We start from the raw sequence: 69,928 nt of genomic DNA, 5'->3' as shown, positions 1-69,928 counted from the left end.
TTCAACCAGGAGGGCCTGAGCGCCATCCAGCCGCCCTGCGTGGTCCAGAATTTCATCAACCACAACGCTGTCCTGTACAAGGTGTTTGTGGTTGGCGAGTCCTACACTGTGGTCCAGAGGCCCTCGCTGAAGAACTTCTCCGCGGGCACGTCAGGTAAGTGGGCCTCACACTGTCACGGATGCCCACGCTCAGGGGCGTGGCTAGGACACGGCACCGGCCGCCTGTCCTTCGGCACTGACCCTGGTCACCCCAGGTTGTTTCTGGAGGGAGGAGAGGTGATCTGAAGGTTGGCAGAGTTGTGTCCAGTAGGTGAAGAGGTCTTGGAGCTTGAGTGGGAAACCCCTGTCCCAACCAGGTCCGCCGCAAGGGCTCCGTGCATCTCAGCTACCATAAACTCCGGGAAGAACTTGAAAGCTTTCTGCACCCAGGCTGCTTCCCGGGGCCCGTTGTGATAAGGAGGCTTACCAAGAACATGCTGGACTGGGTGATGGGCTTTTCACGGAAGCCAGGAAGGGAGGGGCCCCTGGTATTTTGAGGGCCAGAGCGCTGGCTGCTTTATCGTGGCTCCTTTTTCCAACTGGGAAACACTGAGTCAGCTGCTTCCTCTGCAGCCCCTGAGGTGGACGCGAGCTCTGTTAGGAGTTACGCTCAGGGCACAGGACTTGCCAGCTGTGGGGCCCCAGGTGGGTCAGGAGTGGACTCAGGGGTGAGGACCATGTCGGTGAGCATGTTCTGGACCAGTGAATGATGGCCCTAAGGGTCCCTCAGCTGTCGCACGGTGGTGGCATTTGCGGGGAGCTGCCCCATCTGAGGGTGTCCTCCCGGGAGGCTGAGGGGCTCCAGGCCCTCAGCTTTTCTTCAGCTGCTCTCCAGCTCCCGGTGACCCTTGGCTATCGCAAAAACTGACACTTAAGACAAGGGTTTGGTGTTATCGGGGCTGCTCAAAAGATTGCTTTAGTGGTTCTGGAGGCTTCTTCAAGGTCAGTTCCAGGAGTCTTTGGGACAGGGGCAGTGTCTCTGGAATACGCATGGTGTCCCCTCAGCTGGAGGACGTGGGTCGCCCCGGACTGGCTTGGTCTCACTCGCAGTGCGTTTCTCTCTGCACGGGAAACCCGCCGTCAGCAGACGCAGTGCCGGGCCGCTGAGCAGACAGACGTGTCCACCTAAAATCCCGGGACTGCCTGTCACCGTCCGCTCCTCGTGGCTGCAAGTCACTCCTCTTGGACCAAGTCCAGCTGTTCCCGTCCTCTCTCAGCCATTCTTCCCGTTAACACAGCCCAGAGAGCAGACACTTTGGAAACGTGTGTCTCTCTCCCCTGACCTTCTGAGTGCCGGGCGGCCCACCCTCCTGGGCGGGACTGGTCCACACACCACTCCCTGCCGCCACCCACTGGGGTGATGGAGTGACTGGCGGTGGGGGACCAATGTCGGGAAGGGTCTTTTTGTATGTGACTGTATGTTAGCAAGAAACATTCTTAGCAGTTGTGGGCAGGGTAAGGCCAGTATTTTTTAATCCTCTCTATATTGTTTCCTGGTATTTAAGAATATGTTTAAATCTACAGCAAATGTATTAAGGGAAGAAAAAGTATACCTTATATAGTCATTTTCCTTTTTTCTTGTTTTACCCTAAATCACTCCATCTCTTAAAGAAACATACCACCTGGTTCCCTTCCTTTCCACACAACAATTGTCCCACCCTTTCCCCTGGTTGCAAAGGGCTGGCTAGTTTCCATCTGGGAACCACCAGTGGCAGGGCGTGGGCTCCATGTCCCGTCTCAGGACAAGGGCTCCACATCTGTGTCTTCTTGTGGCCATTCTGGTTGCGAGTTTACTGTAATATGCAGGCTGCTTGCTCAGTCGTGTCCGACTCTTTGTGACCCTATGGGTTGTAGCCAGGCTCCTCTGTCCAAGGGATTTCCCAGGCAAGAATATTGGAGTGGGTTGCCATTTCCCTGTCCAGGGATCTTCCTGACCCAGGGATCAAACCTGCATCTCCTGTGACTTCTGCATTGCAGGTTGGTTCTTTACCACTGAGCCCCCGGGAAAGCCCAAATGTGTTGACCGGGACGGAGCAGATCAGTGGACAAACGCAGGGCTGACGGAGGAGTGTTTATTATGCTCAGGGAAGCTGAGTGACTTTCCATGTGTCCATCCCTCCTTCCCCAAAGCTGTTTCCGTGGCCACTGTCTTCAGGGCATCAGGCCGTCGGCTGGCCTGGGTTTTGTCCTTTTCACACGTGTGTTCTCTTAACAGATGAAAAGCACAGCGTGACAGTGGCCCTTTAAACTGGACCAGTTGAGCAGGGGGCTTTGGGCCTCTGGCTGTTTCAGCCTCCTCCCATCTCTCTGGTCCCTGCAGTCCTGCATGGCAAGCCCTCCAGGCTCCCCTGTCCACGCAGGGAGGTGGGGGGTCCTTGAGTGGGATTCTTTGGACCTGTGGTGATTATGAGGACCCACCTCCCCCTCCACAGCTGCTGTGTTCTTTTGGTTTTCCGGTGTCCTTTTGGTTTGCACCAGTTAGCACCTCTGAAGTCAGGGGTGTCTTAATAGCCAACGTCTCGCGGTTGCCTTGGCTGGAACCGAAGTTACGTTTTTATGGAGAGGGTTGAGGCTGGCCTGTGCCAACCCCTGGCCCCGCCCCCCTCCCCCTCCCCCTCCCCTCAATACAGTGGGAGAAATATTTCCATTTCTTTTCCCCTGCAGACACAGCGCCTTTGTTGTCTCTGCATCCTGGGCCTTTTTTCCCTTAGGGGTATGTACATAAAGAAATGATACCAATGACGACATAGGGCAGGGGTCAACAGGCTTTTTTGCTGGAAAAGTCCAGAATAAGTATTTCTAGCTCCGTCATAATTAACGTTGCCTAAGAGCCCCTGCAGACAACATGTAAGTGAATGGGCGGGGCCGCGTTCCAATAAACCTCTATTTACAGTCGCAGATGGCGGGGCCAGATCTGGTGATCTTGCATCACTGAGAGCCCTGTGGGTGTAACAGAGGCCTTATTTCCCTTGAACTTGCCACGTGCCCAGCCCTGTGCCAGGGCTAGGATCCAGAGGGCACTGGATAGTCAGCCAGGTGTCCTGCCCTCGTATGCTCAGATTCTAGTGGGAGAAACTGCACAGGGAAGTCATGAAAGGATGAACTGTGCACAGATGAGGGGCCCCAGAGGAAGCGGGGGGTCCTGGGACACCGCTGGGTGAGGGGACCACTCGAACAGGGCAGCTGGGGCCAGAGGTCTGGGAGGAGACACGGACCACTGTCTGTAGCGCCGTGACATGCTGCCCACCCCCTCCCCCAAGAAGACATGTGAAGATGAAGCAAATGAAGCTAAGAAGGTGTGGCCGCAGTTCACAGCTGCACTACAGAGTCACGGGGATATTTGGGGGCTAAACGTGTGCCCTGCTCTTCCTCTTTTGAACCTGTTTTCCTCATCTGTAAATTGGGCACAAACACACCCATATTCCTCTTTTTTATTGTCTCCCGTCTCCTGTGGGCATTCATGGTGGTTCTTCACTGGGCTCCATGTGTCTTGTGGGACTAGCCCGGGAATAGAGAAGGGACGAGCTCCCCCCGTCTAGGGTGCTCCTGTGATCAAGGTACAAGGGCCCTGCCAGGTTTATCAGCAGGGGATCTTGAAGCTGCCCAAGAAGCTGGTGCCAGGGGATGCTCCAATCCTGCCTGACCTGTCTTGGCTTCCACAACCTTCCTGGATCACCAATTGGCTGAAAGCTGCTCCCTCTCCATCTGGGCCTGCTCAAGCTGCACGTGGGGAGGGTTCTGAGCGAAGGGCAGCTCCCATCGCCCTGCTGAACAGTCCTCTGGCTAGAGCCCCCAGGTCAGAGTTAGCCAGGAGGAGAAACAAGTCGCCTTTGAAATGGGCCACACTTTGGATCTTGCCCCAAGAAGCTGCCGGGTGACATGGTCTGTCCAGTTCAGTGGGCGCTGGGTACACCCCTCTGAGCACCCAGTTCTTTCCCTTCCTTGCATAGCTAAGCATCCACATTGTTCTCTGTGGCTTCTCAGCCTCCCTGAACTTGGCTGTGTCCACTTGCCCTGGGTGGCCTTTCTCTCCCCAGGCCTACTCTGCCACATGGGCCATTGCCCTTGGGTCCCACTGGTTGGGTGGGAGGTGCCCTGAGCTCAGCGGGGCCAGGCTGGGCTACAGGATGAGAACGTGGGCAGTGCCTGCAGAGTCTGGAAGGCCCACCCCAGCTGCTCAAGCCCTGCTCTGACCTCTGGCCCACGGGGCTTGCTACCCCCGAAGGCTCAGTCTTCTTGCTTGTCGGCGCGCAAGAGTAGAGGTCAGTGGGGCTGCTTGGCACAAGTCCCGCAGGGTGTTTATTTTCCCCAGGCTCCTCCCCAGGACCGTCTCTCGTGCCCCCCGTCTGGACTGGCTCTGGTCGGAGCGGTAGGAGGACTGTCGGGCACACCGGGGCGGCAAGGGGCCTGCGTGCCCCGCTAGCGGGAAAGACGCCAGGTACATCTCAGCGCCTGCCTGCTTGGCCTCCGCCCGAATCACTTCCTCATGCATGATTGTTGCGGCGCTGTAACCCTGGAGCTGCCGGGGGGGGTGGGGAACATTGGCAATCAGAGCAGGTGCCCCCGTGGTTCAGCCCCCGGCACACAGCGGTGCCCGGCGGGGCCCTTCCTGTCCTGAGTTTCAGGGCTGAGCAATGTGTCCTGGGGGACGGGAGCCACAACACCTCACCCAGAAGGACTAAAGCAGAGGCTGCCGGGCCACGTGGGGGCTCGTGACCTGTGTCCTTCTCGGGGTGAGGGGGGGTGGGGTCCTAGTGTGATGAGGGTCTTTACCAGATCTCTCAATCCTGAGGCTCCTGGTTTTGTGATCCATGCATTTGCATACTTCCAAGTACTGGAGAGCATGTTTCTGACCAACGGACGTGCCTTTCCTCTGCAGGGCATGAATGAACAAACCGACTGCTCATCACTCTAATAATCTTGGGATTGAGATTATTAATCTGCCTCTCCATGGGACTGAGGGGGCCTGGGGGCAGTGGGAGCTGGGAGAGATGGTGTGGGAAGATGTGGAGGGTACTTCAGGCGGCTGTGCCCATTTCCAAAGCCAGACAGAAATTATTCTCTATGCTTTCTTGGATGGATCCTACAAAAGCCCATGTTCTGATTTCCTATTTTTTTTCCCCTAAATAACTGGGAAACAGCAGAACCCTTTGTGTTTTAAACATTCACGTGCCCCGTGGCAGCCTAAATGTGCCTGAAAAGGCATTCCATGGGCAGAACCAGGAGGGGTTGGGGATGCGGGATGAAGTGGCATCAGTTGACCTCTTTCCTCTGGGCCTTTGATGTTCCCATATGCAGCATTTCCCCTTTCTCACTCAGCCCCGCTTTCTGGTGCCACGTTCATTAGACACGCTGGACACACTTTGGGGAAGGGGCCTAGGTATCGGGTAAACCAGGTATGAGATGAGAGTGGAGGGGAGGTAGGCTCGTCAAGCCATTCATGTTTATATGGGAAGAAAAATTGAAACAGGAGCCCCGACTCAGCGTGTGTCCCTCCATGGTGTCGTGTCTCTCTGGGGTGGGAGGGAGCCCAGGTGGCTGCTGCCGGACCCTGAGCCCTGTGGCCGGGTGGTGCTGCCCCCTGGTGTCTGGTGGTGGAATCGCCGTCTCTGCCTGGAGCTTCTAACTCTGGCTCCTTCCCGTCTTTGCTTTTCAGACCGCGAGTCCATCTTCTTCAACAGCCACAACGTGTCGAAGCCAGAGTCCTCGTCGGTCCTGACCGCGGTATGTCCCTCCCGCCGAGCCTGGGGGTGGGGTGACGTTGGCTCCCCAGCAGGGCAGGGTGGCAGGACCTTCCCCGCCAGGCCGGGGACCCCAGGGAGGGGTTCCAGAGACCGCCTCTTCCTTGCTCGCTTTGCGCCTCCATGGCAACGGCCATCACAGCCAGGCCCGTTCACCATTTGGTTACTCAGGTGGATGGTTGTCTAACTTCTCCCACGTGAGGAAATCCCCCAGTTGTGAGGAATTTGAAGACCTGCTTTCTAAGCTGCCTTTTCCTGGTTTACTAAAAAAAGGAGGCAAGAAACAGCACCACCTCAGTTTTCCTTTTTTCTTTCCTTGTCCATGGGAGTCCAGTAAGCGTTTGTGGAGCTCCTGCTGTGTACTTCTGCGGCTGCTGGGGTGGCTCACGGTGGGGAGTGGGCTCGGGGCTGCTGTTCAGTCAGTGGGCATCAGGCTCCATCCTTCGGCCCGAAACAGCCTTGCAGGGGTGGACAGACGTCCCTGCTTTCCCGAGGGGAGAGCTGTGCTCAACCAGGTTAAATAACTTGTCTAAACCCACAGGGCTCTCACGCAGGGACAGAGATGAGAGCTGACCCCAGATTAGTCTGATTCCAAAGCTGGGTCTTGCAGGAATTTAGGGTTTCTTACCTCCCTGGCACTCGCCGAGCAGTTAGAAATCAGTGCTGTGGCACGCCCTGCTGTTCCGCCGTGTCTCCAGAGCCCGTGGCCTCTGTTGCCCCTGCCTCTGAACCGAGCCTTCTGCCAGGTCTCCAGCTCCCGTATGCCAGAGCCCTCCTGGCCGTTCTGGGAGGGTTCAGCCATGTCCCCTCTGCAGCGGACCCCCACCTCCGGGCTTCATTCCCCTCCGTTCCAGGCTAGGGCCTGTGCTTGCCCACGACCCGCTGTCTCCCGACCCAGGCCGCCGGTCCCATTTCTCGTTTGTTCCTGGTTCCTTTGAGGAGCCGGCCATTTGCCGAGGGTTCAACGGAGCCCAGGCACGGCAGGGACCTGGAGTGAGCACCAGCCTCCCTCGGGATGTTGACAGACATAACCCGGGAACAAGTTCTGTGGTCAGGGACGCTTGGAGAACAACCAGATTCTAAAGAGAACTCCTCGGCACCTGGCCATGCACATTGTAAGACTGAGATAGGTGTTCTGTGCTAGGGAATGTTCTGGTCTCATGAAGGCTCAGAAATCTCAGAGCGTCCCTGCGAGGCTCCCAGACCTTATTTGGCGAGTGACTCTCGGAGGGGGTCCGCATTCCATGACCTTAAGGAGAAGGTGTCCCTGCCGCCCCCCCCCGGCACAGTGTGGCTCTTGTCACCACTGGGCTGTTAACAGAGGCCAGAGGGTCACCGTGAGGGCTGGAAGCAAAGTCACCTTCCCGGTTTATCACCTGCCTGTGACTCAGCCCATGTCTCCATCTGCTACATGGGAAAGGTCAGCCTGCAGACATCGCAAGACTGTCTCTCCACCGCCCAGCCCTGCCCTTCCCCTCAGCTCATGACTGCTGTGCGGGGGTCCTCCAGGGCTGGTAACACATAAACAAGGAACGGGAAAGGCAGTCGGCCGTCCCCTTTCCATTCGGGATGTCAGGCCCTCCTGCACAGCCACGTCCGTTCCCAGGTGCAGGTGTCCAGACGAGCCTTTAGCATCCTCCCACCCATGGGGTCCCTCCAGTCCCCATCGTGGCCTCGTGCAGGTGCAGGGAGCCCTGCCTCCCTCCCTGGTCGGATGCCCCCGAGAGTGGACGCCGCTCCCAGCTGACTGGCAGGCCCCCACACCAGGACCGGGTATTAGTTGAGTGCGACACTGAACGAGACGGCCCGGAATCAGAAGCTCCACAGCCTTCCAGCTGTGTGGCGAGTCGAGTCGTCCCTCTGAGCCTCAGTGTCCCCACCCTGCCCCTCGAATGGTCCTGGGACTCCGGGGGTCCCTAGATGAAGCGCCCACAACCGTGTCAGGCGCTCAGTAGGTGCTCGGTCTGTCAGTGACGGAGGGGCCCGGGGGTTCACCTCAGCACCTCCATCGCCACCTCTTTGCAGACAGGCAGAGGGCTGCAGAAGGATGTCTGAGGTCCCTTCGCTGAGCTGAGAAAGCGCTTTTATAAACAGCGGGTCACGAGGCTTTGTGACAGAGCAGCAGCCATGGGTCCCCTTGCCGCCGGGCCGGCGCCGCGGGCCTGACTCAGGAGCTTTGTGGATCCTCGCCACAGTCCCTTGGTGGCAGTGTTTTTAGTATTCCGTTTCCCGACGCGAGAAAGCAGGGCCCGGCGGGGCCCATTACAGCTCATGGCACACGGCGGAGACTGGGCAGTGCCGGGCGTCCCCCGGGGCTGCGGGACCAGTGGCCGAGCTGCTGAGGCCGCACCGCTGGGTGTGAGTGGGAGGCGGGCACGGGGTGGGCTCAGCAGGTGCCAAGTGGACAAGTACCCATCCCAGCCAGGCTGACGCTGCCCCCCAGACAGTGGCTCCCCAGGGTGGGACGCCGAGGCAGCGGGGCCATGGGCAGGGGGGCCCTGCCTGCAGAGCATCACGGTGCCCAGGGGTGGGCTCCCTGCTCTGTGCGTGTCTGGAAGCTCCCCATCGGCCACTCGGCTTCCTGTGCCGGGGGTGAGAGCCACGTGTCCTGCGGGTGCTGCCCGGGCTCTGTCCCAGCCCGGCTGACCCAGCCTCACTTCTTTTTTCTAAATCCAGGTGAAAGTCACATAACATACAATTGTTTGTGGGTTTTTTTAAAATATTTACTTGGCTGCATCAGATCTTCATTGCAGGATGTGGAATCTAGTTCCCTGACAAGGGATCACCCCTGGGCCCCCTGAAATTGGGAGCATGGAGTCTTAACCACTGGACCGCCAGGAAAGTTTTCTCTGATTAGTTATTTTAGCATGAACAATTCAGTGGTATTAAGTACATTCACAGTGTTGTACAACCACCACCTCTGTCTTGTTCCAGAGAACATTTTCATTTTGGGCATTTTCATCACCCGAAAGAGAATCCTGTACCCACTAAGCAGTCCTCCTCACTGCCCACTCCTGGCCCCTGACAACTACTAATCTGCTTTTCATCTCTATGGATTTACCTCTTCTGGACTTTTCATTTTAAGGGAATCATGCAGTAGGTGACCTACTGCGTCCAGCTTTTTTCACCTGGCCTAATATTTTCAAGGTTCATCCACACTGTAGCAAAGGGTGGCAGAACAGTATTCCATTGTCTGGGTAACCCATTCCGTTTATCCAGTCATCTGTTGATAGTCATTGGGGTTGTTGCTGCCTTTTGCCTGTTGTGAATAATGCAGCTCTGAACATTGGCATACAAGTTACACATCTGGGGTAGAACTGCTGGGCCACGTGATAATTCTCCATTTAACTTTTTGACCCAACTTCTTTTTTTTATTTCTGCTGGATCAGCCCCTGTGCTTCCCCTTTGACCCCATCCCAGCAACCTTAGGAGTCTGGTATCTACTGAGCACCACGCGTGAGCCCTATTCTGGCTGACTTAGGGGTGACACGCTGCCATCTGTGCCCTAAAATGCAGGTGGGGCAGCTCCTGCAGCCAGACCTGTGCTGTCCCCACTGCTTAAATGACCTTGTGACTCCTCCCAGCTGTCTGGGGTAGAGGCCTCGATGGCCCAGATTGGCAGATGAGCAGACCGAGGTGCAGAGAAGCCAAGTACTTCTCTCTAAGACTGCAGAACTAGGAAGTCATGGTCCGGATTCAAATCCAGAGCCGTCTGCTCCAGTCCTTCCCAGGGTGATGTGCTGCTTCCTTCCAGGGGCCAAGCTTGAGCCTATGAAGACTTGCCTGTCCCAGGCCAGCTGTGATTAGAGCAGAACATGAGTGGCGTCACGGTGGTGTCCCGGGGCCAGCTCCCCGGCCCTGTGGAAGCATCGCCAAAAGCTGAGCTCAGACCCAGCAGCTGGGCAGGAGTGGCCGAGTAGACTCTGGGGAAGCTTACTGAGCATGGGGAGTTAGGGTGGAAACACCAAGGTTAGCAACTTGTCTGGAAGGGGAGAATGACAAGGAGCCCTGTGTCCAAACCTCCCCCCACCCAGTACGAGCCAGTAAATGAAGGCTGGTCCACAGAACCTACCGCCTCACAGCCTTGAGGCTCTGACAATGATGGGCCAGTGCGGTGATGCTGACAAAAACTCCCCCTGCTGCCCACATCCTCCCCGACTTTTCCAGCCGCTCCCAACTCTGTTCTGTGGGTGGTTGCCTTGCACTTTTGCTTCCACCGTGCTCTCACCTGGGTCCCTTGGCCCAGCCACTCCAGTCTTCCCCTCTTCAGGGTGCAGCTCTTAGGTGCCCTGATCCCCATGGGGTCACAGCAGATTCTCCTCCTTCCTTCCTGCTAAGAACCTTGTCTTTTACAGGCTCAGTGTGTGTGCGCTAAGTCACTTCAGTCGTGTCTGACTCTTTGTGACCCCATGGACCGTAGCCCACCAGGCTCCTCTGTCCATGGGGATTCTCCAGGCAAGCATACTGGAGTGGGTTGCCATGCCCTCCTCCAGGGGATCTTCCCAACCCTGGGATCAAACACATGTCTCTCATGTCTCCTGCATTGGCAGGTGGGTTCTTTACCACTAGTGCCACCTGGGAAGCCCATGGCTTTTGCAGGCTAAATAAGTGAAGTCGCTCAGTCATGTCCAACTCTTTGCGACCCCATGGACTGTAGCCCACCAGGCTCCTCAGTCCATGGGATTTTCCATGGGCTAAATACCTGGGTCCAAATGCAACCCTAAGCTGTGTGGCTATGAATCAGCCCTGACCTTGAGCGTCAGCGCCTCTTCTGTGTAAAATGCTGGTAATGACGCTCACCTCCCCGCTGGGCATGAGGACTAGAGGTCACAGATGCCATGCCTGCCCAGCCCGTGGCAGGACTTGGAAATGGCCATCCTCGGGCTGATCCTAGAGGGTCTGTCCTGCCTATTGCCTGGAGGTAAGAGCCGGCCTCGTGGCGCCGCAGTGGGGGTCTCTATGGTTTAGTATCGCGTCTCCCTGCCCGAGGTCTGACTCCCGTGTGTCTGTGTGTCGGCAGCTGGACAAGATTGAGGGCGTGTTCGAGCGGCCGAGTGACGAGGTCATCCGGGAGCTGTCCCGGGCCCTGCGGCAGGCACTGGGCGTGTCTCTCTTCGGGATCGACATCATCATCAACAACCAGACGGGGCAGCATGCTGTCATCGACATCAACGCCTTCCCCGGTGAGCCGCAGGGCCGGGGGCTGCCTTCACCTGCCTGGAGGCTGGTGGCCGTGGGTGGGTGACGGGGCAGGAGAGCCGGCCTGACCACTCCATCCCTCACTGTCTGGGGCCTGGGGTCAGAGCAGCGCCCGCTAAGCCTTTGCCCACCTGCCAGCAGATATTCAGGGCTCACAGTGGGCCCGCTCCTGAATGTGTGTCCTTTACCCCGCTTCTCCTGACCCAAAGAGTCGGATACGACTGAGCGACTGAACTCTCCTGACCCTGTGCCATCAGCAGTAGCCTTTCTTGGCCAAATCTCAGCTGACCTCTCAGGCCCTTGTAGATTTACTTAAAGAGCTGAGAGGATTCTGGAGGGAATACAAAGCCCAGTTTCCACGAAAGGAGGGAGGGAGAAACTGTCCCAGGTCACACTGCAGGGTGGTGGCAAGGCCTTGCTCCTTCTCCGCCCTGAGCCACTGTGTGGGGGACACACTCAGATCTGGCCGGCTGGGGGGCCTGCTCCATGCTGTCTGCTGCAGCCCTAAGGCGGGAAGCACGTGCCAGGCCCTCTGGGCCTGCTGGCATGACCAGGCTCTGCCCAGCACCCCTCAGATCCCCACTCAGCGATGGCTCCGTAGGAGACATCACAGAGACCCCTCAGCGGGACTGTTAGCCACAGTGATGACTGTGGGGTGGGGGGCAGTCCTGGGCTGGGCTCCTTCACTGAGACGTGTGCTGAGGCTGGGTGGCTCCCTGTCCTTACAGCAGGTCAGGGACAGAGTGACACTTGGCACCCCCTCAGCCTGGAGCAGCTTGGGCAGGTACTTCTCAGCGGTCGTCCCTGTCTCGAGACCTCGGCTCTCACCTGTGTCAAGCACCCGCCCTGGAGGTAGAGCAGCAGCCCTGCTCAGTGGCCAAGAAGACAGGAAGCCATTCCTGCGCGTGAGAGCCTGGCTTGCCGGAGGAGAATGCTCCCCTGGGTTTGCAGGGGCCAAGAGCCCCTGTGCGTGGGGAGTGCTCACGGGCCACTAGGTTGGGTGCTTGATGTGTGTCCCCTGCATGGAGGGCACGCGGGTCGGGCCCAGCCAGCCCCGCTGTTCACAGCCAGGGAAGCCCAGGCTTGGAGGAGGCCCCTGGCTCCCTCAGCCACGCGGTTTATCCAGGGCCCGCTGCGTGTCCCAGCTGCTGCAGACACTGGGGTGGCGTGCGCACAGCGGCTGGGGTCCTGCCCTCGGAGGACAGGGGCTCCTCTGGGAAGCAGGCATGGGGGCAGGGCCTGGCAGGGAGGGAGGGAGCCACGCAAGGGCCTGCAGAGGGGCCCTGTGGCCCGAGGCTTCCTGTGCAGTGGGGAGGCCAGAGGCCAGAGGGGAGCCCAGCACATGGCCATTCTCTCTGAGCAAGATGGGGCGGCCATCTGAGGGCTGTGCTTGTGATCAGAAGTTGAGACCCTGTGGGACAGTGGCCTGTTTCTCGGTAGTCACCCTCGGCGCAGCCTGGAGGGAGAGGTAGGTTTCTGATGGATGCGGGTGAGGGAATGAGAGAGCATGAGGGAATTGGGGCTGCGTCAGGGCAACAGTTACAACAAATCGGAGGATCTAAACCAGGGAGGAGAGGGAGGGGATGAAGGCAAGAAGGTCGCCGGGTTAACAGACTTGGGGGCAGGGCAAGGCAGCACCGGGCTGTTGGGGTGGAGGTTCTAGAAGGAGGGAGAGAGAAGAACTCACAAACCACTGAGCTGTGGGTCGTGCCGCGTCCTGAGTCTGTCCACCCCGCCGGGACCTGTGCGACTCGGGCCGGGCGTCCCGGGTGTTCAGAGGAGGGACAGTGACAGTGAACTAGCATGGACAGAGGAAGCCATGAGCCCGCCCCCCCCCCCGCCCCCCAACGGGCCAGGCCTGAGTGACAAGGCTGAGCCCCCCAGAGACTGTGTAAGGGCGCCTGGCCCACACGGAGGAAGGCTCCGGGGAGGGCGTGCAGCCCAGGGCCCCAGGGAGGCAGTGTCCAGGAGACGGCCGCCTGGGGCCCGGCTCTCTACCGGCTTGATTTATGAGCCTGGATCTAGGGTGCCCGTTGGTCTGGAGCCCTTCACCCTGTGCCTCGGATCGTGGGTGTCCGGCAGCGCCCCCGCCAGCCAGCCCGCATGCTGGGCAGTCGTGCCCAGCCAGCCCGCATGCTGGGCAGTCGTGCCCAGCCTGCCTGGGGACCTTTGTCCCCAGCACCTCATCTCATCCTCACAGCCACACAACGTGCAAAGGACTGTTGGGATCTCCATTTACTGACATGCATGGAGCCAGGGGGCTGGGCGCCACATCCAAGGTCACGTCCCCGTAGCAGGGCTGGGTCTGGGGGCCTGACCTGAGGCTTCGTGCTTTCTCCGCTTGAGTCGTGGGTGCAAATCCCGACTCTGTCCCCTGACAAGACGAACCTCCTGCCCAGGCAACCTCAGTGTTCGCTTGTGTGCAGTGGGAAGAACACTCCCCTCCTCGCAGGGGAGATGATGTGTGCACAGCACTCTTCATGCCTCAGCCCACCCTCCCCAGGCTGCATGGGGCTGTGCGCCAGGCCTCGTCTGGGGACGGCAGAGCCATTGCTGAGGGATCAGCTGATATTCCCTGGCGACCTGTCAGCGGGTCTCAGCTCTCCTCCCTGCTTGCATCCCGACCCTGGAAACGCAGCAGCATACCTGCTGATGGCCCCCGCGGGGCTACGGGCTACCCTGCCGATCACCCCAGCCCCAGGGCCGAGGAAGCCGCCAGGGCTAGGGTGGAGCGCCCAGCACCACGTGTGTTCACGGCACAAACGGCACCAAAGGGCCTGTCAGATCCCAGCGCTGCGTGTTGTCCTCACCTATTGTTGTTCAGTCAGTCGCTCAGTCGTGTCCGACTCTTTGTGACCCCATGGACTGCAGCATGCCAGTCTTCCCTGTCCATCACCAACTCCCGGAGCTTGCTCAAACTCACATCCATCAAGTCGGTGATGTCATCCAACCATCTCATCCTCTGTCACCCCCTTCTCCTCCCACCTTCAGTCTTTCCTAGCATCAGGGTCTTTTCCAATGAGTTGGCTCTTCCCATCAGGTGGCAAAGTACTGGAGCTTCAGCTTCAGCATCAGTCCCTCCGTTGAATATCCCCGTCTGTAGAATGGGGCCAACCCTCAGGCCCCGCTCCCCAGGACATACCCTTCCCAGGATGCCACGAGGGAGGATTGTGAAGCACGTAGCCAGGGGCAGCACTCAGCCTGGATGGACCCCAGCCGTGGACACTGTCATCCCACTCACCCTCCAGTGGGCACGTATCCACCTGCTGATGGCTCTTGGGTGTTTGGGGCTGGTTACTTAACTCTGTGCCTCCATTTCCTCATCTGTAAAATGGGGACAGAGGGTTGTGATGATTAAGTGAGACCATGTCGAGCAGAGCAAGTATGGTGCATGCCAGCTATCTTGCCCACTCTTGTTTTTACTCTGGGCACCTCTGCTTGTCCCTCTCAGCCTTGGGCTCCCTCAAAACCACAAAAACAGCAAACCGTTGTTTGCTGAACACAAAGAACGTGGACAGGGAGGCATTCCCATCCGACCGGCCCCTGGGCAGCCTTTTCTGTATGCGATAGTGCACCTGCCCGTGTCTGAACCTTCATTCCCCCCGCTGCTTGTTCGGATGGCTGTGAAGACCATCCCAGAGGCCGTGCGAGGGAGGGGTCAGTCCTTCTCAGCACCAGGCCTGGTGTCAGCGATGGGGTCACATCCAGGGGGTGGTCCCTGCAGCCCCTCCCGATGCAGGCACACCGTCCCTTTTGGGGACATGCTTCCTGTCGTGATCATTGTTCTTGCAGCTGTGTGCCCAGTTCGCATCCCTGCGAATTGATTCAGGCAGGCAGGGGGTGGGGCACCCACCCCTTGTTGAATTTCTTTTGAAGCCGTTTTCAAAAGTCAGCAAAATCCTCGCCCTAGATCTGAAACTTGCTCTGTGGGAGGCTCTGAGGACTGTTTGCTGACAATCACAATCGAGTCTGTGATGGGAAACGCAGGCCCCTGGCGGTTTCTGTTCAGGAGACCCAGGCCCGCGTGTGAGGGAGGCGGTGTCCGTGCGATGGCCTTGTCCGGGCTGCCCAATCTCTGTCCCTCGGCTTTGCAGGTCAGGATGCAGCCCTGGGGACCTCCTTGCAGGTGCTTGGGGGAGGGGAAGTGGAACAGACTCAGTTCCAGGAGCAGATGCTGTTGATCAGGCCTCACTCATGTTCCAGCCCCTCCTGGCCCTGCCCGCAGGAGCCCCCAAACCCGAATCTTCCACTTACACACGAGGAAGCTGGGGCCAGGCCACGTGGAGATGAGAGGTGTTTGATTCAGACCTGGAGGAGTGGGCCTTCGGTCCCGCCCCCTGAGCCACATCCCCACATAAGGGCATCAAACCACAGTGCTCCGCCACGCAGTCGTGTCTGACTCTTTTGCAACCCCCTGGACTGTAGCCCACCAGGGTCCTCTGTCCACGGGATTTCCCAGGCAACAATACCGGAACGGGTTGCCATTTCCTTCTCCAGGGGATCTTCCCAACCCAGGGATCGAACTCACGTGTCTTGTGTCTCCTGCATTGGCACTTGGATTCTTGACCGCATGTGCCATCTGGGAAGCCCACCAAACCACGTGGAGGGTCATCAAATGAGCTGAAGCTTTGCCCGAGAGGGACAGGGTGCAGGGCCCTTTCTCATCATCCTCCTGTCTCTAGATGCTCATACCCCAGGGGTGCAGCCAGAATTCAAGGACTGGCCCTTGGGGCCACACACACTTGGTGTCTGGGCTGTGTGTGCTCCACCAGCTGCCCCTGAGCGCCCCACTCACCCACCCACCCGGCTAAGCCTGCCGTCTGTCTCTCCCATCTGCAGGCTACGAGGGTGTGAGTGAGTTCTTCACCGACCTCCTGAACCACATCGCCAGTGTGCTGCAGGGCCAGAGCGCGGGCGCGGCGGGCACGGGGGACGTGGCCCCACTGAGGCACAGCAGGCTCCTGGCGGAGCAGGCGGGCGGCCTGGCGGCCGAGCGGACGTGCAGCTCCAGCCCCGGCTGCTGCAGCAGCATGATGGGCCAGGAGCCGCCCTGGACGCCCGAGGCTGACGTGGGCGCCGGCAGCACCGCCAAGCTGCCGCACCAGAGACTCGGCTGTACCGCCGCCGTGTCGCCCAGCTTCCAGCAGCACTGCGTGGCCTCGCTGGCCACTAAGGCCTCCTCCCAGTAGCCTCGGAGCCCGGGACCCAGAGAGACGGCGTGGGCCGCAGAGCGCGGCCGCTGGGCGAGCAGCTCCCAACGACGGTGACGCTACTACTAAGGATTCCCAACGATCTGATTCTTCTTCTACTTCTTTTTTTTCCTTAATTTTTAACCTGATTTTCTGATGTCATGATCTAAATGAGGGGTGGGGGTGGGGATGGAAAGGAACCCCAAGTAGTCCAGCCTCGCGGCAAAGGGATGATCCCGCCTGGTTCCTGCTGTGCAGATGTCTTCACCGAGTTTACACACGCTTGTGTTTTCAACACTAGGTCTGAATGTGAGGTGGGGCTTGCGTGCGTGCGTGTGTGTGTGTGTGTGTGTGTGTGTGTGTGTGTGTGTGTGTGTGTGTGTGTGTGTGAGTGCCTGGGTACGCCCACATCTGTCCTTCTCAATGGCTGCTGTGGGCTGGTCCTTGGGGACCCTGGAGCAGGCTGTCCCGGGTCAGGCCGTCGGTGGCTGAGCAGAGCGAGTAAACGTTTCGCCGTCTCTTCCCGCCCGGCCCCTACACCCCGGCCCGGCCCATTTCTCTTACCGATGGCCTCAAGCCCCACCAGGTGTGCAGCTGCCCCTCCCAAAAGCGTGACCCCAAGGAAACCAGAGGCCTCAGCTTCCCTTTCCTTGGGGAAGTCCATGCAGCAGGTCTGAGCTGTGATCCACCTGCTGCCACTCGTGAAAGCCAAGGAGGAGGACGCTTCTCCGGGAAGGCCACAGCCCCAGGCTGGCTGCCTCTCTCCATGTCCCACTCCCCGGAGTCCACTGGGCCCGTCAACACATGTCCTGTGCGGCCGTGCGAAGGGTCCGCCCTTCCCTAACCAGGGGCCGCTGCTCCCCGGACCTGGGAGGAGGCTGCCCGGCCGAGAGCCTCTGGGCTGATCCTGCCTGTGCCAAGGATTTGTGCTGTGACTTTGGGCAAATCATTCCAAGAGTTGCTGGGCACTCACGACCAGAGAACTCAAGGGCAGGCTCAACGCCCTACCCCTGCGACGCAGCCTGTCCTTCTGTGAAGTCCACCCAGATGAGCCTCCCCTTGGCACCCAGGCGATCGGCGGGGGTCCTCTTCCCAGGCCGGACGAGGCTGCCAGTTGTTCCACGCCTGCCCGGAAGGCCTGATCCATACCCCTCCCGTGTTCACTGCCCACCCCCAGCACTGAGCCAGCCAGGGGCGAGCAGGCTGCAGCCCCAGAGGTGAGAAAACGTTCCCTGCTTCTCCCGTCCGAGCCCCCAGCCCCTGATGGCAGCAGACCAGCCGACCACCGGCTAATCAGTCCAGTTCCACAGTCCAGGTGGGCAGGCAGCCCCCTTGGCAGAGAAGGGGACCAGTGAGGGGCTTGATCAGTCCTCTGTCAGTATGCCCACCCGGTGGGAAACAGCAGACCCCCTGAAGCATGAGCGTGTGTCTTCAGATATCAGGCAGTCAGAGGGAGGGGAACAGGCCTCTGGGCCGTCGTGCGAGGTCCAGGGAGGGTGCCACGAAAGAAGCTGCTGAGCCGGGCGTTTGGAGGCACCTTCAGGCCTGGTCAGCAGGGACACAGGGGTCGCCTGCCTCTAGGAGAGGAAGGGCTGGGGTGAGGGGTGCTGCCCTCCGAACTGGCCGGCTTGTCCTAGAAACCAAGGGCCCGCCGACAACCGTGTTTACACGACTTGAGTGTTGAACCCCGATTATAATGTCTGTACGTCACCTTTCCTCGTCTGACCCCCGAGCTCCAGGGGAAGCAGGAAAGCGTGGCCGGCCTCTTGCACTGCTTTGTCTCCAAAATAAACTACTGAAATCAAACTGCATTTCACACGTGTTTACAAAACGTTGCTGAACGTTTCTGTCCTCCTGCCGTCTTTTAATAAAACAGCTTTACCTTCTGGAATAAAATTCCAGTCCTGATCGCCTTAGGACAGATCAGGAGTGCAGGGTGACTCCCGCGCCTGGTGGGGCCCCTGGTCATGTCATGTCCAGATTAATTGCTGCCTCCCCCACGGAGTCTCACATGTTAGCATCCAGGGCCCAGATATTGAGGAACTTTCCCAGTGACGTGGCGCTTTCCACCAGCCTCGATGCGGGTGGCCAGCAGGGTGACTGCCTCTCCCAGGAGTGGAAACCAAGGATGAGGGTCGGCTTCATAACAGCCCAGGAACTACAGAGCAGTGGGGAAGGGACCGGTCCACTCGAGAGCGTGTGTGGGCCTCTCCCCAGCTGGTGAACCCCATCTAACAAAGAGTAGCTGACGCTGCAGGGGTGAAGGAAGCTGTGTCAGGTAGACAAGGCTGTGGGCAGCATGAGGCATCACCAAGCGACTCCCCCTTCAGTGTTACTGGGCGCACTGACCGGGTCCCAGGACACAAGCCAGGAAGTTGGTCTCCCCCTAGGCCTCAGTGTCCCTGGCCTTGGGGCCTCCTGCCAGGGGAAGACAGACCTGCCTGGAATGCTCTCTGCCTTTGCAGCCTTTTCTTCACTAGGGCTTGGTGCTGCCACCTCTGATCAGTCTCAGAACCTTCGAGGGCCCATAGGGAGGGACTGCTCTGGTGAGCTGCTGGTAAACTGGGGGTCGGGGGCAGGGGTGTTGGGACTCCTTCCCCAGCTTCTGTTTGCTAGTTGGTGGGCTTGTTGGGGCCTTGGCCCTGTGGCATCTCTGGCTGTGGTCTGTGGCCGGGGCTGCTGAAGGCCCTCTTGACTCAAAGGGCCCCAGGAGCAAGTGCAGGACCACGTTTTGCCTGAGGCCTCGGGTCGGTTCAAAGGGTCCCTTGCAAGGTCTCTGCCCTGCGCAGCCTGGAGCAGTGGCCACAGGCCGAGTTCTACTTGCAGGTTACAGTGTAATGTGGTTTCACACGCACTCAAGCCCCGACTGAGTGTGGGTGCTGGATGTCTGTCTTCCCCAAGAGAGCCTGGTGGCAGGAGTTGCCATTGGCATGAAGGTGTCTGAGTTTGTGGGGGGTGGGGGGTGAGTAGGGTTGGGCGAGAGGTTCCTCAGTATCACCTGCAGGAGGCAGACACAGACGGAGGTCCCAAGAAGTGTGTTGTTCAGTCACTCGGTCGTGTCCAACTCTCCGCGATCCCATGGACTGTAGCACGCCAGGCTCCCCTGTCCTTCACCATCTCCCGGAGCTTGCTCAAACTCTCATGTCCATCGAATTGGTGATGCCATCCAACCATCTCATCCTCTGTTGTCCCTTCTCCTCCTGCTTTCAATCTTTCCCAGCATCAGGGTCTTTTGCAAGGAGTTCGTTCTTCGCATCAGATGGCCAAAGTATTTGGAGCTTTCTTTAGCTTCAGCATCAGTCCTTCCAATGAATATTCAGGACTGATTTCCTTTAGGATGGACTGGTTTGATCTTGCAGTCCAAGGGACTCTCAAGAGTCTTCTCCAACACCACAGTTCAAAAGCATCAGTTCTGCGCTCAGCCTTCTTTATGGTCCAACTCTCACATCCATACATAACTACCGGAAAAACCACAGCTTTGACTATACAGACCTCTGTTGGCAAAGTAATGCCTCTGCTTTTTAATATGCTGTCTAGGTTTGTCTCCTGAGGAGTTATGTGGGGGTATTGTTTAAGTTAATCCCATCAGTGAGGGAGAAAACAACCTTGAAGAGAGGATTCTTCTCTATCCAGAGGACTGCCAAATATGGTTTATGGCAGATTGAAGGATCCTGGCAGGAAGCTGTAGTTTTCAAGCCAGCTGGGAAGAGCAGCTGTTGTCTGCCAGGCGGCCCCTCTGAGACCAAGGGAGACTGTATGCATTGTCCTTGCGAGGGGGACTGGGCCTTGGCTCAGGGAATCATTGTCCACAGAGAACCCACTGAATGGCTCCTCTGATATCCTCGGGGTTTGCATCTGCCCTGTCCTCTCGCCCTAGAGACTGACCCTTCACCCAGTGGGACCCCCGATAGCTCCTCTCCCTTCCTGGGCCACGGCTCAAGGGCCCCCGTGCTCCAGAGATCCTGAGCAGAGTGTCCTGAAGGAACACACCCCCTGAACGTGGCTTACCACGAGACAGAGGAGTGCATCCAGCCTTGAAGGAGCCTGGCCACGCCCTCAGGAAGCCTGGTCACACCCGCGGGGAGCCTGGCCACGCCCCCTGGGGCCTGGCCACGCCCTGTGCTGTAGGCATAGTCCTACCGTTGCCAGAGCCTGAGTCTGAGATGCTGCTGCAGAGGCTTCCAGACAGGTGGTTCTCCCGTTGGTCGTTGATCGTACCTTCTGCGACACAGGCTCGGTGCCCCTGCCTCGGAATGGCCCTCCCCCGACACGCTGTTCACTGGAGAGCTGCCTGTTGGTGTGGAAGCACCAGGCCCTCTTCCTTCTGGTTCTCACCACCAGGTCCCATCCAAGGCCCCCTGGGGCCTTTTCCGAAAATGGTTGCATTTTTGCTCTACATCCAGTTATCCACAATCTGGTGACTTGGAAGGGACTGTCTCCTTCCCACAGCCGAACCCACCTCAGCGTCCGGTGTGGATGCCAGTCCTCTGCAGCAGGCTTTCTCTTTGGGAAAGCTGCTCCCAAGATGCTGGCAGCTCCAGTTTCAGTCCTGACACCTGTGCTTTTGACAAATGCTACGTGTTTTGATCCCGTTCACGAGCCATGCTTGTCAGAACCCCAAGCTGACTTGTACTTCATTTGTGTACACATGTATGTATATAATGTTTATATGAATCTATACATACTGTCTATAAAATCATCACTTCTGTAAAAACCAAGAACCACTGGCTGTTTTGATTCTGTTGCATATTTGCTCCATGTGATGATAGCAACAGGTGGCCCATCTCCTGGAAGGGGTATTTCAGGGACGAGGTGTCCCATGTTCTCTTTATTTGTTAATTGTTCCTGGAGGTGGATGTGCTGACAGTTGACTAGAGGAATACAGTTAGTGTCATGTTTGTTATTTCGATAACTGTCAGGGTTGTGGGGGGGGGGGGGTTATAAACTTGTCTCATTGAAATGTGAATAAACACCTCATGGCACCAGCTCGTTGAGAGTCCCTCTGTGCTTCACGGACAGGCGTCAACAGCAGTGGGCCCGCTCTCCAGGTTAGGAGAGGCCCAGACTTGCCAAGACCCCTCAAACGACTTGTGTCATCACTGCAATGGTTTTCTAGTCCAGGCTGTTTAGACCCCTCGAATCCTTGCCATGATCTGGTGAGACGCTAAAAAGTATCCCCATTTTATAGATGAGGAAACTGAGGCTGCAGGCACACAAGAAATGCTCACCCAAACTCTCTAGCTGGGCTGGGGATTCCAACTGCAGTCTGATGTCAAAACCCACGTTCTGCAGGCGGTGGATTTCTTGAAGTCAGGGCTTGTCCAGGCCATTTCTGTGTGCCCAGGCCTGCCAGGCTCAAGGCAGCGGCTCACAAGCGTTTGATGAATGACTGAATGATTGGCCCTGATAATCAGCTGGTCCACTCCAGTCCAGCAGATCAGCCTGTCTGTTCTGATTCATAATCCTGCAGCCCCTGTGGTTACATGTATGGGGCATCACTCTTGCCTGAGAGTTTGATGAGTCATCTCATCCTCTGAGCCTCAGTTTCATCATTCTCAAAGTTGAGACTAAGACTACCGCGCTATAGTGAACCATTGAACTTCAAATGCCCCAGAGCCCTATGCATGTATCAGGTCAGAGGAGATGACAGATTTGTGCCGAGGGAGGGGTCTGCAGCTCAGAGGCCTTAGTCAGGAAGTCCAGAGCTGGCTGGGCCTGTGGCCTTGGTGGCAGGTACTATCCTGGGGCTGTCAGGGCCTCTACCCTGCACAGAGCAGAGGCTGTTTCTCAAACCAGCCCCGTCCCTGCCTGACCCAGCTCACGTATGGCTGGCAGATGGGGGAAGTGTTATTTAATCCCACACGCACTTTGGGGCAGGTGTCAGCACCCCCACTTCACAGATGAGGAAACAGATGTTTTGAGCAGCAGTATCACTTGCCCTCCAATCCCAGGACTGAAAAGCGTCCGAGTCGCCCCATGGCCGAGTCACCCCAGGGGGACTGAACCTCCCCTTGTCCTTCTGCCTGAATCCATCCATCCCACCCCACTTGGAGTCAAGATGGGGGAAGTTCAGAGAAACAGGAAAGAGCCCAGAGCAGATTTATTTTCCTTAGATAAATTTCATACACAATATAGTCAGGAGTCCTCAGCTTTCGCCTAAAGATCAGTACTTATTGCAGTTAGGCCCAGTGGCTCTAATGGTGGAAGGGAAACTTTGAGAAGCCTGTCTGTGTTCAGAGACAGGACAATCATTGAAAGGCAGGGGGTCTGCCTTGCAGAGGGGCGCACTGGGGCAGGGGTCAGGAGCAGGAGGAAAAGAGCGTGGGGGCAACAGGGTGGGCTGGGCAGGCTGGGGGCGGCCTCCCTCCCAGAAGCAGCACCCGGGGCCACCTGCAGGAGGGACAACAGAGCCGGGCCCACGGGGTGTCTCGGGGCCCTGGCTGGTGGGGCCAGTCGGCGCCTCAGCCCCGCCGCAGCTCCTGCAGCTGGTGGGCCACCTTCTCCAGCTCCGCCTCGATGGCCGACAAGCTCTCCAGCTCCTGGTCCTAGGAGAGAACACCCAGAGTCACCCGGGCGCTGGAGCGTGGAGCGCACAGTCAGCCTGTTGGCTCCCGGCTTAGCTGTGTGACCTCGGACGGGTGGCTTTGCCTCTCTGAGCCTCATCTATTTCATGGGGACAGTGAAGCTGCCCTGCTGCGCTGCTCTGAGAAGCCAGCGTGCGAGAGTGTGTGCCCCGACCTCATACTTTCCCCGGTGGACTCTTATTCAGGCCCACCTCCTCCTCAGTGGCTCTGGGCAGGCATGTGGGAAACCAAGCCTCTGGTGCCTTTCAGAGCTGCTTCGAGCCCCCCAGCCCGAGGCTAAGGCTGTGATAGTGGCTTCCAAGGGGAGGCCGTGCCTGGGTGTCCTGTCTGCTGCAGGCCTCCCTACCCAAGGAGCAGGGGGCTAGCACACAGGCTTGAGGACATGAGCACTGCCTGGACGGGACCTCCAGCCTCCGTCCCTGTCACTGGGTCCCCAAGCTCTGGCTGCCAGGCCGGTCCAGGGCAGGCGAGGACCCTCTGGGACTGACACCCACAAGAGCATGCCCTCAGATTCACAGCAGGAGTCAGCCATACCCCAGCTTTGACCGAGAGGGCTGGTTTTCCAGGAGTCCCTACCTGGGCCCCAGTGAGAAGAGACAGACAATGGTTGCCAATGAAATGGGGACCCTAGTGGCCCCCATCTTGGAGTAACCCCCCAGGCAGGAGTTCTGTGATTCTGGGGTCATTTTTTCTAAGATCTTTGGGCTGAGTCGGGGGGCCCTGTCCTGTCCAATCCTTAGGACTCGGGTCCCCATTTCTCCTGCCTGTAGTCCAAGGGCCCCTCTGCCCGTGGAGAAGGGAAGCCAGCCAGTCCCTCAGAGCCCCTGGCTCTCCCCAGCTTCTGAGGGTGGGGAAGGCAGTGATGAAAGGTGCCCAGCCTTGGGGAGGGGTGGGGGGCAAGTGGCTGCTTCCTGAAGCCCTGTCCCCTCAGTCCCTGGGGACACAGGCAGATGACCACTCGGCAGCAGCTGCCAAGGAGGAGTCTTCTCCCTCTCAGACTGCTGGGACCCAGGCCCAGGCCCCTTGGTTTGGGGACCCGAGGAAAGGGCCGTATTGTCTTCCGGGTGGGCAGAGAAGAACACTGGGGCCACGGCCTCGGACACACCCCAGCCCCCAAAAGGCCCTGATGCCCCCCTGAGAACTAAAGCCTGAACCATGGACTGCCCCCCCACCCCGAAGGCCTCCCCCAGCTCCAAGGTGGTGTTGCCAGCCTGCCCCAAAGTCCCAACCCATCCCCTCCCATGGTATCATGTCTCCACACCCCTCTGAGCTTCCCAAGTAGCCCTGGGCATGCCCAGGGTTTCAAAGCTTGTGTGCATTCTGATCATGATAATGAGGTGGGCAGAAAGGACTTCTTACCCCCATTTCACAAATGAGGGAACCGATGAGGCTCAGAGAAGGGGAGTGACCTGCCCAAGGTCACCCAGCCTAGGAGGAGGTAGACCCCCGGTCTTCGGGCACATGCCCATGCCTCTCCCACCCGTCACCACCAGATCCTCCCCACTCTGCCATCAGGACGGGAGGCAGGGTCTGAACCTGGGAGGAGGGTGCGGTTGAACTGCCTGGAAGTCAGGAGAGGGTACAGCTGGGCCAATGGAAGGGCCTCCCCAGACACCACCTGTCCCTAAGTGTCCCCTCCTGTCCTGCCCTCCCAGCTCTCAAGGCCAGTGATGCCCCGAGCCTGGATTCCCCCAGGCAGCAAGTGGCCCTCCCAGGCTAGCCCCTGCCAGGTCCTTTAGTTTCCCAAGCTCTCTCCATTCAAAGCTCCAAACGCCATCCATCCTTGTCCTGCTTCCAAACCTGCAGAGGCTCCCTACTGCCTTTAGGACAAAGGCCCCTCCCAGCGACTCTAGGATCCGCTTCACTCACCAGCTCTTCAGCTTCTGTGTGCTGATCTGAATGTTTTTGTCTGCCTGTCCGCCAGCTTTGCTGGGTGCCCCCCACCACCACACGCCCTTTCTCCCGTGCCTTCCCAGTCTCCTGAGCGCCCCCTATCCAGGCGCCTCTCTAGTCCTGACTCCAAGGGGACAGTGTCCCCTCGGGGATGCGGGGCAGCACGTCTGGATGCAGCTGCCCCACAGCGGGGCCCGGGGTCGGCTCCCACCCCGTACCAACCTCTGGTCTGCGGTTGGCGCTGCCCTCCTCCTCCTTCTTCTCCTCCGGGTAGCCGCGCACCTGGAGGGGCAGGCCGGCCTCCACGCTGTCCTCCCGGAAGCTCGGCCTCCAGCCTCGCCGCAGTTGCAGCCCAGGACCCCTGAAGCCATAGCCTTGGGCCCGGAAGGAGAGCCTCATGGAGCGGTCGGGGTCCTCCTCCTCCTCCTCCCCCTCCAGCCGCTTCTCGGCCGTCAGCTCCTTGGCTAGCTGGTCCATCTTGCTCCATCGCTTGGCGTCCTCCCACTCCTTGGAGAGCTGCTCCTCCTGCTCGGGCTCCCTGCTCTTTCCACCACGGAAGAGGCCTTGAGGGGCCCCTGCCATCTCCTCTTCCTCCTGCCGGGAGTGTGCCCGCTCCCCCTTCCCCTCAGGGGGCTTGGCCTCCTCAGCCCCCGTCTTCCCGGCTCCATCCACGGCCAGAGCCTCGGGCCAACCTGGAGCAGCTGGTAGACAAGAGTGGGAGAATAAGGGAGTGGCTGCCACCTCTCCGGGCCCCTGCCGCTCCCTGAGGTCTCTCTGTAGCCGCTGTTGTGACCACAGACCCTGTCCACCAGGTCCAGCTCAGCCTCTCACAACAGACTCCCCTTGGACGGAAAGGCCACCTTGACACCACACTTTACAAGACCCCCTAAAGTGCCAAGTCACCTCTTCCTTTAGCCCTGTCATCCCAGAAGACCCGACCCAGGGATCGCCCGGCTGGGGAGGAAGGAAAGACCCTGACCAGGCCCTCAAGGGGAGCCAGGACCTTTTCCTAATCCCTGGTTGAGGCTAACGGTGTCCCCAGACCAGCCTTTTCCCTCCCATCATGCTGCCCCTCGGTTCCCAAATCCCACCCAGTCACCCTGCAAAGCCCCTCTCCCCTCCTGGGGGTGAGAGGGCCTATGTGGACTATTGAGAGATGCAGGGTTTTGGAACCAGATAAACCTGGGATGGAATCTCTGTGTTTACTACATATCAGCTGTGTGACCACAGGCAAATTACTTAACCTCTCTGAGCCTTGGTTTCCCATCTGGCAAATGGGAATAATACCTACCTTTCAGGGTTGTTGAGAAGGTGGAATGAGATTATGGATCAGGGCACCGCCCTCCCACTCATCCCCCTCTCCCCAACATATCTGCTGACGTCTCAGACATCAAACACAGTCTCACCCCTCTGCATCTCCTTGCCGCCGAGGTTGGGGTGGGGTTTAAATGCTGCGGTGGGGGGGCTTTCTTCCTCTGGGACGGCCTCTCCAGCCTCGGCCTCCTCCCCCTTCTCCTCCTGCTCCTCTTCTCTCTCTGCCTGCCTCCCTTGCTCTGCACTCAGGCCCTTCTCCCTGCTGGCTGGACCCTGGGAGGGGCCCTCACTGTCCTCCTCGGCCTGTGGGCCTGCGTGTTTTGGGTTGGGGAGGCTGGCTTGGGGGTGGGTGTTGGAGGGGGCCTCCTCCTCCTCCCCAGGGGCCTGGTTGTCCTCCTCAACCTTGGACCCTGGTCCAAGCTCTGGGGAGGCCTGAGGCCTGTCTCCGTCCGAGTCTTCATCACTTTTCTCCACCTCTTTAGAATCGTCTCTTTTTTCTGCAGCATCCTTGGAGGACACCTCTTCTGTCCCCTCTACAGAAACAACAGAGCAAAGTCAGGCCCTGAGGACCAGGCTGCACATAGAATCTCCCCCGGGCCCAATTTCAGATCTTAGTCACTGTATCTCTAGGCTTCCAGCAAGCCCAACCCAACACACACATGAGAGAATTAGGGTTGCCCTCTCCACGTCTGGGTTTGACCTCAGCACAACGGGACTGTGTTTCTTTCTTTGTAACTCTACCTCTCGAAGAAGGATGTGATGACCCCTTGAAAATGACCCCAGAAGCTAGAGCCCTGAATTTAAAATTAAGACAGCAGATGAACTGCTGTGTGATTTTGGGCAAGTTCCTTAACCTCTCTGTGTAATGGGCACCATTACTGTGACGTCCTTCTCCCTTCTGCAAGCATTCTATCTTGAGCGTCCTGAGAAAGTATTCAATTCCTCAGTATTTGTCAACTTTCATTAAAAGGTATTTACCTGTACCTGCTTTGAAGACAGCTTTTCATCTAGTAAAAATCCCTCCCATTGCTAGAAATGATTACTGTCAAACAAGTCACTACCAAGTCCATTCCACCATTTGACTCCAGGACTCCAGGTGGAAGTGGTCCCATGCCCACTTTACAGAAACTCAAACCAACCCTTAGAAAGGTAAGGTGACATGTCTGTGCTCAGATGGCAGAGCTGAGCCTTGAACCCAAACCTCTGAATGCCAAGTACAGGGTGCCCTTTGCACTGACATATGGCTGTCTCCCCAATGAATGCTACCCTGTTCCTCCTCCTACAGCCCATGGCAGAGAACCAGGGTCAGCCAGACACTCGTTTCCATGGAACCAGAACATGTGAGCCCCTGCCGTGCCTCAAGCAGCCACTAGGGTGAGAGCCCTGGCCCATGTGAGGGCACGCCGGCAGGTTTCCCCTCTAAGCCCTGACGGATGACCGCTGAGGTCCCTGCTTCTAGGAACTGGCCCCGTTCACTCACCTTCCACGTGCAAAGAGCAGGGCTGTGAGGACAAGCGTGTGACTGTTTCTAGCCAGAAAAGTGAGTTTAATAGAGCATCCCTCTGACCTAAGCCATGATCTCTGTGACCCCTAAAAGCTCTCTGTTTTCAAGAAGGATGATCCAGGACTTTCCTGGTGGTCCAGTGGTTAAGCAACCTCCTGCCAGTGCAGGGGATATGGGTTCAATCCCTGGTCTGAGAAGATCCCACATTCTGTGAGGCAACTAAGTCCGTGTGCTAAAACTACTGCACACCGCAACTCGAGAGTAGCCCCCATTCACCCTAACTAGAGAAAGCCCACATGCTGCAACCAAAATCCAAAGCAGTCCAAAAAAAAAATTAAAAAAAAAAAAAAGATGATCCAGATTCATTTAGTATTTCACACCTGCTCCTCTGGGATCTTGCTGCCCCTAGACTATGCCAGGGCACCGCTAAATTCCCGGGAGGACAGGCACTGCCTCGGCCACTCGGAAGAGTCGAAGCCGCCCACCTGCCAGGCCTCCTGCCTGACCGAGTGCCAGCGCCTGGGGTGGGCAGATACGACCCATCAAGGGCTGCGGAGTGAGACGTTCCATCTCCAGTTATGCCTTGGAAAGGTGCTTCAACCTCCCTGGGACTCAAGTTTCCCCATTTGGAAAGAGAAGGAAATAAGAGCTTCCTTCCAGGACCCAAAGGAGGGGCTTCTGACTCCTTGGGACCCTCGGTCTATTGCAACCACTGTTCTCTTCATTCTCCTTCCCCTGGTCTCTGGCCAGACGGGTCGGCACTGACCTTTTGGCTCGGCCTGGTCGTTCGGCTTCTCAAGCACCTCTGAGAGTTCAGCCTCGTAACTGCTGTGCTGCTTCTGCTGATGTGTCCGCTCCTTGGCTCCTGGATAAGAAAACGAGAAAAGTGTCCCGTTTGGTCTAAGCCCCGCATGTGTGGCTGCGAGAATGGAGGCCTCTCTTTCCTCATCTGTAAAACTGGGCCTGTTCTGGGCCTAGCCAGTGAGAGATTGAGGGGGCAGGAGCTGGCGGGGGGGGGGGGCGGGAGGGGAGGGCTGGCCGCCCCCTCCCAGCTAGGGCCCATCACACGACCCCATCACCTCTCCAGACTCCACTTCTCACCTACGAAGTAAGAATGCTCCCTGCCTGCTGCCTCACGGAGTAGTGAAGACTCAGAGTGGAGGGCTCCAGGAGCAGGAGCAGGGAGTGGGGGGCCCTCAAGACCTGGCTGGTAGCTAGGTCAGTGGTCTCCAACCTTTTCGGCACCAAGGATTGATTTCGTGGAAGACAATGTTTCCATAGATCGGGTCGACGGGAGAAGGGTTTGGGGATGATTCAAGCTCAGTAGGGTTCGCGCTCTGAAGAGAATCTAATGCCGCCGCTGATCTGACAGGAGGCGGAGCTCGGACAGTAATGTGAGCTATAGGGAGCGGCTGTAAACACAGATGATGCTTCACTCGCTTGCCTGCTCTCACTTCCAGCTGTGCAGCCCAGAGATGGGGGACCCCTGGGCTAGGGGACCCTGCATCAGGAGGCAACAGTGACTGCTTGTCCCCTCATGGGGGCTCCTGATTCAGGCAACACCTGTCCCCATGGGCCCCCATAAGCCCAGGCCGAACACCTGTCTGCATCCAAGCCCAAGGTCAGCATAAGACCCTTCTTCCTGCATCAGCCCAGGCTGCGGTGCCTCCTCTGACCGTCTCCACCCTCCCCTGCTTCTTGACGGTGGCCCTGGCCAGGCCAACTCTGCAGCCAATGCTGGTTTTCCTATGATGGGAATTTCTGGGGTGGCCAGAGGTGCCTGACATGGTGGCTGTGAACCAGGGATTATGCCCAGATCTGGACCCTGGCCAACCAAGGTTCATACCTCCCGGTTAATTCTTTGCTCTATGACCTTGGGTGACCTGGGCAATCCAAGACTTGGGTGCTCATCTATGAAACAGGGTGGCTGCATCGTAAATGCTAGGATAGAGATGTGCAGAAGACATTATGAGAATACAGAAGAGGGAGTCGGTGGATAGCTAGATGGATGGATGGATGGACGGATGGACAGACATGTAGATTTATCTCATCCTCTTTTAATATAAAACAACAATGTACCTGTATATTGGACACTGTTTATATTGAACACACACACATGTGTATATGTGTGTAAACAGATATTTCAGAACACATCTTCCTATCATAGTCTTCATTGACATTACATTTAATTATTTAAATATAACGCCAATCATTCAGTAATTAATTTAAAAATTACCATATTGTATCCTAGCAACCACGTGCAGTGGATGTCTGTCTTCCAGGACAAGTCTGCGAGAGGAAAAACCGTGTGCTAACTTGGGGAGGGCCTCAGGGAACCTTCCAGCTGTGGTTATTTTCACTCACCTCTTCCCCCAAATTGCTCTCCATTCGTACCTGTGGCCCAGTCTGCCCCAGAGGCCTCAGAGTAGGGGTCTTCCCTGAGCCCAGGCAGCCTTTGCGCCCTCCACCCCAGCCCACCCCACCCAAGCCAAGCCCTGAAGATGAGCCTTTACTTTCTTTGCAGGGAGATATGAGACTCCTGCTCGAGGGCCCATTCTCAGAGAGAGGCAGGAGAATGCCCATGTTCCCACCCCCAAGTAAATAGCCCCTTCCCACAGGGAGGTGGAGGGCCAGAACCCAGGACCCATTTCTTTCCAGGGAGGCCTTCTGTTCCTCACAGGAACCCAGGAAGGAGCCTGGGGCTGAGCAGAGTAGCTAACTCCGTGGGATGACATCAGCCTAACTCTCCATTCCCAGTATCCTACCTGGGCTTTGCTTGAATATCCTCAGTGACAAGGAGCTCACTACCTCACAAAACCACTCCATCCCCAACAGCATCAGTAGATTTTTGTTAACCTCCTGGAGAAAGACACACCTCACTCTGAAAGCACAATGGATGTCTGGGCTGTGTTTCGGGGCAAGCAAGATCCTGCTTCTCCCATCTCCGCTTTGAGCAGAAGCTCACAAGGGCAAAGGGACCCCTGCTCTCTCCTGGAGACCAATTTCTTTCCCATTAAACAGAGAAAAGAAGTCCTCTCTGTAACCGAGTCTTGAAAGTGCCCCCTCTAACATGGCTGAACTCCAGAGACCACAGGGTTTTAGAAGAGCTGCATCTGGTCTTGGGATGTCCTTAACTTATTGTGTGACCTTGGACAGGCTACTCAACCTCTCTGGGCCTTGATCTCTTTAAGTGTATGAATGATAGACTGGGCCAAGTGGCACAGAGGACCCCACCTTGCCACTCTATAACAAAAAGGTGGTAAGTGAGGATCAGAAAGAAGACCTTGCTCAACCTTCCACCATGATTTTTCTGACTCTTAGGTACTGGAATTCACCCAGAATCATGTGCAGTGGTTGGAAAATACCTTGGAGAGCAAGGTCTTGGAGCTCTTTCAGCAAATTCTGATGTCGCAGGATTGAGAGGATCCGTTCATCTGCAATGAAGGGGAGTCGTTACGGGTGGTTTCCAGAAGACAGCCGAGAAAGAGATTGCCATCAATATTTTCAGCTGAGCACAAGGAATTTATTCTGGAAACTCAAAACCCTGGTAGTAGCAGCAAGATTGGGTCTGGAGATAACACTTCTGAAATGACTTCCTTTCCAAGTTTGCTATCATATCAGGAAGGTCAGCCACTGTCCCTGCACCCAGACTTCTGCCAAGAGATGGCATCTCCTGCAGTGATACAGGAATGTCTCCAAACACAACCTGTTTTTGCATCTCCATGCCTTTGCTAGTGCTGTCTACTTCACCTGGAGTACCCTCTTTTTCATTTTGCTAACTACTGATTTCCCACTTTTCTCTTAAATCCCAATCCTAATGCTAATGTTGGATCCAGCCAACACTGACTGCCTCCTTGCAAAAGCTTTGCCATTATCATGCTCACCCACCCTTGGTGTTCCTTTATTCATCACACATCTACAGGGTATCCAGGTGCCAGTGGTTGTCCTCAACCCTGGGGATTTAGCACACAAAATCTTCCTCCACAGGGAGCTCACATTCTGCGGGCTTGCTGTTCCCAGCCCTGGTTTCATTCTGCCCAGAATTCTAGTTAACTGTGTTCATATCACTCCCCTCTGCTAGACTGTAAGCTCCAGGCACACAGGGGCTGTTAGCTCTTCATCTCTCTGTACCACTCAGACCTCAGCCCAGACCTGGCTAAGGTAGGCACATGGTCAGTGACTACTTAATTAAATTGTTGATTTCCATCAAAAACCACACACTCATGTCCTTGCCTCCCAGCCCTGCAGGCAGCAGCCCCTCACCCCGAGCCTGGCCCGTACCTCCTCGAAGTGTTTCAAAACACTCCTTGCTGACCGGCATGGGACTGGGCTTGGACAGCGTGTCTGAAATGACCTCGACGATGCACTTCATCACCTGGGAACAGAATGGGGCCAGTTGGGGCTGGTCTGGGCATGGAGCTCAGCCCCTGGAAGTTCCAAGGCAAATTTCTAAGGAGGACATAATGATGCTCACTTTTGTCTTCAGGAGTCCATGGATACCTAGCTCAGGGGCACAGCTGTCCTTTCTAAGCCAGACAATAATAGCACTAATACTAAAAATCCACATACAGTGCTTACCAAGTGCCAGGCACTCCAACTACCTGGCCAGCAGGAGCCCCTCTAAAGTGGGGGTGGGTACCCTGCACCCTCTCATCCCAAGTGTTTCTCTACAGATGGGGAAGCTGCTCCTGGACATTAGAGGTGTAGCCCTGCAAAAGTACTTTAGTCTTGCAGATGCCCCAAAGGTCAGCTATCTCCAGGAAGCCTTTGTGGACCACCCAGAGGAGAACAAAGACCTTTCTTGGCTCTTTCCTGCCTGGAAACAAGACTTGGAAAATTGTCTCTAAATATCTATGGGGTTGTCACATGCAGGGAGTGGTAGCCTCACAGCCTGGCTCCATATTCACCCACTGGGTGAATTCCCTGGCTGGATGTGGGCATACATCTACTATATATGGGTGCCCATCCCAGGCCAACAGCAGCCATTTCTCTGAAAGTCTTGTCCAGTGGCCAGCAGGTGCTATGGATAATCAGACAGCTGATAAATGGATGATATTTGAAGATGGTGCCAACTGTAGTGTGGCATCCTAGCTGTGTGATCTTGGGCAAGTGACTTGACCTCTCTGAGCCTCAATTTCCACCTCTGTAAAATGTGAGTGAGAAGACCTTCTGACTCCCCTCCCAGGGTGATGGGGCACAGATGGGGAAATACTCTGTAACGCATGGAGTGCCAGACACAGTCAGGGAGGGATTCGCAATTTCCAGCCTGCTTCAGCTGCCTAGAGCTGGGCAGAGGAGCAGGAAGTGTCAGACAAGCATCAGGCAACACAGTGAGGAGTGAGGGGGTGGAAGGCTGTGTCTATGGGATGCCAAGGCAACCCGTTCAAGGATCCAGGATAGCAAACTGGCAGACAGGCTCTATAGTAGTCATGGCATCCTAGATAGAACATGCAGGTCTTCACCAGCTGCTCTGGTGTCTCTGACCCAGGCCGCTGAAAATATGATGGCCAAAGTGTCTCCCATAAGGAATCTGGCAAGGAAAGGCTTATAGCTTGCACCCTTCCTGCAACCACAAACCTTGCACTCGGAATATCAGATAATCAGATAATATCACCAGTCCATGAGGACAGATTCTGGGAGAGACAAATTGGGTATAGGTCCCAAGAATGATGGGGAGGTCAGGAAAGGAAGCTCTCGGCTATGAATAAAAATGCCTATTTACTGAGGACCAACTATATGTCAGCAATTCGCAGGAGTCCTATTCCTTACTTACCAGGGCTTCCCTGGTGGCTCAGCTGGTAAAGAATCTGCCTGCAATGCGGGAGACCTGGGTTCGATCCCTGGGTTGGGAAGATCCCCTGGAGAAGGGAAAGGCTACCCACTCCAGTATTCTGGCCTGGAGAATTCTATGGACTGTATAGTCCACGGGGTCACAAAGAGTCAGACATGACTGAGCTACTTTTCTTTCTTTTTTTTTTTTCATTCCTTACAACTTCCCTCAAAGGAAATATCACTATAGTGAGAAAAGGGAAAGCTCAGAGAATTCAAGGGATTTTTCCTAAGAGGACACAGGTACAATGAGTGGCAGCGGTTTTTTCAATTTAGGCCTGTCTGTAACTAGTGAATAGGAAATTTTAAATGAGCACATTGAGGTTGAAATCTCTTTGATGCTTTGGGTTTCAACTATAGCCTCTCTAAAGAAAATAGTTCCTGAAAAGGCAGGGAGTAGAATTTCTCTAATTCACAAGTGGAGATATCTGTGAACATCAGAAGCTGGAAAAACAGTCCCAACTCAGACGTGAATCAATTTTGGGAATATGCCCAACACACAGTGTCTCTTGCTGGCCACAGAAGCCCCCATCAATGTCTTCCAAGTCCTTTCCTTGGTGACCTCCACCAGAAGCCCCAACTGGCCTGGGTGCAGGAGCCATGATCAAGAATGTTTTTGTTGTGGTCCTTTGAGAGAGCCAGGGCTTTTTAGCAACTGTGGGATGGGGTGGGTGTATTGCTGGCAGAGCCTTGGGGAAGAGCAAACGGGGAGGCTGGAGCCAGGCAGATGAAGACTGTTCTCGCAGGACAGTAGACAACCAAAACCTCAGAGAAGTCACCCCCACCAGCCCATGGCGGGCCTACAAGATTTGGAGTGTTCAAGACAGTGGGCCTGGCCCCTGGGCCCAGTGGGTAAGACACAGCTCCCGCTGGGTTGCACACCCAGCTCAGAGGAAGCCGGGGAAGGCCCCACAGCAGGCAAGCAGGGAAATCTAGCAGACTTTGACATCTTCTTTTGCAAGCTGTCCCCAGGCTCAGCAGCCGCAGTGCTGGCCCCTGGCTTGATGCCAGACTCCTGCAGCTGCCCAAGATCTGGCTTTGAGGGGTCCACTGGGGTCTTCTGCCCCCCCATCCCAGTGCAAACCCACGCCCCTTCTTACCTCAGTGTCCCCTTTATTCATGGGGCTGTTCACAGGCAGGGCAATGACTAGGAAGAAAAAGAGAGCGGGGGTCACTCCTCTGCTCTGAGGGGAGAACCCAGTCCTTCCAGACCGAGTTCATCAGGGGCCCGTTCACCCCAACGCTCCTCCCTAACACCACCCCCACTCAAATGAGATGTGGAGCTGATTTTATTTCCCTTCCCAACTGCTACCCTCATGGGGGTGGCTCCCACAGGCTGCACTGAGAGCCTTAATCCTTCCCTTTGAGAAAGCTATGCTCTGGAGGGAGTGTGGGAGCAGAAGCCAAGAGCTATGAAAACAGGCCAGTGGCTGGGTGGGACTGAGGTAGGGGAGGATGAGGGAGAGGCAGAGAGCCCCCAGAGGTGATGGAAAAGAGGGTGAGGTGAGCGGCAGAGATGAAGGAGGAGGATTGGGAGAGGTAGAAGTCAAGGGCAGACAGACGGTGGGGAGCAGGAGGAAGAAGGGAGAACAGGGGAGCCAACAGCGGTCCTCCCATCTCCCCAAATGACCTTGGCCAGCCACGGCTCAGAGCCGGCGCTGGCCCCGAAGCAGCCCAGACGTGGGGTGGGGGCGACAGGGAGCCCTGTCCCGCGGGGTCGGGAGTCGGAGTCAAAGAGTCAGGTCTGCGGGTTCTGCGCCGAGGCCACTCTGCGGGGTCAGGTGGGAGGCGGGGCGCTGTCCGTGGCGCTGAAAACTCGCCGCGCCGGAGGGAAGGCATGGAGGGGCACGCGGCGCTGCGCGGTGCCTGGACCTCAGGGCAGTCAGGGGCGTCCAGGAACCTCTCCCCCAAGGGCCCGCACTCGCTCACCTTGCCCCGCGCAGAGCAGAAGCGCCAGGACCGCGGCGGAGCGCATGGCGAAGCCGGGGCGCCGAGCAGCTGGCGGTCTGAAGCCGGCCACGGAGCGCGCTCGGGCGAAGGACGGCTGGACTGCTCGCTCCGGGCCGGCTGCGGCGACGCTGGAGCGGGATGGGGGGTGGATGGTGGCGCAAGGTCTCCGTGTGCGTCTGCCTGTCGAACAGCCCTCCGCACTGGGCTCGGGCACTGCAGCAGTGGGGCATGCTCGCGCCCCGCTAATATACCCCGGACCCCGGAAATGACGTCATCGGATCCGCCCCTACCCCTTTCCCCATCCCTCCAGGGGTCTAGCAGCAGCTCGCCCCGCCCCCCCCCAGCTTCACCCCCTACCCCGTCCCTGTTGCGGGTGGCCCCCACAGCACACAGTTCTTGGGTGAGGCAGCCAGGCGGACATATGACTTCAGGAGGTGGCACAGGGGACTCAGCTGATCGTCCAACTCTCGACGGCTCCACCGACCTGCTGTGTGTCTGTGGGCAAGTCACTTCCAGTCTCTGGACCTCCTGTTCCTCCAAAGTGCGCTGAGGTCCCCGCCAATTCTAACATGTCACTCCTTATTTCTGAGGGCCTTTGGAAGGGGGCTCCCTTCCTCCATCTCACTGGCTGGAGGCGTGCTCACCATTCTGGTCTCCCTCAAAAATCTAGGAGGTCCCCTAGAGGTCCCTGACCCCTTGTCTGAATTAGATCTCTCTGTGGCAACCCAGTTTTGTGCTTTCACAGTTTCTAGTTGTATATGTATTTATTTATTAGAATCATGTTTAGTCTTCATTGCTTTCAAAGTCCCGAGCAGGACCCTTGACACAGAGTAAATCCACTTAATTGATAACTGTTGAATGCACTGATTAAAAGTTCAACCCACGAACAAGTGAAGCCTGGACTCTGGCCGATGTTGGACAGCACTCATGGAGGGTGGCAAGGGAGGAGAAGGGAACAGTTCTTGACCCCAAACCAAAATAAGAGCCCTTGTAACTTCTACTCAGGAGACCTAGTGCAACCTCTTAGGCTCACCTTCTTGTGGCTGGTTACCCATGTGTGTGTTTGAGAACAGCTCTTACCTTCTCTTGTAGGTATGTATGTGTCCATGCTCAGTCGTGCCCAACTCTTTGCAACCCCATGGACTACAGCCCACCAGGTTCCTCTGTCCATGGGATTCTTCAGGCAAGAATACTGGAGTGGGTTGCCGTTTCCTCCTCCAGGGGATCTTCCCGACCCAGGGATTGAACCTGAGTCTCCTGTGTCTCCTTGCATTGCAGGCAGATGCTTTACCACTGGGCCACCGGGGAAGCCTCTCCCTTCTCTTGAGTGTTCTCAAAACCTGGGTGCTTTGTGTGTAAGGCTGGTTTCCTGGTTTATTTCTCTTTGCCCTGGGCCCTTATGTTCTGGTCACAAGTATTGCTCTCAACCTGGGGGCCACATTGAGAGCCCTTTGCCACGTGGCCCCCCAACATAGAGAAGCTGGTATCTGGCCTTTGGTGTGGCATCATTTAGAGCCCCACCTTCTTCCTGTAACCCTCCCCTCCCATCTGCTGCTGCTACTTCCCACCACCTGCCCCACGCCTGTGCCCACTCCCACCCCAATGGAGAACCTGGCAGAAGCCAGAAGAAACTGAAATGGTCCTGTTCATGCATTTAGTCATCCATTTAACTACTACTTGTTAGTCACCTACTACATACTTAGAGCCTGGTGAGCTACAGTCCGTGGGGTTGCAAAGACTGAGCACACATACACAGAGAATAGCACACATGTGCTTAGAACACCTTAGAGCAGCGCTCAGCTGTTGTAGGTATGCGAAGTATGTCAGGTGGGAACAAATGCTGTGGACAAAAATGAAGCAGGGAAGGGGGGACTGTGAGCTGGGGGAGGAGTTGGCTTATATTTTAAATCAGGTGGATCTAAGGAGGCCTCACCAAAGAAGTGACATTTCAGCAAAGCCCTGAAGTTGGTGGGGGAGGTGTTGTGTGTTCCAGGGGCAGAGGGCTCCAGGTAGAAGGACCACAAGTCCAAATGCCCAGAGGGAGGAATCGGAGGGAGACAGAGGGAAAATGGTCTGAAAACTAGCGCTGAGCAGTAACATGGAGTCTGTCTCAAAAACTTGGAAATGCACAGAAATACAGAACATCACCCGTGCTCCCACGACCCAGACAGTATTGATCATTTTAAAGTATATGTTCTCTACACTAAATAAGTAAGTGTTAGTCACTCAATTGTGTCCACCTCTTTGCGATCCCATTGACTGTAGCCTACCAGGCTCCTCTGTCTATGGAATTCTCCAGGCAAGAATACTGGAGTGGGTTGCCATTGCCTTCTCCAGGGTTCTATACACTACTGTGTATAAAATATATAGCTAATAAGAACCTACTGTATATCACAGGGACTTCTGCTCAGTGCTCTGTGGTCACCTAAATGGGAGGGAAAACTAAAAAAAGAGGCAATATGTGCATATGTATGACTGATTCACTTTGGTGTGCAGCAGAAACTAATGCAACATTGTAAAGCAACTATACTCCAATAAAAATCAATTTTAACAAACTTTTGATCTATGACTGCTGGTGGGAATGTAAATTGGTGCAGCCACTATGGAGAGTTCTTCAAAAAACTAAAACATAGCGTTACCATATGATCCAGCAACCCAACTCCTAGGCATATACCCAGGCAAAATTATGTAATTTGAAAAGATACATATATCCCTGTGTTCATAGCAGCACTATTTAAAATAGCCGAGACATGGAAATAAACGGTCCACTGACAGACGAATGGATAAAGAAGATGTGGTATGTTTACATAATAGAATGTTATTCAGTCATTAAAAATAATCAAATAATGCCAAAAATAGACAAAGTGTATGTTCTATAGTCTGTATTTAGGCTGCTCCATTGGTGAAGGACGGTTCCCAGTGGAAAACTTCAGCTGAACACACTGAAAGCCTAAGGACCTCAGGCCCTTCGGATGTAGGTCATCCTGAACGTGGTGCAGAGGTTTGCAGCATGCAACCTTGTGCACGAACCTCTGCAGCATTTGCAATTCTTTTGTATCATTTCATGTAACAGAGGGTGAACTTCTTGGTCAAAGAAAATGGACATTTTAGGACACTTGATGTGCATTGCCCAAAAGCCATGAAGAAAGTTGAACCACTTTCCAAGCTAAGTGGGTTTTTCTCCTGGGAAGTTTCAGAGCCCCTGCCACCTTCCTTGGAGCACTAGTTCTTCTCCCAGAGCCTATTTGCCTCCCTGAAGCTGAGTGTAACCAACATGCAAAAATGTCCCAAACTAAGCTTCACAAGTGACGATGCCAGCGATTAGCATTTGCACATTCTTTATAAGCTCTTCTAAACGTTCCATCATTGAGCTCTTACAGTAACCCTAAGCCTAAATTAGAGCAGGACTTTTTTATTCTACTTTGCAGATATGGAAACTGACCCAGGATACTAGCATGAGCCTGCAGGGCGCTATAAGGCCAGTGAGTGGTAAAGTCGGACCTAGAGCTCGTTTTGCTCAGATGTCCATGTTTCCCCGCATCACCCCCATCTCTCATGATTTCTCACGTGCTGTTACCACTCCCTGGAATGCCTCCCATCACCATCCCACTCCCTCCCCTATAGCCTGGCAAATGCTTCCATCCTTTTTAGGACCTGAGCTAATTGCTCCCTCCTCTCTGCCTCCACAACACTTGTGTGAGCATTTATCACAGAAGGCTGGCGTTTTTTGCCTCTCGATCCTTCTATCTCATTACACATTGAGTTCCTTGGGGTTTGGTCTGCGTCCTGCTCATCTTTTGATTTTAGTTTCTGGCACAGTGCTGGGCACGTGGTCAACACAATGGATAAGTGAAAGAAGACAAAAACTCACATCCGTTGACCCCATATTTGTCTTTGGGCTGGACTGGTTAAGTGAGGAGAAGTGACTGGAAGGAAAAACTCTAAAATTCTATGAAATAAGATGGGGTCTTATTTATCCCTCCCACAACAGCCCCAAAGTGAACAAGTAGGATTTGCGGGGTGGCTCTGTTATCCTCAACATATATTTTGATATCAAGCCAGCTGTTCCAGTTGCCGTTATTTCTCAACCGTCTCAAAGTGGGCAAAGGGTAGATGGAGGCCAAGCAGCTTCTTTGTAAGGTTCTGATGCAGACCTTGCCTCTATCACTTCTCACAACCCATTGGCTAGGACTTGGGCACATGGACACACCTAGTTTTTGGGGAGACTGAGCAGCCACAGGTTCTGATTACTAAAGGAAGCTGGGATACTGGAGGACAGTGTGTATTCCCTCCAACTAACCCTTGGGGGTGATGCCAACAGCTAACCGTTGCTGAAAACTTAGAACCAGGCACTGTTCTAAGTGTTTTACGCAGCAGCCCTATGGAGTAGGTGCCATTATCATACTTGCTTACAGATGGAGTTTGAACAAGAAAATGGAGCCCAAACACCCTAAGGCATTCCTCATGAATGAGTGTCTCTTGCATGCATCTAGCATGATATAAATTATGCACTTCTGTTGGGAGGATTGAGAAAATAACCACTCAAATAATTTCTGGGCTGTGGTTCTTAGGAGGAACCCTGTGTGGTGCTGGTTGGGTCCCTTTTAAGGAGCCAGGCACTGGGTTTGACGCTCGTCTTTGTTTGGATTTCCCCAAAAGCAGACCCTAAGACCACAATCTGAGAATGCATCATTTGGAAGTGATTTTAGCAATAAGGGAGAAGGAAAGTGAGACAAGGAAAAGAAAAAGAAAAAAAAAAAAAACCAAAGACAATGAAATGAGTATTGATAAGCAAGTTACTACTGAGTGTACTGGAGACTCAGTCCAGCTGGGACTTCTTGAGAAACTGTCTAGGGCATACCGAGGATTTTTCCGCTGGGGCGAGGACGCTGGGATATTACCTGTTGAATCCCTTTCCTCACTGAGGGCCTCTCCTGGAGATGCTGACTTCCTGTCTGCTCTAAGAAAGGGCCAAGCAAACTGTCACTGCCAGAAAATACCTTCAGGCAGAGAAACATTGGAAGCTGTTGGCACGTATGGGAACTGTCTACTGGTAACCTCCAAAGTTGCTCAGAGGTGGGACACTGACATCTGCTATAGGTTTATGCATGTCATTTTATTTCATCTTTACAATAAACCCGTGGCTAAGATATCAACATCTCTGCTTTTCATATGCAGAAGCTGAAGCTCAGAGAGATAGAGGAACTCTTCCAAGGTCACACAGCTAGGAAATGGTGGCGTGTGGGGACCAGCCATCTGTCTTGTGCCACCCCACCCTCCTTCTGCCATGCCTTATGCCCTCTAGCAGCCTTATATTTAACTGGTCTTTACCAACAACTCCCATCCCAAACTACTGCCTTCAGGCTTTCTAAGGTTTCTCACATTAGAGAGAGACGATTGATGTTTTTTCAGCTTTAGGTAAAGGACGAAGCGTGGAGGAAGGCTCTTTTTATTGCTCCAAGTCTATACATGCGATCTCCATAAAAAGCAGGTCATGGCTTTATATATAAATCTTCGAACAAGTTCTCTAGCCAGCAATCTGATTTCTAATCAGATCGCTGCTCCTGAGTGCTTCTTATCTTGATATTCTGGAGCTGCTTCTGGTTAAAGCGAATACCTCTCATCTGATGCCCATGGTCAAGTTTTCGTCTTTTCCCCCAGACAAATCTTCTCTCTGTGAATCACTCCTGCTGAAATGCAAAGACCTGGGACAGAAAGCCAAGATGTGGTAACTCTCCATCAAATATGCAGTAAGAGGGAATCAGAGAGGAGGAGGATCTGCTCTGAAGGTGGGCTTAGCAGCCCATCTTAGGCCCATGTTGGAGCACCAGGGAACCAGTATTTCTCAATCTACCCACTGCTTGTGGCTCCCCATGACAGTTTCCCAGATTTGCTGCCAAATTTTGATCCACGCACAGAATGTGTTATGATTATAGCTAAGTATATATACTGCCTTGGTTTTGTATGTTAGATGAAGCAGTGAGCTGAGTGGGTGGCGGGAGCTGTAGTATAGCTCACTGATAGCAAGAGGCAGGGGGCAAAGCAAAGTCAGGAACTCTTTACCTTGTGAGCATATGGAGAGCACTGTGGATTAGATTGTTCAACTTCCATTCCAACCCTCTCAGCTAGGGGTTGGGGGGCAGAGGTAGGAAAACTAAAAACTACATTTCCCAGGTCCCCTTGCAGCTAAGGACCTGGATGTGACTTGTTCATTCGTTAAGTCGTGTCTGACTGGTTGCAACCCCATGGAGCACGCCAGGCTCCTCTGTCCTCCACTATCTTCTGGAATTTGCTCAAACTCATGTCCATTGAGTCGGTGATGCTATCTAACCATCTCATCCTCTGCCATTCCCTTCTTTCGCCTTCAGTCTTTCCCAGCATCAGGGTCTTCTCCAATGAGTCAGTTCTTCACATCAGGTGGCCAAAGTACTTGAGCTTCAGCTTCAACATCGGTCCTTCCAATGAATATTCAGGGTTGATTTTCTTTAGGATTGCCTAGTTTGATCTCTTTGCTGGCCAAGAGACTCTCAAAAGTTGTCTCCAGCACACAATTTGAAAGCATCAGTTCTTTGGCTTTCAGCCTTCTTTATGGGCTGACTCTCACATTCATATGTGACTCCTGGAATAAACCATAGCTTTGACTATGTGGACTTTTATTGGCAAAGTGATGTCTCTGCTTTTAATACACTGTCTAGATTTGTCATAGCTTTTCTTCCAAGGATCAAGCGTCTTTTAATTTCATGACTGTGGTCACTGTCTGCAGTGATTTTGGAGTCCAAGAAAATAAAATCTGTCACTACTTACATTTTTCCCCCATTTGCAGTGAAGTGATGGGATTGGATGTCATGATCTTAGTTTCTTGAGTGTTGAGTTTTAAGCCAACTTTTTCACTCTCTTCCTTCACCCTCATCAAGAGGCTCTTTAGTTCCTCTTTGCTTTCTGCCGTTAGAATGGTATCATCTGCCTATCTGAGGCTGTTGATATTTCTCCCGGCAATCTTGATTCTGGCTTGGGATTCATCTAGTCCAGAATTTTGCATGATGTACTCTGCATATAAGTTATAATTTATAAGCAGGGTGACAATATACAGCCTTGTTGTACTCCTTTTCCAATTTGGAACCAATCAGTTCTTCCATGTCTGGTTCTAACTGTTGCTTCTTGACCCACATACAGATTTCTCAGGAGATAGGTAAAGTGGTCTAGTACGCCCATCTCTTTAAGAATTTTCCACAGTTTGTTGTGATCCACACAGTGAAAGGTTATAGTGTAGTCAATGAATCAGAAACAGATGCTTTTCTGGAACTCTCTTGCTTTCTCCATGATCCATGAATGATGGCAGTTTGATTTCTGGTTCCTGTGCCTTTTATAAACCCAGCTTGTACATCTGGAAATTCTCGGTTCAATTGCTGCTGAAGCCTAGTTTGAAGGATTTGGACATTACCTTGCTAGCATGTGAAATGAACACGATAGTTGTACGGTAGTTTGGACATTCTTTGGCATTGCCCTTCTTTGGGATTGGAATGAAAACTGACCTTTTCCAGTCCTGTGGCCACTGCTGAGTTTTCTAAATTTGCTGGCATATTGAGTGCAGCACTTTCACAGTGTCATCTCTTAGGATTTTAAATAGCTCAGCTGGAACTCTATCACCTCCACTAGCTTTATTTGTAGTAATGCTTCCTAAAGCCCACTTGGCTTCACACTCCAGGATGTTTGGCTCTAGGTAAGTGACCACCGTGGTTACCTGGGTCATTTTCTGTATAGTTCTTCTGTGTATTCTTGCCACCTCTTCCTAATCTCTTCTGCTTCTATTAGGTCCTTACTGTTTCTGTCCTTTACTGTGCCCATCCTTGCATGAAATGTTCCCTTGATATCTCTAATTTTCTTGAAGAGATCTCTAGTGTTTCCCATTCTATATAAAATAAATTAACAGCAAGGAACCACTGTATAGCACTAGGAGTTATATTCAATGTCTTATAGTAGCCTATAATGGAAAATAATCTAAAAATAAACAGATATAGATTGATGAATAATTGAATCATTTTTCTATACACCTGAACTAACACAGCATTGTAAATCAACTATACTTCAATTTTAACAAATGGTTAAAAAACAATAAAACATAATAAGCACTTTATACAGTAGGTTAGAAAGTAGTGATGCTGGGGGAAATGAAGAAGCAGGAGAGTAAGGGGCTTGGGAAAAGCAGGGTGGGAGGGTGTGGCCTCATCAAATGGGTGGTCAGGGTAGGCCCCATTGAGATGGTAACTTGGGTGAGGACTTCAGTGTAATTTGAGTGAGGACTTCAAGGGAGAGAGCCTTGTGGATATCTGGGAGAACATTCTGGGCAGAATGAATAGCCAGTGCCCTGGGGCAGGATTACACCTGGGAGGTTTGAGGCAGATCAAAGAGGCCAAGGCAGCTGGAAGAGAGTGAGTGAGGCAGAGAGTAGTCAAGGATGAGACAAGAGTGTTGAGTCAGATCATGTAGGGCCGAGGGGGCCTTGGTGAAGATTTTGATTTTTACTTGGGAGAAAGTGGGAGTCCCTGGGAGAAGATGCACAGCAGAAGGTGGGGTCACCCAGAGGCTACAAGGCGTTCTGCAGATGTGCCTACCAAGCCTCGTAGGCTCCTGGCAGCCCTAACCCCCCACTTCGTTCCAAGGTGCCTACAGAGATGCTTCTGAACCAGGCGTCAGGGAGAGAAGAGAAAGCTGTTGCCACTAGGTGCCCCAGGTGCTCCGAAATGTCCCCTTTGTTACACACCAGATCCCAGGGAGTGACCGACTGCTCCTCTGGCTGGGGCTCAGGACGTGTGCACCTGGGCGTCCCTGCCAGGGGGTCCTTAGGAGCAGCTTCCTGCCTGCACCCCAGGGAAAGTGGCAGCTGCTCATCTGATGGGGGGTGCGGGGCCTCGGGCAGAGTCAACATGCCCTGGGCCCTGCTTACAAAATCATATTTTCCAAACACGCAGCTTCTCCAAGCCCCTTATCAGGCCTCCAGGTAGCGAAGCTCCGTTGCTGGGCAGTGGTGTTTTATCTGTGAGGTCTGCACAGAGGCCGGTACAAGGTGATTTCATTAGATCCTCTCCCATCTGTCTCTGCAAACATCCCCAGCAGCCTCTAATTAAGGTTTTGCTTTTCTTCTGTGGCAGATGTTTGTTTTGATCTAATAAAGTGGTTTACAGGCCTCATGGGTGAACGAGGGGTTTGGTGGGCTCCAGCCCAAGAGGGTGGTGGGCAAGGCAGAGGGGGGGCGCCATGGGGGCCAAGCCCTGGGGGCTCGAGGCACAAAGAGGAAGTTGAAAAGAAGGACCTGGCCTGGGCCAGACTGACACCCTAGAGGGCTTGCCCATAACCTGCCTCCTTTCTGCAGCCATGCTGCCTCAGGGAGCCACTGCGGCACCTGACTCCAAGCAGGATGCTTTTTTAGGGTGATGCCTCGAGATCAGAGTTGCCCAACTTCTCAATTCTATAGGCCCCCCCCCCCAAAAAAGGTTGACCTCTAGGGCTTCTCAGGAAAGAGTCTTCAGGGGATTTGGGGATGATCCTTGTCCCCAGAGCTCCTGATCAACTTCTAGAAGCTGCTTAGGATGGTGGAAAGGACTGTACTTCAGAGTCCTGCCTGGGTTTGAATCCTGGCTCGCATGGTTCTCCTGTGTCACCTTACAAAAGTCACTTAACCTTGCTGGGCTCTTGTTCCTATTCTACAAAATGGCCAAAATAATTTTTGGCATGATTCCTCTGAAACGAACGGGGAGAATTCAGCCACCAACATCTCTCAGTGCTAATTGGATCTGGGGTGTCTTGGGGTGCTGATAACAGGAGAGAAAGCCCCAGCACAGTTCCTGGGGGCCCCAGGTGGCTGTCATAGCTCTCGGCCTGAGGCTCTGTCCTCTGGGGGAGCACTTGGCTCGTGTGGTTCCATTTTGTATTTGACTAACTGAACGAGCCACGTCCTTCAAGCTTCGGCATCAGCAGGGCTGGGCAACTCAATGTCTGGAGTGCCTCCGTCTTCTTATCTGTAAAATGGGCGCATTGATGACTGTTTCTACCTCCTGGGGCTCTTGAGAGGCTCACAGAGTGGCTATGTCCTGGGTGTTTTGACACAGGGTCTGCCCGCAATGAGTGCCAAGTCACTCAGACTGTCGTTGTTGTAACTTTGGGAAGTCTCTCGTCAGGTGACCAAGTTTCTCAACCTCCCCACAGCTGCATCTAGGGCTCTACAAAGTGGGGGCCCAGAAAAGGAGTGTTGGAAGTGGGGGCACTGGAGCCCTGAGTGGTACTGATTCTGCCCTCCAGAGACAAGCAGGTGGTGAGTGGACGCCCCAGCAATCAGGCCCTGCTCCTCCCCAGGCAGCCCAGCTGGGGATCGGGGGCTCCGGCAGAGGGGCTCCTGGGAGCACCGGCCTGGACGGATGCACAGGGGGCACCTAGCTGGCTGGGGCCTGCAGGCCACTCGAGCCACTTCTCTGCTGCCCAAAGCTTTTTCAGATCCAATTAGCAGAAGCTGTTCAGTCCTCCAGCCCCCCAGGCTCAGAGACCCCGAGCCGTCAGGGCTACCCTTCTCCTCCTGCATCCCCACCCTGGAGGAGACAGTAGGGAATTCTGGACCAGGTGGGGTTTAATCACGGACCTTCCCTCCAACCAAGACCGAAGTCCAGGTGTCACCCTGGCGTCCTCAACTTTGTCTGCCTGCCTCAGAACACTTCTCCAGTCCTTCTCCACCTGGATTTCACCTCTGTGCTTTTTCCCCTGCACTCAAAGCTCTGCTCCCTGACCTTCACTCCCCAAGAGGAGGTGCCAAAAACTAGGCTCCAGCAGCTGAGCATACTCTACAGTATGGGGGATGCATGGAAGTGGGGTGATGGGACACCCCCAGGGCAGTGAGGATGTATCACTCAAGGAAGAGAGGAACTAAGAATATGAGGGTGTGCTGAAGTTCATCTTCTAGAAAAGGAAGGAATTTGCACCCTCAGAAAGGTCCCCTCATATTTCTTTGGCTTCTCTTTTATTATTCTGCTCCCACCCCTGTCGGCCACACTGCCCTAATACTGTCCTGACGCCTCTCCACCTCCCCTGTGTCACATGTATTGTCAGACTCTCCTGCCTCCAGACCTTTATCACGTGCTCCTGCCAAGAATGCCTTCTGCTCTTGCTTGTTTTTCCCAGACTTTCAGGCTCAGATCACCTCCTCTCAACACCTTCCACTCCAGGAAGATCTTTTAGCCCTTACTGTAGGCACCACTATTTGACCATTATCAGCTACCACATTAGCCAGAGAATTAACTTCATAGGCAAATATTCTCTCTGCTCAACTGGATCTCAAGCCTTTGGAGGAGAAAGACATTGCTTCAAATCACCCTCAACCTTACAGTCATAGGAACATGATTTCTGTGTGTGTGTGTGTTTATGGAGATGAAAAATAGCTTAACTCAAATACCAGGATGATGGTGGAATTCCTCATAAGGTGGGATATTGGTTGGGGAGATGTCTAGGTGATCTGGGAGCTTTAGGAACCCCGTAGGTGTTATGCCACCCTGGGAATATGCTTGTCCCGATTCTTCATGTAGAGGCAGTTGAGTTCAAATGATGCTCCACAAGCTCTCTGATTTGTGCTGCTGCTGTGAATGAAGGAGGTGTTCTCTTAGAGGAACGCATGTTAACGAGAGCAGCTTCCTGGCCGCTGTCTATGGTACTGAACAATGACCGCCTTCCAGGGAACCCAGGACACTGCTTGAAGATTTTTGTTTGACAGGCCTCAGGGGGTCATAGTTTTTAAACTTAACACCCCCCCCCCCCACCAATCTTGTTCAAACTTTTGAAATTTTTAGATAACCATGGAATAACTAGAATTTCTGTTTTCTTTCTTAATTGATGTAGTTGGTTTATCTCATGGAGTCTTATTTCTGAATAGTCAGACCTTTTCCAGCTCTGAGAACTTGGATGGTAGGGGAGTCATGTGCATACTCCATCAAGTCCCTGGCAATGATATTTTTGTGGTTAAGGGCCCTCCTTACTTCAAGGGACTAGACTCCTACATCTTGCCTCATTTTAAGAGACATTGTCCAAGCTCTTCCTCATAATGACTGGATGAGGAAGGTCCATCCACCTGTCTGGGCCTCCATTTTTCCTCTATAAATGGTTGAAATGATGATGTCTGGGCTTGATTTTCTAAGCAATCTCAAGCCCAAATGTTTGGGCTTGATTTTCTAAGCAATCTCTTTCTTTGCTGAAATGGTGGCTCCTGAGTCACTGGTTATGTCTCCCATGTCTCCATGAATCCTTCCTCCCAAGCTCTTTAAAATAACCAAGAAAATCTAGGACATTTCCCACATGAAACTCAAGACAGTTTCTTTGTAGGTGGCCTCACTTCCGATTGCTAAGAATAATGGGAGGGTTCAGTCTATGATACCCACTGTATCATATTTTTTACATTTATTTATTTTAATTGGAGGATAATTGCTTTACAATATTGTGTTGGTTTCTGCCATACATCAACACAAATCAGTCATAGATATACATATGTCCCCTCCTCCCTGAAGCTCCCTCCCACCTCCCACCCCATCCCACCCCTCTAGGTTGTCACAGAGCCCCGGTTTGAGTCCCCTGAGTCATATAGCAAATTCCCCCCAGCTATCTAATTTGACGTAGGGTGATGTATATGTTTCCATGCTACTCTCTCAATTCATCCCACCCTTTCCTTCCCCCTCTGTGTCCACAAGTCTGTTCTCTATGTCCCACTGCATCTTAGGAGGACATCTGAAACCTCCCATTCTTCGACTCTTATTTCCAGGTGACTTTAACAACATCTCAGCTGTCTTTCAAGTGGAATGCTCTTGGTGAGAAGCATTTGGGCCGAAATGTAAACAATGAATTTTGTTCCACGCATGCCAACTCTTCTGGAGAAGATCTGTACCTGGACACGTTTCAGGGGCAAAAGCCTACTGACTTGGCCTCAAACCAGGGAGCCTCCCCGCTTGGAGAACGTCAGAGGCCTTCAGCTGCTGTCATACCCATGACGAGGGTGCTCTGAAGAAGCCACAAGCCCACCCCAAACCCAGACCTCTTGGCTCCAGGCCAGGTGGTTCAAGCTACTCCACCACCTCAACCTGGAATCCCAGCAAGAGATCTTATTCCTGAGGCATTGAATGCCAATTAATAATAAATGCCCAACTGGACACAGGGCAATGATACTGAGAGGCCAGAGAATTTTTATCAAAGATGAGAGTTTGATCTCAAATGCATTTTTCCAGGATCCCAAGGTACTTGGGAGGTCACCTAACATCCCCCACAGCCTCTCCACTAGCAGAAGGGAAAAACGAAAGATGCAGAGAACTCCCAGGGTCTCCATGCCATGCCTCACCTCCTAACTAAGAAAGAGAACTTGGCCTTGGGCAGGGGGCCTGGGAACCCGGGTGTTTCTCTGGGAGCAGCACTGCAATAAGATACCACCACACGCCTCCTGGATTAAATTAAAATTAAAAAGACTGATTGCGCCAAGTGTTTGTGAAGATGTCGAAGAACTTGAACCCATACACTGCTGTTGGGAATGTAAAATGGTACGACGGCTTTGGAAAACAATTTGTCATTTCTTGAAAAATTAAACAAACACCTACCATATGACTAGCCATTCCACTTCTAGGTATTTACCCAAGAGGAACGAAAGCATCCAACGCTCTTACATGAATATTCATAGCAGCTCTATTTGTAATCGCCCCAAACTGGAAACAACTCAAGTATCTATCAACAGATAAATGAACAAAAGCGTCGTAGCAGATCCATTAATGGGGTATGACTTAGCAATAAAAAGAAATGAACTGTTGAAATACACAATATGGATGAATCTCAAAATAGAAGTCAGACCAGAAAAAGTACATAGTGTATAATTCCGTTTCTATAAAATTCTAGGACATGCAAATGAATCTCTAGTGATAAGAGGCAGATGAGTGGTGGGTTGCCGGGGATGTGGAGGTGGGGATGGGGGGAAGGAGGGGTCACAAAAGGGCCGAGAGGAGATGCGGGGAGGGAATGGATGTGTTCATTATCTTGCTACAGTGATGGCTTCCCGGGGGTACACACATGTCAAAACTTACCAAATTGTACAGTTTAAATATGCACATCAATAAAGCTGTTTTAAAGAAAGAAGCTGCCACAAGAATCCGGAACACACCGAGAATACATGGAATACATGATGTCTTCCAGTTCCAGATGGCTCGATTATTATGCAGGAAAGAGCTATTGTCCCCATCCGACCCATGAAAAACCTAGAACCCAGAGAGGTTAAGTGCTGTGCTTGAAGTCACATAGCAAACCCTAGGGCAGAACCCACGGCACGATCCACACTTCCTCCTCTGGATCCAGCCCTTCTTCGGCAGGGCTCTGGCCATGCTCCCAGGAGTCACCCAGGGCCTGTCAGCACGTCCTGAGCCGAGGGACAGGGTGTCCCTGCCACCTGAAGATGTCATCTCCCCTCCCCGACAGTGGTCCCTCGGCTTGTACTTGCAGCCTGGAGACTGGCTTAATTGGCAGAGAGGCCATGGTTACAGCACCTCCCTGGGGAAGTAATAAAGGGTGAGACGGAGATAAGGGCCAAATGCAATTATCTAATGTCGCTGTTATCTGTGGCTGAGAAGACACAGGCCAAGCTGGTGATTCCTGCCCCCTGTCCCAGTGTCCTGGAGAGGCTGACAGGAACACCAGCCCAGGAGAGCACCCCAGGGCAAGAGGTCATTGTCGGGGGGTGGAAGGAACCGGGGATGAGTCAGGGTGAGGGTGGGGATGGGGGTACCAGCCTGGGCTGAGCACCCACTTGGTTTCTGTCTGTGTGTTCTCCTCCAGGCCCAGGGGGACCCACACTGCATTTGGAGGCAGAACCAAAGAGGGATCCTGGTTGAACTGAACGAGCACCGGCTTTGAGCACAAACAGGCCTGGATGTGAAGCCCGGTGCCAACAGGGCCTCCGTGACCCCCACTGTGAAATGGGTGTCATGATGGCTGCTGCCTCCCGCGATAACGACCTCCCCGGTAAGGGGGTCACCCTGCTCCCCCTTCCCTTGCTGTCCTTCTGGTGTGTTCTCTCTGCACACTCTGCAAATCAAGACGGGACCGGCTGAGGCAGGAGGACTCACTGCCCCCTGAGACCAGGTGGGAGTGGGAGAGGTTGTGGACAACTGGGCAGGGGGGAGCCACATTTGCTGGGTGCTGCTGAGCCCCAGGGCCGGGTGGACTGGGCGCTTCACAGGCTTGTCCCAACCCCAACCCCACCCAGTGCTCGCTGTCACACCACCTCACCAACCAGGGAAGGGCCCTGGGGCCTTGCGAGGTGAAGTCACTGCCAGGATCTCAGATGGTAGAGAGAGGCAGAGGCAGGCCTTGAACCCAGGCTGTCCGACTCCTGAGTTCATGGCCTTGCGGATGAAACTCCCGCTGGGGTTCTGGGTCTTTCCTTTGCTGAATCCTGTCGCTGTTGCTGGGAAACTTGCTTCAGCCTTGGGTTCTCTCTGCTACTCCAGCCATCCTTACAGTCCTCAGGTGTGCACTGCACTCCGCAAAGAATTCTGCCATCACACACACCACAAGTGGTTCCAAATCCCTTGAGAAAGCAGATTTGCTTTCTCCTTCACGGAATCCTTAATCAAGGGTCATCACCCCCACCCCTGGCAGAGATGGTCATAGGGGTATGAGAACACCAGGTCTGCTTTGCCAAAAACCAACTTGCTAAGAATCATTTTGCCGAATAGCCTATTGGGCAAATTGGCCAATTCACTCAAAGCTTGCTTCTTTTAACCACTTATACTACTGACATAATTTATATTGAATAAAATAATTTAAAGGGGAGGAAAAAAAGATACGATTCCCTTCCCAAAGGGACCAATGGCTTTGCACAGTATCCTTGAGAAGCAAGTATCTTCAAGCCTAGTTTATAGATAGTGAAACTGAGTCCCAGAGAAATTAAATAACTTGCTTAAGTTTTACAAAACTGGGGCATGGCCAAGACAGTATTTCCTCCTAGATTTGATGGACTCTGAAGTCCAAGCTCTTCACCACTTTGGAACTGAACTCAGACACAGCCTACCCCAATTTCAGTAACCGGAATCATTCTAACATCTAATCTAATACAATTCAAGGGGTGATAATTAACCCCTACCTTTCCCAGTCCCTTCTAGGGCCAGGTTCTGAAATCCTTTGTTCAAGGTTTAGTCCTGTCATTTTCTGAGTTAATCAGGTAACATTCATTCATTCACTTAACATAAATTCATAAGCACGTACTGTGTTCCAGCAACCATGCCAGCACTTGGTTTTGGAGTGCCCGTGAGTTGTGGTCCTTGCCATGGAAGAGTTTACTGTTTGGCAAGGAGAGAGATGAGCAAGGTGGGTAAGGAATCTGCCCCTTTTGTGGCTTGCAAAGTGCAGAAGCCACACGTGTACCTTGGTGTATTCAGTACAGAGGAAAACCCTCTATTCTGAGCCTCACTATTCAGCAGTTTCCATGGACACCAGATCATAATAAGTAATCAGACCAAATCAGTGTCTGTTTCAATCTTTGATGTCATTTGCTGCTAACATTTTATCCACTTACATTTATTTCAATCATTCATCCAACACAAACCAAATACCTATAAGGCTCTGGACTTGAATGAATGCGTTATTAATCATCATCATAACAGCCATCAAAAAACAACTAACATCCATTGAGAATTTATTACATGCCAAACGCTGTTCTAAGCAGGTCACATGTATTCGTTCATTCATCCCACAACAGCCTTTTGAGGAAGGTACTGTCATTATTCTCTGTACAGGATGAGGAAAAGAAGACAGAGAAAGGATGAGGATTTTGTGTGCTAGGGGTCGTATTGGACAGCTGTGAGTCATCACTGGATCTCTGGCTCATCCAAATACGACTTGATCTGAGAGTTAAGACCCTTCCCCAGGGAAGGTCACCGCTTCCTTTCCCTGGTCCCTGACTCCAGCATCAGTCTTTCACAACTTTATGCCTTTTGTATAAGGCTCCACAAAAACATTGCCTGGTGGCTCAGTGGTAAAGAATCTGCGTGCAATGCAGGAGACATGGTTTCAATCCCTGGGTTGGGAAGATCCCCTGGAGAAGGAAATGGAAACCCACTCCAGTATTCTTGCCTGGAAAATCCCATGGACAGAGGAGCCTGGTGGACTACAATCCATAGGATTGCACAGAGTTGGACACGACTGAAGCGACTAAGCAAGAGCAACAGCAACCACAAAAACAAGCATGGGTCCATAGACCTGGGGCCTGCTGGCTGGCTCCAAAGCACAGGATTAGATGCTCAGGATTGAGGTATGTGGGTTTGGGGGACCCGCCCAGCAGCCCCAGGACAGGTGGAGGTCTCTGAGAAACATTCAGTGTGGACCTGTGGCTCCATTCTCCGCCAGCCTTATCCCACCACACAGCACACCCCTTCCCTCCTACACTTTGTATGGAAGGTGGGCACTGAGCTGGGTGAGAGGGTTGTAGGATGTGAGCAGGATGGCATGCCAGGAAAGCCCGCTTCTCGAAATCCAGATGTGGTGGAAGTGAGAGGACAGAGCTGGCAGGTCCGCGCTGCTGAAATGGGCCTGGGCTCTTTCCATTTCCTCTAGTTTCTCTGGAGCCCTGGGCACAATGACGTCTTCCCTCCCCCTACCCATCAAATCCAAAGGTCAGCTCCCCTTGGAGCCTCCGCTGACTCTCCCACCCTACTGACCTCAGACCTCGTCAACAATAAGATCATGGACTCCCATGGACTCCAAAGACCACCTTGATGGGAAAACCAAAACCAGCCCAAGAACAAGACTCCTTGTGCCATCCGTGACCCTGACCTTCACTCCCTGGCTCTTTCTGAGACCCCTTAGTCTTCTGCACTTTTCTAGGAACACGGCCTGGTCATGTGATCACCACGCCTGCCCAACCTTACCCTGGGGTCATGCTGCCAGTGCAGGGGTCTTTCTGTGATGTCCCCACCCAGAGAGCTGCCTTTGAATTTGTTTCAGAACCACAGGATCAGAGGAACTTTGAATTCAGAGGGATTCAGGGGTGCTTGCTCTGAAGGACAACACCTGGGACTTGTCTCTGATCTCAGGCGCCTCCTCTGTAGAGTGGAGGCTGAGCCTTCTTCTGGCAAGGATCAATGGCAACTCCCATTGTTGTTCTCAACTGTGTGCTTCACACGCAATCTTCTGATCTGTCCATCCGTCTTGGTGAGTGTGTGGTTTATGGTGGTCTCAAGACTTAAACCTAGAGCATCTCCTCCCAAGGCTGGCACTCTTCTGCCTGGACCACACAGACTCTTACCGTAGAAGGCTCTCGAAGAAGCTGGAGGCTTCAAACACAGGGGTGGTATCTTCTGACTCCCAGACATGCTGACCACAGGAGGTGCGCTAATAGACCTGTTTCTCGGTCCTTGTGTGTCCTATTCACATCTTCCTGACTTCTGGACAGGCTGTGTCAAGCCAGCCTGAAACCTAGCCCAGGACACCTGTAGCTGCCGCCATCTTGTCCCTGTGCCCGAGCCAGTTGGCATCACCGTGCTGCTGTTTCTCCTGGTTGTTTTCATGTGGAGGAGTTACCTCCTTCCAAATTGGGAAAGGAGGTTAGAAGAAAATATCTCAGCAGCTGGCCCGAGCTGTGCTCTCCCCCATTGTTTGGCCAATGCAGGGCTGTTTGTGTTGGGTTTCCATATGGCTTCGCGATAGGCATGGCTTTTCCGTCAGCATCTATAGTGGCTGCTATTGGTGCCTTGAACCTTGTTCCTGCAGCCCCGATCAGACCACAGCAGCAGCACTGTCCCCAGTGAATTGGGGATTCACTTCCCCAGAAACATCCCCCCCTCTCGGGGGGGATGGCAGTCAGTAAGACCAAGCCCCAGCCTCCCCCAACTCAGGACTGTTCCGAGGCGCACTTTACACAGGCCCTCAGAGAATCGCTGGTGGGACGGAGCCCACGCCGATGACTGGCTGTTGCGTGCACATGTGTTGGCATCCCTCCTGCCTTGTCTCTCTCTCTCACTCCCTCACTGTAGCCTCCCAGGCTCACTTCTCAAGTAAATTTCCTCTTCCCAAATCCTTGTCTCAGGCTCTGCTTTAGGGAGAAGACAAACTGAGACCAAAATATGAGCCAGGCTGGCAGAGAGTATGAATAGGAGGAGGGTGAAGCCCTGGCTTAGGAGCCAGGAGACCCGAGTTCCACTCTTGTATCTCTGTTTCACCAGCACTTTGCACAATAAAAATCAGTGGATTGAACACATAGATGTACGAATGAGTGAAGGAATTATGGTAGATGTTATTTTGCCTATTTTGCTGATCTGGAAACAGTGGTTGGCAGGTTTAGGGCTCACCAACCATTTCTGGATGTACACTATCATCTTGAATTGTGTGACCATGTGACTTTCTTTGGCCGACGAAATGTGAGCAGAAGTGATAGGTTTTACTTCTGAATGAAAGCAGTTCAGGGCCAGTCTCCCTATTTTCTTCCCTGCCCCGACCAACCCTGCAGTCAAGTGTTGAGAAGGAAGCGCCCGAAGATTAAAGCAGCTTGATTGCTGAGTCACTTCACAGGGGACAGTGACCCCAGATTTGCCCAGACTGGCAGTGGATTTCTGTGTATTAGAGAGAAATAAACTTTTGATGTTTTGAGCAGAGATTTGGGGGATGCTTGTTACTGCAGCATAACCTGGCTCATCCTGACAGGTACACAAACCAAACCCAAAGTGAACTGGCCTGGGAGCCTGAAACCCAGGCGTTTCTTCTTATCCAGGTAACTCTTGTCCCTGATAGAAGCCTCTACTCACTTCCCCATGTTTAGAAGCAGGGCAGTGTGGCCCAAAGGGAAGCCATTCTCATCCTATCCCTTGGGGCCAATCTCAAGTGAGCTCCTTAAAGGTTCTGTCCCTAGTCCACTGTCTGGCCTCGAGTTATCCATTTCTCCAAAGAAGAGTTTGGATGAGCTCAGTGGTTCTAAAACTGTACTCTATCGAGGCCCTGGCTGCACAGAAGTATCGTGGGTCTGGGTTGGTGGACAGTGGCCATGCTTTGAACAAAGCATCTCCTCTGGTGTCTGTTTTGTATTTGGAGGTTTTCACACTAGAGAACATCCACTGATAGCAGTTTGATAAATGCAGGCTGGAGGACCTGTGACTTCTTCAAGATGAGGGCATTTGACCTGAAGACACCTGAATTCACCTATTCCACCCAACTCGGTACAAATGTGAAATTCTGGGGCCCACATCCCTGACTCCCAGTCACCCTCAGGTCCCCAGTGAGAACAGTACAATAAGGGCACTTCCTGTGGACATGACCTGTGTGTCCAGGGTGTGTGGGCCACCAGATACCTGCATGGTTCCTGCTGTCTCAGCCAAACACAGAGCCTCCCCTTCACCTGTTAGCTTTACCTCCTCTCTGTGGGCAGGGTGAAGCAGATGGAACTGGGGGTGGCCTGGAGATCTGGTCTCTAATCCCAGCTCCATCACTCTCTCACTGTGCAGCTCAGCTTCCTTTTCTGTAAAAGAATAATAACAAAGAGTCAGCACCATGCTAAGCAGGTGACGGGCCATGGTCAAGAGAAGTGAAAAACGGAAGGTTGAGGGCTTTTGCCTGCAGGAGAAGTCAGAGAGGGGGTGAGAGCAGGCTTCAAAGCTCCATGAGACTTTAACAGGAAGGCGGGTCAGACATTGTTTTTCATCATAGCAATTATCAGCACCAAAAAATGTTTTCTACTTGTTTATCTAGACTGTCAGCTCCATGAGGACAGGTGGGGACCTCATGTGTCTTGTTTGCTGTCATGTCAAGAACAGAGGTGGTACACGGTAGGTGTTCACTAAATATTTATTAAATGATTAAATTTGTCCCATGTGGCTTCCTAGGGAGTCCATTGATTTCTCTCTGCCTCCCTCGCTGCTGATAACTCTGAGTCCCTTCTTCCTCTGCCCTGCACCCCCTTGAGTCAGCCACTTCCTCTCAGCTGGAGTCCAAAGCAGACTTCCTGTTGCTTGGACTGGCTTAGATGAATCTAATCAGGGCTGATGAAAAGTGCAGGGTTAATTAGCTGGGGAGGCTAAAGGTGGCTGGTTGTTGAGCTGAGCAGAGAAACAGAAGGAAATTATCCCCAGAAAGGGAAGAGTACACCCCACCCCATGTCACACCCTTCACTCAACACCAGGAGCTGTGAGCTGTTGGCCATGACAATGCTTATGTTGCACCAGCTGGAGGTGGGGGCGGGGGGGATGGCAGGATAAATTGGGACTTAACATTGCAATTACAAGATAACTTCAAAGTATGATATGGAGACTAGGTTCTGGATGGGGAAAGCTGTCCTGTTCTGACCTAGAGGTAAGTGGGATTGAATTGATTCCACAGCTGGGAAGAGGAAACCTCAAAGTCAAGACCATCTTGGGTTGTATTACTAGAAGCCTATCACCAAACACAGGGGAAGGGATATCTCACAGTGGGCCAGGCTGATTAAATTCTCACTTCGCTCCCCTCCTGAGAAACCCAGGACCCTTCAACTGGGTCTACACAGACTTCGTGCGTCAGAGCTGAAATCTTTTGGAGTTCAACAGATGTGGAGTTTGGATTCTGTCTCCATCAAGTCAAAAACTTTCTGAGCTTCACTTTCTAAATGTAAATAATGTGCGTAATAATACTCACCTCCTATTGCAAAGATTAAGGGAGATAATGTAAACAGTGTAGCCCAGTGCCTGGCATAGGCAGATGCCCCACAAATATCAGTTCTGTTCCCCACGCCTCCACTCTGGGCCGGGCTTACTCTCCACCCACACCCTGCCTGCACTTCTCTCCCTCTTGGTTGCCTAAAGTGGGTAACGCCATCTTTTCCCATCACCAGGGCTTCCCCTGGCTGCCAGCCCCACTCTGTCCCTGCCCAGACTGTCCTACAGCTGCTGAGTAGTGGGGCTAACATCCCATTTCTGACTCAGGACACTGTGTTCATAACCACTCTACAAACCAGCCTGTGGTAGGTTCAGCAACAGCACCTAGGAGGGAATGATGAGCTCTGGGCATCCAGGAGGACTTCTTGGAGGAGGGCACTCCAGAGCAGAGATCTAAAGAATAAAGGGGAGTGCAGTTGACAGATGAGAGTGGAGAATTAAATTTCAGGTGGAGGGGTTTCCTTGGTGGTCCAGCGGCAAGACTCCAAGTTCTCAATTCAGTGGGCCCGGGTTCTATCCCTGTTCAGGGAACTAGATCTCACATGCTGCTACCAAGAGTTTGAATGCCACAACTAAAGATCCCACATGCCACAACTAAGACCTGATGCAGCCACATAGATAAAAAATATTTAAAAAATAAATAGAGGCTTCCCTAGTGGCTCAATGGTAAAGAATCTGCCTGCCAATGCGGGAGTGCGCTAAGTTGCTTTAGTCATGGCTGACTCTTTGTGATCCAAAGGACTGTAGCTCGCCAGGCTTCTATGTCCATGGGATTCTCCAGGCAAGAACACTGGAGTGGGTTGCTATTCCCATCTCCAGGGGATCTTCCTGACCCAGGGATCGAACCCACATCTTCTGTGTCTCCTGCACTGGCAGGCGGGTTCTTTACCACTAGCACCACCTGGGAAGCCCGGCCAATGCAGGAGACACAGGTTCAATCCCTGGTCTGGGAGGATCCCACATGCCATGGAGCAACTAAGCCCATGCATGCCACAACTATTTAAGCCTATGCTCTCAAGCCCAGAAGTCACAGCTACTGAAGCCTGAGTACCCTAGAGCCCATGCTCTACAACAAGAAAAGCCACCGCAATGAGAAGCCCACACATCACAACTAGAGAGTAGCCCACGCTTGATGCAACTAGAGAAAAGCCCATGCAGCAATGAAGACCCAGCCCACCCAAAATAAATAAATTTCAGGTGGAGTGCATAGCTCCGGCCAAGTGATGGAGGCAGAAGTAGGAGGCGGCGGAGTGCTGTGTGGTAGGGACAGGGGAGAGGCAGGGAGGTAAGACTGGCAGCGGGGAGGCCAGTTGGGAGGTGGTTCCGGTAATCCGGGAGAGAAGTGATGGCTTGGAGCAGGATGGAGGCAGAGGGACAGCGTGTGGACAGATCCGGGTGGGGTGGGGATGGAGGCAGAGGGAGGAGGCGGGGAAGAAGTGAGGATTCAGACTCAGATGGCCAGGTGGACGGTGCTGCCTGTTGCTGCAATCCAGAAGGCTTGGGGTAAATGAGGGCAGTGTTGGCCATGGCAAGGGTGAGGGCCAGTGGCCCTGGGCTGGGTGGGGATGTCCAGAGGTGCTGGACACAGGAGGTACTGATGCTGAGGGGGAGAGGTGGAGTGAGGCCGGGAGGATGGAGAGCGGAAGCTTGAGAACATGGAGATTTAAGGAACAGGTGGGGATGGCCTACAGGTATGTTGGAACCCTCCACTCTCCTGACCTTAGAGAGACACCTCTGACACCAATGTACCATCCTTGTCAGAGTCCAGAGGATGCTGACTGGAGTTTCTGGTTCCCTGACCATCGGCCCACTCTCCACTCACGCCCTTGCACTTTCAGGAGCCTGGACCTGTGTAAACCCCAATCCCACCATGCCTACGGCTAACTCTACTCCATTCTTCCAAATCACACCATCTAATGATAAGTCCTCACTTACATTTTCTATTTGCGTAAACTCATTAATTAATTTTCTATATTAAAAGAATATTTATTTATGTGACTGTGTTGGTTCTTAGTAGCAGCACATGGAATCTTTTGGGATCTAGCTCCCTGGCCAGGGATTGAACCCAGGACCCCTGCATTAGGAACACAGAGTCTTACCCACTGAACCACCAGGGAAGTCCGAAGTTTCTGTCTTTTGTAACAGAAAGAATTTTCACTAATACATCTACCAAGGTTAGTGTCTCTTGGGCCGCCATTCTTGAATTCTGACATGAAAACTTTGTTTTAAAGAATTTTTCCAGGATCACCCAGACACTTACAGTCCCTGGACTGCAGCAGGTTTCCCTAAGGAATTCTGTTAGCATTTTTGTTGTTCAGTCACAAAGTCATGTCCAACTCTTTGCAACCCTATGAGCTGTGGCACTCCAGGCTTCTCTGTCTTCCACTATCTCCTGGAGTTTGCTGAAGTTCATGTCCATTGAGTCGGTGACACTCTCTAACCAGCTCATCCTCTGTTGCCCCCGCCTCCTTTTGCCTTCTATCTCTCCCAGCATCAGGGTCTTTTCCAATGAGTCAGCTCTTTGCATTAGGTGACCAAAGTATTGGAGCTTCAGCTTCAGCGTTAGTCGTTCCAAAGAATATTCAGGGTTGATTTCCTTTAGGATTGACTGATTTGCTAGTATTAGTCATTTATTACTGTGTAACTAATTAGCTCAACATGTAGTGGCTTCAAACAATAATAAACATTTATTGTCTCACAGTGTCTAAGGGTTAGGAATCCCAGAATAGTTCTGGCCCAGGGTCTCTCTTGAGGTTGCAGATGAGATGGCAACCAGGTCAGAAGACTTATCCAACAGCTGGAGGATCTGCTTCTGAGGTGGCTCCTGCACACAGAAAATTGATGATAGCTGTTGGTAGGAGGAGTTTCCTAGGTGTCACTAGTGGTAAAGAACCCGCTTGCCAATGCAGGAGACACAAGAGATGTGGGTTCAACCCCTGGGTTGGGGAGATCCCCTGAAGGAGGGCACAGCAACCCACTCCAATATTCTTGCCTGAAAAATCCCCATGGACAGGGGATCTTGACGGGCTGCGGTCCATAGGGTTGCAAAGGGTCGGACATGATTAACGTGACTTACCACACATGCACGCTCTTTGGCAGGAGGCCTCAGTTCCTCACTCCATAGGCTTCTCATAGAGCTGCTTGAATGTCCTCCTGACATGCAGCTGGCTTCTAATTTTGACCTGGCCTCAGAAGCCATTCACTGTACCTTTTGCAATGTCCTATGGTTTGTACAGTTTGGCTTATTCAGCCTAGGGAGGTCTACACATGTGGGTGAGAATTATTAGGGGCCATTTTGAGGGGTATGTACTTCCCTAATAGCTCAGTAGGTAAAGAATCTGCCTGCAATGCAGGAGACCCAGGTTCTATCCCTGGGTCAGGGAGTACCCTGGAGAAGGAAATGGCGACCCACTCCAGTACTCTTGCCTGGAGAATTCCATGGACAGAGGAGCCTGGCAGGCTACAGTCCATGGGATTGAAGAGTTGAACACAACTATGCGACTAACTTTTTCTTGAGGGGTGCAGAACCAGGCCACCTGGTGGCTGTGACTAGGCCACCTTTCTAGCGCCCCTACCATTCTGGAGAGAAAGACCAGCCCCACCTTACCCTGCGTGAGTGAGTCTCATCCAGAAGGAAGTAGCACCATCTCTCCCACCCCTGCAGGTGGCTGCTCCACCCCTTCCCCCAGAACCACAGCCAGGAGGACCCTGATAATAGCTTCAGGTCCAAGGTTAACACCATGGCAACGGGAGGGAAAGGTGGGGAAGGGACTATGGCTGGAGCTGGGGGCTCCAGGCAGTGTGGGTGGTGGGTGGTGGTTTAGTCACTAAGTCATATCCAACTTTTGCGACCCCATGGACTGTAGCGCACCAGGCTCCTCTGTCCATGGGATTGTTCCAGGCAAGAACGCTGGAGGGGGTAGTCATTTCCTTCTCCAGGAAATCATCTCAATTCAGAGATCAAACCCATATCTCTGGCATCTCCTGCATTAACAGATGGATTCTTTACCACTGAGCCACCAAGGATTCCCTGGGCAGCGTGAGAGGGGGCTTATTACCTAGAAACACAGCCTGCGAGGCTCTGGGTCCCCGGGGGTGGGGGTGGAGGCTACCATTTGCTCTGGCCTCCTCTCTGAGGCCCCCCTCTCACCGGTTGCCTGGCAACCATTGTTCATTTAATCCCTACCGACTTTGAAAATCAAAATCAATTTCCTTCATGACCTGAGTCAGAGAGGCCATATTAACCCCCAAGTTTGAACAGTCCCGTTTTATTGCTCAAAGCTTTATGAACAAGGATGTACACAGAACATTACTTAAACAGGAAAAGTGTCTTGGGGGGGCGGTGACCCTAAATATCTGTCAGAGGGGATGAGATTCCGTCAAGGCCCTTTCTCAACACAGAATATTCTTCCCTTGAGAAAAAACGCTGCTGGAGATCTAGGTGTGCTGAGTAGTTTCACGATGTAACTGAAAAATAACAAGCAGTTCACAGAACAGAGTGTATGGTGAGCTGCTGTTATTGTTCCACACACACAAAAAAAGGTGTGTGTGGGCGTCCACATGGGCCTATCAATGAAAACATTCTGGAAGAATACACAGCAAGATGGTAACTGTGACTTTCCGGGGAATAGGACTGTAAAGAATTTAAATTTCCTTTCTATCTTTCTGGATTATCTGATTTAAAAAATAAGACAAGCACTTTTTGACTTTTTCAAACTGCAAATAAAAAAATGAATCTCATTTCTTTTTGAAAGTGGAGAATTCCGACTCTGGGGCTCAGGAACCCTCAGAGGCCCAGGGGGGTTGATTGAGATGCCTTGCTTAGCAAGGGCAGGGCCTGGGCGGGGCAGGCCAGCAGGAGGGGGAAGGAGATGGATGCACCCCACCCGGGTGATGAGACCCTTCCTGGTAGTGAGTTCCCCTCTCTGGTCTCCCGGTGGTCCGGCTGAAGCTGGATGATGGGGGATTGGGGAGGGGGGGGGTCTCTGCAGTGATGGAGGCTAAGCCAGATGCTTCTTGGGTTCCAGGAAGAGGGGAAGGTTTAACTGACTCACCGAGAAGGAGTGACAGGCAGGGTGTGGACCCCAGGCTGAGACCAGTGGGACCAGGGCTGGGGGTAGCAAAGGATCCACCTCCTTTGACCACTCGTCCGCCTCATGCTCTCTCCAGGCTGACATTGCCTCGGGTCCCTCTTAGCTTTGCAGTTGATGCCCTTCTGGATGGTCTCATTCATACCTGTGCCTTCAACCCCCTCCTGGCCAGGGACCATGTCATCTTCTCCACACCCGAGTCCACCCTCCAGGCTGCCCCTCTTCCTGAAAGCTATGCCTTATCTTGTCACTCCCTCGCTAAGGTCTTTCATGGGCTTCCTTGTGTCTGCCGAGAAGGGATGCAAGGCCCTTCAAATCTGGCTCCAATCCAAAAGCCCTCCCCACTTCTATGCCTGGAGTTCCTCTCTGTGTGTCTACAAAGCTACCTTTCCTTTGTCTACATGATAAAATCCTATTTTTTCTTTAAGACCCAGCCCGAAGGTCAACAACCTCCACTGTGAAGCCTTCTAAATACTCCAGGGATTCCAAACATTTTTGCTTCTATAATCCTCAGTAACTTACTCTCCTTTATCATATGTTGTTTTCTCCCTCCATTAGCATACTAGCTCCATTAGGGTAGAGGTTGGAAATTTTTGTTCCCTGCTGCATCTTTGGTGCCTAGAGCAACAGTGCCTGGTAGTTTCCTTATAAGCGGGTATGAATGAATAAATGACTTTATGAATCTTTGCCACTGATGTTGTTCAGTTGCTAAGTCATGTTTGACTCTTTGCAACCCCATGAACTGCAGCACATCGGGCTTCCCTGTCCTTCACTATCTCCCAGAGTTTTCTCAAACTTAAGTCCATTGAGTCAGTGATGCCATCCAACCATCTCATCCTCAACTGTCTCCGTCTCCTCTTGCCTTCCATCTTGCCATGCACTTCGCCTTATTTTTTGAATGAGGAAGCAGAAGCACAGAGAAGTTAATTAATAATTTTGGCCACCTGACTAGAAAATACATTCTAAATACCAGGTGTGACTATTCTGAGCCTCAGTGTTTCCATCTGTCACGTGGGGAAGATAAAAATACAGCTGCTCTGAAGTTGCTATGGGTTGTTTGAGGATCATATGAAATGATGTTTTTGAGTAAGCTTTCAAACTGTGTTGACTATTATCATTTCCCTTCTTCTCTTAAGAATTCATGTTACAAGGGAAAGAACTAAAATGAAGAACTCAGAGATCAACTAGTCTAACCCATTATTTTCCAGGGAGAGAAGTTCAGGACTCCTGGTAACTTCTAGACACATGTTGAATGTCTCTGGGCAAAAAAATTGGGGACTGACCTCTCAGATTGGTACCTCCCTATGAGGACCAGCCTGCAGGCATCCATCCACCTTTCAGTTCTTTTCTCCTTCCATCCATCCTTTCATTCTTCCACCCATCCTTTCATTCTTCCTTCCTTTCATCCATCCTTCTAACCAACCATCATGTATCCTTCTATCCATCTACCCATCCATCCTTTCACTCTCCACCCATTCATCTTTCTTCTTACCATCTGTCAAATCCATTAATCTTTCCACTCATCTATTTATCCTCCATCCCTTCATTTATCCATCTATCCACCCAAAGTGAAAAAAGTGAAAGTGTTAGCTGTTCAGTCATGTCTGACTCTTTGCGATCCCAGGGACTATAGCCCACCAGGTTCCTCTGTCCATAGAATTCTCCAGACAAGAATACTGGAGTGGCTAGCCATTCCCTTCTCCAGGGGATCTTCCCAACCCAAGGATAGAATCTGAATCTCCTGCATTGAAGGTGGATTCTTTACCTTCTTAACCACCAGGAAAGCCATGAACCCAATCATCTCCTCAACTATTATTCATTGTTTCTTTCAGTCATCATTTTACACAGATCATTTCCTGAGGCTCTGGTGTTGCACTAACACTGGATGGAGATCAACAGACCATCTACCTTTGGAGCTGCTGATAGCCTTGAGAAAGAAGTGTAATATGAAAATGTGGGAATGCACCCAGCAAGGCTCTTGGTGCACGTACATGCTTAGAACTTGGAGCTCTCCCTATGATTAAGTCACTTGCTGGAGGTCCCACACTAGTAAGTGGGGGAACTGGCTCCAGAGCTCAACCCTAAGATTTCTTCTTACCCTACCTTGCTGCCTCTTTCCTGAAAGACTTCCCTGAACACTGTCAGCTCTGGGGAGAACATGCTAACTGGGGGGCCAAGACTTCACGTAATGAGAACACCTTACTGGCCATCCTCGTGGTGATCTACGACACCAGAGATCTCTGTCCAGGGGACCGGCTAGGGTCAGGCAAACAGGCTGGGTGCCAGCAGGCAGGAGGCTGCAGGAAGAGGAACAGTTAATTCATTAGTCATGCAGGCAAGCGGAGCTTTGCACATTAAACCCCTTCATCTCCGAGCAATTGCATCCATCAAGGCAAGAGAAAGCAATTTGGTTAAGTGGTGAATTTAATCACACTGCAGCTGTTCAGAAGCCACTTAACGCCTTTGACAGCAATTGTGCTCTTCTTACCTGGAAAGCACACTTCTTTAAACACATGGCTTTTGTACTCTCAGCCCCTGGTTTGTCAGATTATAAAAGCTACAGAATGTTGGTGCTGAAAGGCAGCTCCAGGAAAGTCTTTCTGGTTCTGCCCTTCCATTTTGAAAGGATGAGAGAGCAGAAACATGATGAATCCTATGTTTCTCATCTATTCCTCCCAACAATCCTCAGGGCCCAGGTACACCTTCCTCTCACAGATGCTGAAACTGTTGCCCAAAGAGGTGAACCTCCCCACCTGAGTTCAAATCCAAGAATGCCTTATTCCCAAGTCTTCACTTCCTGTTCATTGGAGTCATTTCTGCAAAACTGCATCTTTTTTTGCAACTGCAAAATTTCCCATTATGCTACTCAGGCTACTGGGCCTCTTCCAGTTTATCTCCTAATCACTCTCCGTAATTTTCTCCCCTCTCCTCCCCCCAGCCACCAAGGCCCACATAACTTTGTGCCAAAATCATTGCCACCCCCACTTGCCCCTATGATCTCTCTATCCCCAGTCTTGATATCCTCTACGCTTCTGATGCACTGTTCGGCTCTCAGGTTCACAGCATAGCACACCACCCTCATCCTGCCTCTCCTTGGCTCAGAATTTTTCCTCGGCCCCCACTACCTACAAGATAATATCTAAGGATGCTGGTACAGGACGCTGCCCTGTCTTTCCTCCCACCCACTCACCATTTCTCAAACAAATCTCATTTTCAAGCCTCAGATTTAGCAAACCTCTTCCTACCTCAGGGCCTTTGCACATGCTAGTCCCTTCCCCCTCTCCCAATTCAGCCTTTCTCATCCCAACCCTCTCTGGTTTCTTTCCCTAACTGGCTATAAGACAGGAGATAGATGGGTTCCAGGTTATAAACTGGTCTCCTATTTGCATTTTATGGGGCACAAAGAAGTGGGCTTCAGGCTGGATACCTATGACTGTAACATTTCCTGAGACAAGAGATAGGTAGGCTCCAGTTAAGGCATTTACAATCAGCTTCCTGTTTGCCCTCCGAAATGGACGTAACAACAGAAACAGGGTAGGTAGCCAGTGTTTGTCTCTTGTAAACACCTTAAGGTTTATAGTCATGGTAATTAGTCAAGGTAATAGTCATGGCAAGGACAAAGAGGGGGCAAAACCCTGTTTCAGTAAAAGATCAAGAGATCTCTGCTCCCCCTTCTTTTGGGACAAGGGCAATGCTACACAGGCACAGAAATGCTCCTTGTGGGTCAAAAGTCAAGGAAGGACGCCAGGCCATAATGTTGTTGGCCAAAATCTTGGCATTCTCTGCTCACTAAAGCAGAATAGAAAAATACAGACTTTGGAGGAAATAGAAAGGTGGCTTTAATCCTCAGCCCACGGAGGGGAGAGGATTGTGCCTCAAGAACTGTACCCCACTTCCATGAGGGGTCTTGTATTCTTATTCCTCTTGCATTGTTTCAAAAACAGTCAAAGGCTGGCGTCAGATAACCCAGTAGTTGAGTCGGGCAGTTTGGTAGCCCTGGGGTCTTCTTTCTATAGAGCAAAAAGAGAAAAACTACAAGGGGTGATCTGCAAAGAGAGTACATGAAACGTGAGCACCAGATACGGGCTGTAATTAACATAGAGTCAAAGGACAATAGGTGCAAAATGTAGCTTGTGCAGAGTTAGGGAGCAGAAAGGCAAACTTAGTTACAAACTACAGATCAGGAACAGTTAAAATAAAAACTAGGAATGATCAGGCCTCCTCACTGTTCTCTTTGCTGTCTTTGCTCTCAGGAAAGGGAAAGAAAAAAAATTCATTCCTCTTTTTTCCTTTTCACTGCAACAATAATGAGTCTTGCTCCTCCCAGAAGCCTTCACTTCAAGATCCATCTTAGCGGAGGGTCCCAAGGTAGGTCAGGTGTGGGAAAAGAAATTGGCCCACTTTTAGGCCTAAAAGAAAACTGGCCTGAAAGTAAACAAAGATCTGGAAGAACTGACATGTAAATGACGCAACCACACCTTTACTGAGCTCCTCCTCACTAGGGGCAACACCCATACCCTTTCTCTCCAGGTGTGCTTCTCTGCCTTGCTTCTATCTTACCTAAGAAACCATTTCTCTGTGTGTGCTCCCACTTGTTGTTACGCTGTGTCTCTAAAAATAAACTTTGTACCTGCATTTAGTTTCTGCCTCCATGATACATGCATTCTTCACTGGGGGCAAAGATCCAGGGAAAAATCGCTTCTAGCCTCTAGCCCTTGCTGGTCTGATGGCTAGGATTCCTGGCTACCCATCTCATCCAGGCCACCCAGGTTCAATTCCCGGGCAGGGAATTAAGATCTCGATTCAGGCCACCACTCACTGCTGTCTTGCTGGGATCAGCTACTTCTCACACCTTATGTCTTGGTTTCAGAATCATCTGCTCACAGAGACTGTCATAGGTCAGTTTCACAGAGAGCAAACCCTGAGATGGGAAGGCATGGGTGAGCGATTAATTAAGCAATGCTGGAGTGGGGAAAGGAGACTGAATGGAGCTGGGGATACAGGCCAGGCAAAGGGGAGACCCTGAGCAAGTGTGTGATCTCAGTCCTGACCCCACAGGGGCCCCTGGAGAGTAAATCACAGCTTGGAGTTTTCCTTGATGCCAGGCAAGGGGTTTGGCTTTGTACTCCTACAGTCTGAGGCCGAGTCCCCTGGGGGACGGACGTAAACCCCAGGCCCTTTCCACTCCAATAACCCAAGGGCACTTCCTTAAGGAAAGCTTGTGGAAGCCCTGAGAAGCAGTGTCCATGCACAATGATGGGCCACAGATGACTTGATGGGATCTGAGGGTATCTGGGCACAGTGTTTGCCCAAGAGGTTATCCTCAACTCCCATCCAGAAACAGGCCTTCCCCTATTCATAGTCTCAGCCCCTTCTTAACTTCTTTCTTTCTTCTTTCCTTCCTTCCTCTCTCTCTTTCTTTCGTTCCTTCTTTTTAATAACCACTTGCATTTCTTTCTTTCTTCTTCGTTTTTTGGCCTCACTATGTGGGTTATAGGATCTTAGTCTGCCGGGGTCCAGCCTCGGCAGGATCCAGGGGGTACCCTCAGGATGAACGGCGTCGGCGAGAGAGAGAGAAGACATGTGAGACTAGCCTTGATAGGGCCAAGTCTGTCTTTTACTTTTTGACAACCGGTTTTATACCCTTTTATAGAATGTTTTCAAGGTACAAGATGCTTACTCATGATTATACAGGATTAGTATTACATCATTTTGTTTTTTAGGAAAAGCAGGATGTTTTTTGCTTTCTAATTCTATAGTAATTCTTAGCACATGATCTTCTGGCCTTGGGGCTATTAACATTTTATGCACGTCAGGTGAATGTAAACCTATTTTCCGTTTTTATGGTGACCTTAACTGAAAGGTAACAGTCTCATAGGGAAATAGTACAGAGTAGAATTATATTCTTGTTAATACAAAAATTAATCCTTCTGTAAAAGTTGTCAGTTGCGTTTATCTAAGAAGTTTACCCCATACTGACTCTGCGACTTTGGTGAGGCAGCTTCTGCCTAGCACTCCTGACTGACAATTAACAACCATGTCATAGTTACCACACTAGGGCTAAGTCCTTATTTCTCTAGATCTTTAGCTATATTAACAATGGTTTCTATAACACAACCTTAGCACATTAAAAGCAAAAACACAGCAAGCAAAACACAGCAAGCAAATCTCAACCCAATAACCACCTATAGAATAATTTTTCTTATGTTTTCTAATAGGACTCCTTTACCCCTTAAAAAGGCTCTATGTCTATTAGGGCTTTTATATAATCAGGTTCTTTATGCTATTTTATGATTAGGATATTATAAGCAATCATGCATATTAGTACCAAGGGCATAAATGCATTTGGCTAACAAACTACCAGCAAAGGAGTTTAAGTTAAAACACTCCTTTCACCCTGGATAATCTCATAAAATACCACCACCTGGGAACCTTATTGATTAAAGTTCTAAATTGATTCTTATTTGGGACGAGATCGGGGAAGGCCTTCTGCCTGTGTCACAGAAATTAGGGAGTAGTCCACTGAGGCAGGCATCAGAAAGACAGATATCATCTTTAAGGTGAGCGCCAGGGGCAGCTTTTCGAAATCCCTGAAAACCTGATCCGCCTTGCCTGTCAGGTTTTCTCCCTCATGGCCTTGTTAGGGGTAGGGTCTTGTGAGCTGGCCTTTTCGAAACCCCTGAAAACCTGACCCGCCTTGCCCGTCGGGTTTTCTCCCTTATGGCCTTGGCATGGGTAGGGTCTCATGTGTTGGCTCCCGGCATTAGTACCCCAACTGGAGACGGAACCCAGGCCCCCTGCAATGGAAGCACAGAGTCCTAACCACTGAACCACCAGGGAACTGCCTTCACTTGCATTTTTTGTCTTGTTTCTTGGCCTGTTTGCGGTCTCTCACCCTGTGAAGACTGGGCCTTGAGGGCAGAGATTCTCTTTATTTTGTCCATCATTCTATCTCCAGCGTTCAGCATGTGCATGTGCGAAGTCACTTCAGTCATGTCCAACTTTCTGCAACCCCATGGACCGTAGCCCGCCAGGCTCCTATGTCCATGGGATTCTCCAAGCAAGAATCCCAGAGTGGGTTGCCATGCCCTCCTCCAGGGATCTTCCTGACCCAGGGGTTGAACCTGCCTCTCTTACACCTCCTGCATTGGCAGGTGGGTTCTTTACCATTAGTGCCAACTGGGACGCCCCATGAGTGTTAAAAGGCGGTAATGGCATGAGTGAATGAATGAATGAACAAACTCAGGCTATCAGTGATAAAGCTTATACCCAAGAGTCCAAATTCAGGACTCCACTCAAGAAAAAGGAAACCTGAGTGGACTAGTGGAGAGGAAAGAAACTGGCAAAGTTATTATTTTAAAAATTCTTTCATTGCAGATGTTCTTATGGATGAATTCTTCCAAACTGTCAAAGAACAAAATCCCAAGGAATATGTACACTTGCTGGAAACAGAAAAATAGAGAGCTACCCAATTCATTTTACAAGGCCAACATAACCCTAGGTGATATCTGAAGTACACAAAGCAAAATCTATAGACTGGTCAAGAATATAGAGAAATATATTCACTTTTCCTCGCCTCTTTATAGTAGAATTTTTTAGCTGATCATATTGATGTCTGGGGGGTTTCCCTGGTGCTCAGTGGTAAAGAATCCACCTGCCATTCAGGAAAGCGAGTTTGATGCCTCGGTTGAGAAGATCCCCTGGAAGAGGAAATGGCAACCCACTCTAGTATTCTTGCCTGGGAAGTCCCCTGGACAGGGAGTCTGGTGGACTACAGTCCATGAGGTCACAAGATAGTTGGACACAATTTAGCGACTAAACAACAAAAACAACATTGATGTCTGGAATAAATGTCTACATCTCTCAGTAGTTAGGATTCAATTATACATTAAAAGAATATTATGGCATAACCAAGTAGGATT

At 52.6% G+C, this 69,928-nt stretch overlaps 2 protein-coding genes and 1 non-coding gene across 6 annotated transcripts in view; 1 reads left to right on the top strand and 2 right to left on the bottom strand.

Annotated features, from left to right (window-relative positions):
- ITPK1 (inositol-tetrakisphosphate 1-kinase) overlaps positions 1–17,979 on the top strand; it is a 157,071-nt gene extending 139,092 nt beyond the window's left edge. For all 4 annotated transcript variants that reach the window (XM_043921471.1, XM_043921470.1, XM_043921469.1 and 1 more), the window contains 4 exons: positions 1–154; positions 5,696–5,763; positions 10,801–10,963; positions 15,819–17,979. The exon at positions 1–154 is cut by the window's left edge and continues 12 nt beyond it. In XM_043921471.1, the coding sequence (XP_043777406.1) occupies positions 1–154; positions 5,696–5,763; positions 10,801–10,963; positions 15,819–16,168 (735 nt within the window). In that variant the 3' untranslated portion in view covers positions 16,169–17,979. The remainder of the gene's footprint in view (positions 155–5,695; positions 5,764–10,800; positions 10,964–15,818) is intronic.
- A 4,265-nt stretch (positions 17,980–22,244) lies between these two features.
- CHGA (chromogranin A) lies at positions 22,245–35,474 on the bottom strand. Its single transcript, XM_043922450.1, has 8 exons — positions 35,222–35,474; positions 34,393–34,439; positions 31,745–31,838; positions 30,829–30,897; positions 28,230–28,328; positions 26,052–26,492; positions 24,868–25,346; positions 22,245–22,713 (listed from the first exon to the last, which is right to left on the bottom strand). The coding sequence occupies exons 1-8, from the start codon at positions 35,265–35,267 to the stop codon at positions 22,630–22,632; spliced, it is 1,359 nt and encodes a 452-aa protein (XP_043778385.1). The 5' UTR covers positions 35,268–35,474; the 3' UTR covers positions 22,245–22,629.
- A 23,486-nt stretch (positions 35,475–58,960) lies between these two features.
- TRNAR-CCU lies at positions 58,961–59,033 on the bottom strand. The gene has a single exon. It is a non-coding gene; the product is annotated as a tRNA-Arg (tRNA).
- Between the last annotated feature and the right edge of the window lie 10,895 nt (positions 59,034–69,928).

The sequence above is a fragment of the Cervus elaphus genome, chromosome 13, assembly GCF_910594005.1.
Source record: "Cervus elaphus chromosome 13, mCerEla1.1, whole genome shotgun sequence".
Taxonomy (NCBI): domain Eukaryota; kingdom Metazoa; phylum Chordata; class Mammalia; order Artiodactyla; family Cervidae; genus Cervus; species Cervus elaphus.
Note: the sequence above shows the minus strand (reverse complement) of the source record. Positions and strands in the feature narration are given on the sequence as shown.

Bases quoted from the DNA above. Each gene is read 5' to 3' on its own strand.
- CHGA (XM_043922450.1), bottom strand. From the start codon at position 35,267: ATGCGCTCCGCCGCGGTCCTGGCGCTTCTGCTCTGCGCGGGGCAAG. The intron at 30,898-31,744 runs GTACGGGCCAGG...CCTTCATTGCAG, and splicing joins TTTTGAAACACTTCGAGGAG to ATGAACGGATCCTCTCAATC. The intron at 28,329-30,828 runs GTATTTTCCAAC...TTTCTTATCCAG, and splicing joins CCAAGACCTTGCTCTCCAAG to GAGCCAAGGAGCGGACACAT.